General features: G+C 41.0%; 1 protein-coding gene across 1 annotated transcript; it reads right to left on the reverse strand.

Annotated features, from left to right (window-relative positions):
- Positions 1-46,912: 46,912 nt before the first annotated feature.
- On the reverse strand, positions 46,913-47,956 carry LOC309796948 (melanoma-associated antigen B4-like; the record flags this gene model as incomplete). The annotated part of the gene is made up of 1 exon (XM_082610346.1): positions 46,913-47,956. One exon carries the CDS (start codon positions 47,954-47,956, stop codon positions 46,913-46,915), a length of 1,044 nt encoding a protein of 347 aa, XP_082466472.1.
- Positions 47,957-72,089: the final 24,133 nt, after the last annotated feature.

Genomic DNA, 72,089 nt, shown 5'->3' on the forward strand with positions numbered 1-72,089 from the left:
AAGTTCAGAAATGAATTTCTGTCCTTTTGTACAAGTACTGTGTTACTTGCTTTTCTCTTTGAGTCCGTGTGTGATAGTCTATTAAGATGATCATTTAAAAAGGCCAGTCGCCATCCACTAACAAAGTTTCAGATGGTTATTTCACAGCCTGTGGACCATACTGCCACAACCAGCTCAATCTTTGGTGTCCCATGCTCCTGGCATGCGGGCTCTGAAATGCTGCCTCAGGTTCCTTCAGTGAAGCGGTAGAGATTCATGGTCCCAGAGCACAGTGGAAGAATCAAGGGCTCAAGTTTAAAGGCTTTCCTCTAATCAATCCTGTCATCTGCCTCTCTTGCAGGCTACAGACCTGTCTCGAATTCAGGGCATCCCCCTACCTGCCCACACTCAGGTTCTAGTTCAGTGGAGACTTATTGTCCCTCAGGGATTATTTAGTTTTGTGTTTTTGCGTTTGTTAATGTTTTTTCTTTATTCCTTCTGTAATGTTTCCATGGTTGATTTTGGGTACAGGAAACAGGAGCCCATGTTTGATTGTCATCAGCTGCTATGGATAAGGTACTAAATCTGTAAATGAATTAAACAAAATCGGTATTCTTACAATAGCTGTGCCTCACGAGTACACATAACATACTATTCTGGTTGAGACTTCTTTTTCCTACGTCAATCAGGAAATTCTTATTGTTGCCTGCATGTAGGTTATATACTTTTTTTTTTTTTTTTTTTTTTTTTTTTTTGCTGTACGTGGGCCTCTTACTGTTGTGGCCTCTCCCATCACGGAGCACAGGCTCTGGACGTGCAGGCTCAGCGGCCATGGCTCACGGGCCCAGCCGCTCCGCGGCACGTGGGATCTTCCAGGACCGGGGCACGAACCCGTGTGCCCTGCATTGGCAGGCGGACTCTCAACCGCTGTGCCACCAGGGAAGCCCTATATACATTTTTGTATGGTTTCTTTCTAGGTATGTTTTTTATATTGTTGCTTTTGTCTATGTTGTTTTTTCTTTTTTCTTTTTTTTTGATTTCTTTTAACATCTTTATTGGAGTATAATTGCTTTACAATGCTGTGTTAGTTTCTGCTTTATAACAAAGTGAATCAGTTATACATATACATATGTCCCCATATCTCTTCCCTTTGCATCTCCCTCCCTCCCACCCTCCCTATGCCACCACTCTATGTGGTCACAAAGCACTGAGCTGATCTCCCCGTGCTTTGCGGCTGCTTCCCACTAGCTATCTATTTTACGTTTGGTAGTGTATATATGTCCATGCCTCTCTCTCGCTTTGTCACAGCTTACCCTTCCCACTCCCCATATCCCCAAGTCCATTCTCTATTAGGTCTGTGTCTTTATTCCCGTCTTACCCCTAGATTCTTCATGACATTTTTTTCCTCAAATTCCATATATATGTGTTAGCATACGGTATTTGTCTTTCTCTTTCTGACTTACTTCACTCTGTATGACAGACTCTAGGTCTATCCACCTCATTACAAATAGCTCAATTTCGTTTCTTTTTATGGCTGAGTAATATTCCATTGTATATATGTGCCACATCTTCTTTATCCATTCATCCGATGATGGACACTTAGGTTGTTTCCATCTCCGGGCTATTGTAAATAGAGCTGCAGTGAACATTGTGGTACATGACTCTTTTTGAATTATGGTTTTCTCAGGGTATATGCCCAGTAGTGGGATTGCTGGGTCGTATGGTTGTTCTATTTGTAGTTTTTTAAGGAACCTCCATACTGTTCTCCATAGTGGCTGTATCAGTTTACATTCCCACTAACAGTGCAAGAGTGTTCCCTTTTCTCCACATCCTTTCCAGCATTTATTGTTTGTAGATTTTTTGATGATGGCCATTCTAACAGATGTGAGGTGATACCTCGTAGATTTGATTTGCATTTCTCTAATGATTAGTGATTTTGAGCATCCTTTCACATGCTTGTTGTCGATGTGTATATCTTCCTTGGAGAAATGTCTATGTAGGCTGTCTGCCCATTTTTGGATTGGGTTGTTTGTTTTTTTGATATTCACCTGCATGAGCTGCTTCTATATTTTGGAGATTTATCCTTGGTCAGTTGCTTCATTTGCAAATACTTTCTTCCATTCTGAGGGTTGTCCTTTCATCTTTTTTATGGTTTCCTTTGCTATGCAAAAGCTTTTAAGTTTCATTAGGTCACATTTGTTTATTTTTGTTTTTATTTCCCTTTCTCTAGGAGGTGGGTCAAAAAGGATCTTGCTGTGATTTATGTCATGGAGTGTTCTGCCTATATTTTCCTCTAAGAGTTTATAGTGTCTGGCCTTACATTATGTCTTTGATCCATTTTGAGTTTATTTTTGTGTATGATGTTAGGGAGTGTTCTAATTTCATTCTTTTCCATGTAGCTGTCCAGTTTTCCCAGCACCACTTACTGAAGAGGCTGTCTTTTCTCCACTGTATATTCTTGCCTCCTTTATCAAAGATAAGGTGACCATATGTGCGTGGGTTTATCTTTGGACTTTCTGTCCTGTTTCATTGGTCTGTACTTGTGCTTCTGTGCCAGTGGCATAGTGTCTTGATCACTGTAGCTTTGTAGTATAGTCTAAAGTCAGGGAGCGTTATTCCTCCAGCTCCATTTTTCTTTCTCAAGATTGCTTTGGCTATTCGGGGTCTTTTGTGTTTCCATACAAATTATGAAATTTTTTGTTCTAGTTCTGTGAAAAATGCCAGTGGTAGTTTGATAGGGATTGCATTGAATCTGTAGATTGCTTTGGGTAGTAGAGTCATTTTCACGATGTTGATTCTTCCGATCCAAGAACATGGTATATCTCTCCATCTATCTGTATCATCTTTAATTTCTTTCATCAGTGTCTTATAATTTTTTGCATACGGGTGTTTTGTCTCCTTAGGTCGGTTTATTCTTAGATAGTTTATTCTTTTTGTTGCAGTGGTGAATGGGAGTGTTTTCTTAACTTTCAGATTTTTCATCATTAGTGTATAGGAATACAAGAGATTTCTGTGCATTAATTTCGTATCCTGCTACTTTACCAAATTCATTGATTAGCTCTAGTAGTTTTCTGGTAGCATCTTTAGGATTCTCTATGTAGAATATCATGTCATATCCAAACAGTGACAGTTTTACTTCTTCTTCACCAATTTGGATTCCTTTTATTTCTTCTCTGACTGCTGTGGCTGAAACTTCTAAAACTATGTTGAATAATAGTGGTGAGAGTGGGCAACCTTGTCTTGTTCCTGATCTTAGTGGAAATGGTTTCAATTTTTCACCGTTGAGGTTGATGTTGGCTGTGGGTTTGTCATATATGGCCTTTATTATGTTGAGGTAAGTTCCCTCTATGCCTACTTTCTGGAGGGTTTTTATCATAAATGGGTGTTGAATTTTGTCAGAAGCTTTTTCTGCATCTATTGAGATGATCATATGGTTTTTATCCTTCAAATTGTTAATATGTTTTTTACATTGATTTGCATATATTGAAGAATCCTTGCATTCCTGGAATAAACCCCACTTGATCATGGTGTATGATCCTTTTAATGTGCTGTTGGATTCTGTTTGCTAGTATTTTGTTGAGGATTTTTGCATCTATGTTCATCAGCGATATTGGCCTATAGTTTTCTTTTTTTGTGACATCTTTCTCTGGTTTGGTATCTGGGTGATGGCGGGCTTGTAGAATAAGTTTGGGAAATTTCTTCCCTCTGCTCTATTTTGGGAGAGGTTGAGAAGGATAGGTGTTAGCTCTTCTCTAAATGTTTCATAGAGTTCACCTGTGAAGCCATCTTGTCTTGGGCTCTTGTTTGTTGGAAGATTTTTAATCACAGTTTCAATTTCAGTGCTTGTGATTGATGTTATATTTTCTATTTCTTCCTGGTTCAGTCTCAGAAGGTTGTGCTTTTCTAAGAATTTCTCCATTTCTTCCAGGTTGTCCATTTTATTGGCATAGAGTTGCTTGTAGTAATCTCACATGATTCTTTGTATTTCTGCAGTGTCAGTTGGTATTTCTCCTTTCTCCTTTCTAACTCTACTGATTTGAGTCTTTTCCCTTTTTTTCCTTATAAGTCTGGCTAATGGTTTATCACTTTTGTTTATCTTGTCAAAGTACCAGCTTTTAGTTTTCTTGATCTTTGCTCTCGTTTCCTTCATTTCTTTTTCATTGATTTCTGATGTGATCTTTATGATTTCTTTCCTTCTGCTAACTTTGGTTTTTTTTGTTGTTGTTCTTCTTTCTCTAATTGCTTTAGGTGTAAGGTTAGCTTGTTTATTTGAGATTTCTCCTGTTTCTTGAGGTGGGATTGTATTGCTCTAAACTTCCCTCTTAGCACTGCTTTTGCTGCATCCCATAGGTTTTGGGCCATCGTGTTTTCAGTGTCGTTTGTCTCTAGGTATTTTTTGATTTCCTCTTTGATTTCTTCAGTGATCTCTTGGTTATTAAGTAGTGTGTTGTTTAGCCTCCATGTGTTTGTATTTCTTACAGATTTTTTCCTGTAATTCACATCTAGTCTCATAGTGTTGTGGTCAGAAAAGATACCTGATACGATTTCAGTTTTCTTAAATTCACCAAGGCTTGATTTGTGACCCAAGATATGATCTATCCTGGAGAATGTTCCAGGAGCACTGGAGAAGAATGTGTATTCTGTTGTTTTTGGATGGAATGTCCCCTAAATATCAATTAACTCCATCTTGTTTCATGTGTCTTTTAAAGCTTGTGTTTCCTTATTTATTTTCATTTTGGATGATCTGCCCTTTGGTGAAAGTGAGGTGGTAAAGTCCCCTACTATTAGTGTGTTACTGTAAATTTCCCATTTTATGGCTGTTAGCATTTGTCTTGTATATTGAGTAGCGCCTATGTTGGGTGCATAAATATTTACAGTTGTTATTTCTTCTTCTTGGATTAATCCCTTGATCATTATATAGTGTCCTTCTTTGTGTCTTGTAATAGTTTTTATTTTAAAGACTATTTTGTCTGATATGAGAATTGCTACTCCAGCTTTCTTTTGATTTCCATTTGCATGGAATATCTTTTTCCATCCCCTCACTTTCAGTCTGTATGTGTCTCTAGGTCTGAAGTGGGTCTCTTGTAGACAGCATATATATAGGTCTTGTTTTTGCATCCATTCAGCCAGTCTATGTCTTTTGGTTGGCGCATTTAATCCATTTACATTTAAGGTAGGTATGGATATGTATGTTCCTATTATCATTTTCTTAATTGTTTTGGGTTTGTTACTGTAGGTCTTTTCCTTCTCTTGTGTTTCCTGCCTAGAAAAGTTCCTTAGCATTTGTTGTAAAGCTGGTTTGGTGGTGCTGAATTCTCTTAGCTTTTTCTTGTCTTTAAAGATTTTAATTTCTCCATCGAATTTGAACGAGATCCTTTCTGGGTAGAGTAGTCTTGGTTGTAGGTTCTTCCCTTTCATCACTTTAAATATGTCCTGCCACACCTTTCTGGCTTGCAGAGTTTCTGCTGAAAGATCAGGTGTTAACCTTATAGGGATTCCCTTGTAAGTTATTTGTTGCTTTTCCCTTGCTGCTTTTAATATTTTTTCTTTGTATTTAATTTTTGATAGTTTGAATAATTATGTGTCTTGGCATGTTTCTCCTTAGATTTATCCTGTATGGGACTCTCTGTGCTTTCTGACCTTGATTGACTCTTTCCTTTCCCATATTAGGGAAGTTTCGACTATAATCCTGCAAATACTTTCTCAGTCCCTTTCTTTTTCTCTTCTTCTTCTGGGACCCCTATAATTTGAATGTTGGTGGGTTTAATGTTGTCCCAGAGGTCTGTGAGACTGTTGTCAATTCTTTTAATTTTTTTCCCCTTTATTTTGCTCTGTGGTAGTTATTTTGACTATTTTATCTTCCAGGTCACTTATCCGTTCTTCTGCCTCAGTTATTCTGCTACTGCTTCCTTCTAGAGAATTTTTAATTTCTTTTTTTGATTTATTTATTTATTTTTTTTTTGCGGTATGCGGGCCTCTCACTGTTGTGGCCTCCCCCGTTGCGGAGCACAGGCTCCGGACGCGCAGGCCCAGCGGCCATGGCTCACGGGCCCAGCCGCTCCACGGCATATGGGATCCTCCCAGACCGGGGCACGAACCCGTATCCCCTGCATCGGCAGGCGGACTCTCAACCACTGCGCCACCAGGGAGGCCCTAATTTCTTTTATTGTGTTGTTCATCATTGTTTGTGTGCTCTTCAGTTCTTCTAGGTCCTTGTTAAACGTTTCTTGTGTTTTCTCCATTCTATTTCCAAGATTTTGGATCATCTTTAGTGTCATTACTCTGAATTCTTTTTCACGTAGACTGCCTATTTCCTCTTCATTTGTTTGTCCTGGTGGGTTTTTACCTTGGTCCTTCATCTGCTGTGTATTTCTCTTTCTTCTCATTTTGCTTAACTTACTGTGTTTGGGGTCTCCTTTTCACCGGCTGTAGGTTCTTAATTTCCGTTGTTTTTGGTGTCTGCCCCCAGTGGGTAAGGTTGGTTCAGTGGGATGTGTAGGCTTCCTGGTGGAGGGGACTAGTGCCTGTGTTCTGGTGGATGAGGTTGGATCTTGCCTTTCTGGTGGGCAGGACCACGTGTGGTGGTGTGTTTGGGATGTCTGTGACCTTTCTATGATTTGAGGCAGCCTCTCTGCTAATGGGTGCGGTTGTGTTCTTGTCTTGCTAGTTGTTTGGCACGGGGTGTCCTGCACTGGAGCTTGCGGGTCATTGAGTGGAGCTGAGTCTTAGTGTTGAGACAGAGATCTCTGGGAGACGTTTTGCCGTTTGATATTATGAGGGGCCAGGTGGTTTCTGGTGGACCAATGTCCTGAACTTGGCTCTCCCAACTCAGAGGCTCAGGCCTGACACCCAGCCAGAGCACCAAGACCCTGTCAGCCACATTGCTCAGAAGAAAAGGGAGGAAAAAAATGAAGAAAAATAAAATAGTTATTAAAATAAAAAAGTATTACAGTGAAACATTAAAAAGTAATAAAAAAAGAAGAGATCAACCAAACCAATAAGGAAATCCACCAATGATAACAAGCGCTAAAAACTATACTAAAAATAAATGGACAGACAGAACCCTAGGACAAATCGTAAAAGTGAACCTATACAGACAAAATCACACAAAGAGGAATACATGTACACACCACAAAAAGAGAAAATAAAAAATACATATATCAAAAGAAAAAGGAAGAGAGCCACCAAATCAATAAACAAATCTAACAATGATAATAAGCTCTAAATACTAAAAAGATCAACATAAAGCTAGAAACAAATTAGATGCAGAAAGCACACCCCAAGTCTACAGTTGCTCCCAAAGTCCACCTCCTCAATTTTGGAATGATTCTTTGTCTCTTCAGGTATTCCACAGATGCAGGGTACATCAAGTTGATTGTGGAGAGTTAATCCGCTGCTCCTGAGGCTGCACGGAGAAATTTCCCTTTCCCTTCTTTGTTCGCACAGCTCCCGCGGTTCAGCTCTGGATTTGATCCCGCCTCTGCATGTAGGTCGCCCTCTGGCTTCTGTTCTTCCCCCAGACAGGAGGGGGTTAAAGGAGCAGCTGATTGGGGGGCTCTGGCTCACTCAGCCCAGGGGGAGGGAGGGGTATGGAATGCGGGGCGAGCCTGTGGCAGCAGAGGCTGGTGTGACGTTGCAGCAGCCTGAGGCGTGCCTTGTGTTCTCCTGGGGAAGTTGTCCCTGGATCACAGGACCCTGGCAGTGATGGGCTGCACAGGCTCCCAGGAGGGGAGGTATGGATAGTGACCTGTGCTTGCACACAGGCTTCTTGGTGGCTGCAGCAGCAGCGTTAGTGTTTCATGCCCGTCTCTGGTGTCCTTGCTGATAGCCATGGCTTGCGCCCATCTCTGGAGCTCATTTACGTGGTGTTCTGAATCCCCACTCCCCATGCACCCCGAAACAATGGTCTCTTCACTCTTAGGCAGTTCCAGACTTTTTCCTGGACTCTGTCCCGGCTAGCTGCGGTGCACTAGCCCCTTTCAGGCTGTGTTCACACAGCCAACCCCAGTCCTCTCCCTGGGATCTGACCTCTGAAGCCTGAGCTTCAGCTCCCAGCCGCCACTCGCCCAGGCGGGTGAGCAGACAAGCCTCTCGGGCTGGTGAGTGCTGGTGAGCACCGGCCCTCTGTGCAGGAATCTCCCCGCTTTGCCCTCCGCACCCCTGTTGCTGCGCTCTCCCCCGTGGCTCCGAAGCTTCCCCCTCCGCCACCCACAGTCTCCGCCCGCGAAGGGGCTTCCTGGTGTGTGGAAGCCTTTCCTCCTTCACAGCTCCCTCCCACTGGTGCAGGTCCCGTCCCTATTCTTTTGTCTCTGTTTTTCCTTTTTTCTTTTGCCCTACCCAGGTACGTGGGGAGTTTCTTGCCTTTTGGGAAGTCTGAGGTCTTCTGCCAGCGTTCAGTAGGTGTTCTGTAGGGGCTGTTCCATAGGTAGATGTATTTTGAATCTATTTGTGGGGAGGAAGGTGATCTCCACGTCTTACTCCTCTGCCATCTTGAAGGTCCTCCTGACTAATAAACTTAAGTTGTTGATAACTTCTTATGCCTCTTCTCTGTAGGTTTCAATAAGGCTAATTGAGAAAAGTGTCTCTTGTACAGGTACCAAGTTGCCTGGTAAACTCTGGCCAATCCTGCTAAATGGAGGACATTCTTAGGCCTGTTCTTCCTATTGCAAGGTGTGAATATATAATTCCAAATATTTTATTTTTTCACCCATATTGAGTAACTTTCTTGAACAAATATTTTCCCAAGGCAAAACTTAACAAATGAGTTGCTTGTATATATGATGTTTAAAAAATATTTCACTGGATTGAAATGCCACACAATCATGTTCTTTCAACTTCTCTCCTTTTCAGAACAGAATATAAATTTTTTCAGTTAGAAATATGAGCTCCGTCAAAATATCCTTCCAACACATCTAGATTTCTAGGCACAGTTATAAAATTTCAAAATGAGATGTTATACTTCTTTAAAGTTCTCATAATTAAATTTCATCTGCTTCTCCCTTGCTTTTATCTATTTAAGAAAAGTTGTATATACTTAAGGTGTACAACATGATAATTTGATATACCTAGTGAAATGATCACTAAATCAAGCTAATTAACATATCTCCTCACATAGTTCCATTAGTGTGTGTGATGAGAGCACCTGAAATGTACATTTTTAACAAATTTCCAGTCTTCATTACAGTATTTGTAACTATAGGCATCTTGCCCAACATCCGTCTCTAGACTTACTCATACTATGTAACTACAACTTTCTACCCCTTGACTAACATCTCCCCATTTCTCCCACCTCCCCACTCCTGGTAACCACCATTCTACCTTCTACTCTCTGTTTCTGTGTATTCTACTTTCTAGGTTCCACATATCAGTGAGATCATGCAGGGTCTTTTATTGTTGTTATTGTTTGTTTTGTCTTTCTGTCTGGCTTATTTCACTTAGCATAATGACCTCCAGTTTCACCCATGTTGTTGCAAATGGCAGGATCTCCTTTTTTTAAGGCTGAATCATATTCTAATAATATACACTAATATACATGCATACACACATTCCATTTTTATTCATTCTTCTATCAACAGATACTTAGGTTGTTTCCATATCTTGGCTATTATGAATAATACTGCAATGAACATGGGAGCACAGATACCTCTTCAAGGCACTGATTGCATTTCCTTTGCTTATGTACCAGAAGTAGGATTACTGAATTATATGGTAGTTCTATTTTTAGTTTTGTTGAGAAACCTCCATTGTGTTTTCCATAATGGCTGTACCAATTTACATTCCCACCAAGAGTGTATAAGGGCTCTGTTTTCCCCATATCCTCAGGAACATTTGTTATCTCTTGTCTTTTTGGTAATATACATTGTATCAAGTCTGAGGTGATATCTCATGTGGTTTTGATTTGCGTTTCCCTGATGATTAGTGATGTTGAGCATCTTCTCATATACCTGTTAGTTATTTGTTTATCTTCTTTGAAAAAATGTCTATTCAGGTCCACTGACCATGTTTTAATTGGGTTCTTTGTTTTTTGCTTTTGAGTAATAGGAGATCCTTAGATACTTTGGATATTAACCCCTTATCAGATATACGGTTTACAAATATTTTCTCCCAATTTATAGGTTGCCTTTTCATTTTATTGATTGTTTCCTTTGCTATGTAAAACATTTACTTTGATGTAGTCTCGCTTGTTTAGTTTTGCTTTTGTTGCCTGAGGTTTTGGTGTCATTATAATAATTCCTTTTTTATATGCTTTGTTTTTAATACTTGCAGTTTGTAACTGAAGTTCTTTGTTGCTCCATTTTGTGACTACTTTGATTAAAGCTTTCCTACTGGTTTTGGACAAAGTGCAACTAAATTTTAGAATCATTTAGAAAACTGTTGCATTGACAATATATATGGTCAATCGATTTTCTACAGTGATACGTGAACAATTGGATGTCCATGTGCAAAAAAAAAAAAAAGAGGGAGAGAACACCCATCCATACCTAGCACGACATATAAATATTAATTGAAAATGGACCCTAGGGATAAATGTAAACCCCCAATTATGAAACTTAAAGAAGAAAACGTAGGAGAAAATTTTAATTGCCTGGGATTATCAAAGATTTCTTATATACAACACCAAAAGCATAATGCATAAGAGAGAAAAAGAAAAATTGGACTTCACAAATGAAGAACGTCTGCTCTTTGAAAGACATTGTTAAGAGGATGAAAATAGAAACGATACTTCTCAAAAATGAGTTTTATCCATGATATATATAAAAGAACATGTACACTTATATGAATACACACACATGAATATACACATATATACAAACTCAAATCACTGAAAGAAAGCAAACAACCCAGTGAAATAAGATGAACAAAAGAGTGAAAAAGTACTCCTCCAAAGAAGATAAATGGATGGTAAAGATATATGTGTGTTTAATCATTAATCATTAGGGAAATAAAAATGAAACTATAGTGAGATATCACTGAACATGTTTTAGAACATCTAAAAGTTAAAAGTCTGACCATACCAGGTATTGGCAAGGACATGCAACTAAAGGAAGTTTTTCAAAACATTTTTATTTTATATTGGAGTATAGTTGATTCACAATGTTTAGTTTCAGGTGTACAGCATTAGTGATTCAGTTATACATACACGTGTATCTATCCTTTTTCCATTTAGGTTATTACAGAGTATTGAGCAGAGTTCCCTGTACCATACAGTAGGTCCTTGTTGGTTTTCTATTTTAAATATAGCAGTGTGTACATGCCAATCCCAAACTGCCAATCTATCCCTCACCCCACCCTTCACCCCGCAACCCCAGTAACCATAAGTTCATTCTCTATATCTGTGAGTCTGTTTCTGTTTTGTAAATAAGTTGATGTGTATCATTTTTTTAGCTTCTGCGTATAAGCGATATCATATGATATTTGTCTTTCTCTGTCCAACTTATTTCACTTAGTATGATAATCTGCAGGTCCATCCATGTTGCTGCAAATGGCATTATTTCATTCTTTTTAATGGGTGAGTAATATTCCATTGTATATACGTACCCCATCTTTACCCATTCATTTTTTTGGGGGTGGGTACGCAGGCCTCTCACCACTGTGGCCTCTCCCGCTGCGGAGCAGAGGCTCCAGAGGCACAGGCTCAGCGGCCATGGCTCACGGGCCCAGCCGCTCCGCGGCACGTGGGATCCTCCCAGACCGGGGCACGAACCCGTATCCCCTGCATCGGCAGGCGGACTCTCAACCACTGCGCCACCAGGGAAGCCCTACCCATTCATGTTTTGATGGACATTTAGGTTGCTTCTGTGTCTTGGCTATTGTAAACAGTGTTGCAATGAGCATTGGGGTGCATGTATTCTTTAGAACCATGTTTTTCTCCAGATATATGCCCAGGAGTGGGATTGCAGGATCATACGGTAGCTCTATTTTTAGTTTCTTAAGGAACCTCCATACTGTTCTCCATAGTGGCTGTACCAATTCACATTCCCACCAACAGTGTAGGAGGGCTCCCTTTTCTCCACATCCTCTCCAGCATTTATTGTTTGTAGACTTTTTGATGATGGCCATTCTGACTGGTGTGAGGTGACACCTCACTGTAGTTTTGATTTGCATTTCTCTAATAATTAGTGATGTTGAGCATCTTTTTATGTGTTTGTGGGTCAGCTGTATGTCTTCTTTTAAGAAATGTCTATTTAGGTCTTCTTCCCATGTTTTTGATTGGGTCGTTTGGGTTTTTTTTGATATTGAGCTGTATGAGCTGTTTGTAATTTTTGGAGGTTAATCCCTTGTTGGTTGCATTGTTTGCAAATATTTTCTCTCATTCTGTAAGTTGTCTTTTCATTTCGTATGTGGTTTCCTTTGCTGTGCAAAAGCTTTTGAGTTAATTAGGTCCCACTTGTTTATTTGTGCTTTTATTTCCATTACGCTAGGAGACAGATTGAGGAAGGTATTGCTGCAATTTATGTGAAAGAGTGTTCTGCCTATGTTTTCCTCTTAGAGTAGTATAGTGTCTGGTCTTACATTCAGATGATTAATCCATTTTGAGTTTATTTCTGTGTATGGTGTAAAACAGTGTTCTAATTTCATTTGTTTTCCATGTAGCTGTTTAGTTTTTCCAGCACCACTTATTGAAGAAACTGTCTTTTCTCCACTGTATAGTCTTGCCTCCTTTGTTGTAGATTAATTCACCATAGGTGCATGTGTTTATTTCTGGGCTTTCTCTCCTGTTCCATTGATCTATATTTCTGTTTTTGTGCCAGAACCGTACTGCTTTGACTACTGTAGCTTTGTAGTATAGTCTGAAGTCAGGGAGCCTGATTCCTGCAGCTCTGTTTTTCTTTCTCAAGATTGCTCTGGCTATTCAGGGTCTTTTGTGTCTCCATACAAATTTTAAGATTTTTTTTGTTCTAGGTCTCTGAAAAATGCTGTTGGTAATTTGATAGGGATTGCATTGAATCTGTAGATTCCCTTGGGTAGTACAGTCATTTTGACAATATTGATTCTTCCAATCCAAGAGCATGGTATATCTTTCCATCTGTTTGTGTCATCTTCGATTGTTTTCATCAGCACCTTATAGTTTTTGGAGTACAGGTCTTTTGCTTCCTTAGGTAGGTTTATTTCTAGGTAGTTTATTCTTTTTGATGCACTGGTAAATGGGATTGTTCCTTTAATTTCTCTGTCTGGTCTTTTGTTGTTAGTGTATAGAAGTGCAACAGATTTCTGTGTATGAATTTTGTATCCTGCGACTTTACTGAATTCATTGATGAACTCCAGTAGTTTTCTGGTGGCATCTTAAGGATTTTCTGCAAACAGTGACAATTTTACTTCTTTTCCAATTTGGATTCCCTTCATTTCTTTTTCCTCTCTGATTGCTGTGGCTAGGACTTCCAAAACTATGTTGAGTAAAATTGGCGAGAGTGCACATCCTTGTCTCGTTCTTTATCTTAGAAGAAATACTTTCAGCTTTTCAGTGTTGAGTATGTTGTTAGCTGTAGGTTTGTCATATATGGCCTTTATTATGTTGAGGTATGTTCCCTCTATGCCCACTTTCTGAAGAGTTTTTGTCATAAATGGGTGTTGAATTTTGTCAAAAGTTTTTTCTGCATCTATTGAGATGATCATATGGTTTCTATTCTTCAGTTTATTGATGTGGTGTATCACAGTGATTGATTTGCAGATATTGAAAAATCCTTGCATCCCTGGGATAAATCCCACTTGATCATGGTGTGTGATCCCTTTAATGTATTGTTTGATCTGGATTGCTGGTGTTTGGTTGAGTTTTGCTTCTATGTTCATCAGTGATGTTGTCCTGCAATTTTCTTTTTTTGTGGTATTTTTGTCTCGTTTTGGTATCAGGGCGATGGTGGCCTCATAGAATGAGTTTGGGAGTATTCCTCCCTCTGTAATGTTTGGGAATGATTTCAGAAGGATAGGTGTTAACACTTCTCTAAATGTTTGATATAATTCACCTCTGAAGCCATTTGGTCCTGGACTTTTTTTTGTTGGGAATTTTCAAATCACAGTTCCAATTTCAGTACTTGTGATTGGTCTGTTCATATTTTCTATTTCTTCCTGGTTCAGTCTTGAGAGACTGTACCTTTCTAAGAATTGGTTCATTTCATCTAAGTTGTCCATTTTTTTGGCATGTAGTTGCTTGTAGTAGTCTCTCATGATCCTTTGTATTTCTGCGGTGTCAGTTGTTACTTCTCCTTTTTCATTTCTAATTCTATTGATTTGAGTCTTCTCCCTTTTTTTCTTGATGAGTCTGGCTAATGGTTTATCAATTTTGTTTATTTTCTCAAAGAACCAGCTTTTGGTTTCATCTATCTTTTCTATTGTTTTCTTCATCTCATTTCATTTATTTCTGCTCTGATCTTTATGATTTCTTTCCTTCTACTAACTTTGAGTTTTGTTTGTTTTTCTTTCTCTAGTTGCTTTAGGTGTAAGGTTAGGTTGTTTGAGATTTTTCTTGTTTCCTGAGGTAAGATCGATTGCTATAAACTTTCCTCTTAGAACTACTTTTGCTGCATCCCATAGGTTTTGGATCGTCGTCCTTTCATTTTCATTTGTCTCTAGGTATTTTTTGATGTCCTCTTTGATTTCTTCAGTGATGATCCATTGGCTGTTTAGTAGCATATTGTTTATCCTTCAGGTGTTTGTGTTTTTTACCATTTTTTTCTTATAGTTAATTTCAAGTCTCATAGCATTGTGATCAGAAAAGATGCTTGGTGTGATTTCAATTTTCTTAAATTTACCAAGGCTCGCTTGTGGCTCAGCATGTGATCAGTCCTGGAGAATGTTCCACGTGCACTTGAGAAAAATGTGTGTCCTGCTGCTTTTGGATGGAATGCTCTATAAGTATCAATTAAATCCATCTGGTCTAATGTGTCATTTAAGGCCTGTGTTTCCTTACTGATTTTCTGTTTGGATGATCTGTCCATTGGTGAAAGTGGGGTGTTAAAGTCCCCTACTATGAGTGTGTTACTGTCGATTTCCTCTTTTATGGCTGTTAGTATTTGCCTTATGTATTGAGGTGCTCCTATGTTGGGTGCATAAATATTTACAATTGTTATATCTTCTTCTTGGATCGATCCCTTGATCATTATGTAGTGTCCTTCTTTGTCTCTTCTAATAGTCTTTATTTTAAAGTCTATTTTGTCTGATATGAGAATTGCTACTCCAGCTTTCTTTTGATTTCTATTTGCATGGAATATCTTTTTCCATCCCCTTACTTTCAATCTGTATGTGTCCCTAGGTCTGAAGTGGGTTTCTTGTAGACAGCATATATATGGGTCTTGTTTTTGTATCCATTCAGCCAATCTGTGTCTTTTGGTGGGAGCATTTAGTCCATTTACATTTAAGGTAATTATCGATATGTATGTTCCTATTCCCATTTTCTTAATTGTTTTGGGTTCGTTATTGTAGGTCTTTTCCTTCTGTTGTGTTTCTTGCCTAGAGAAGTTCCTTTAGCATTTGTTGTAAAGCTGGTTTGGTGGTGCTGAACTCTCTCAGCTTTTGCTTGTCTGTAAACGTTTTAATTTCTCCATCGAATCTGAATGAGATCCTTGCTGGGTAGAGTAATCTTGGTTGCAGGTTTTTCTCCTTCATCACTTTAATTATGTCCTGCCACTCCCTTCTGGCTTGTAGAGTTTCTGCTGAGAGATCGGCTGTTAACCTGATGGGGATTCCCTTGTGTGTTATTTGTTGTTTTTCCCTTGCTGCTTTTAATATGATTTCTTTGTGTTTAATTTTTGACAGTTTGATTAATATGTGTCTTGGCGTATTTCTCCTTGGATTTATTCTGTAATGGACTCTCTGTGCCTCCTGGACTTGATTAACTATTTCCTTTCCCATATTAGGGAAGTTTTCAACTATAATCTCTTCAAATATTTTCTCAGTCCCTTTCTTTTTCTCTTCTTCTTCTGGAACCCCTATAATTCGAATGTTGGTGCGTTTAATGTTGTCCCAGAGGTCTCTGAGACTGTCCTCTGTTCTTTTCATTCTTTTTTCTTTATTTTGCTCTGCATCAGTTATTTCCTCTATTTTATCTTCCACCTCACTTATCCGTTCTTCTGCCTCAGTTATTCTGCTATTGATCCCATCTAGAGTATTTTTCATTTCATTTATTGTGTTTTTAATCGATGCTTGATTCATCTTTAGTTCTTCTAGGTCCTTGTTAACTGTTTCTTGCATTTTGTCTATTCTATTTCCAAGATTTTGGATCTTGGAAATAGAATCTTGGATCATCTTTACTATCATTATTCTGAATGCTTTTTCAGGTAGACTGCCTATTACCTCTTCATTTGTTAGGTCTGGTAGGTTTTTATCTTGCTCCTTCACCTGCTGTGTGTTTTTCTGTCTTCTCATTTTGCTTATGTTATTGTGTTTGCGGTCTCCTTTTTGCAGGCTGCAGATTCGTAGTTCCCGTTGTTTTTGCTGTGTGTCCCCAGTGGCTAAGGTTGTTTCAGTAGGTTGTGTAGGCTTCCGGGTGGGGGGGACTAGTGCCTTTGTTCTGGTGGTTGAGGCTCGATCTTGTCTTTCTGGTGGACAGGTCCATGTCTGGTGGTGTGTTTTGGGGTGCCTGTGGCCTTATTATATTTTTAGGCAGCCTGTCTGCTCATGGGTGGGGTTGTGTTCCTGTCTTGCTAGTTGCTTGGCATAGGGTGACCAGCACTGTAGCTTGCTGGTCGTTGACTGAAGCTGGGTGCTGGTGTTGAGATGGAGATCTCTCTGGGGGATTTTCACCGCTTGATATTATGTGGAGCTGGGAGGTCTCTTGTGGACCCGTGTCCTGAAGTTGGCCCTCCCTCCTCAGAGGCACAGCACTGACTCCTGGCTGCAGTGTCAAGAGCCTTTCATCTACCCGGCTCAGAATAAAAGGGAGAAAAATTAGAAAGAAAGAATTAGTAGAAGAAAGAAAGAGAGAGAGAAAGATAGGAAGAAGGAAAGAAAGGAAGGAAGAAAGAAAGGAGGGAGGGAGGGAGGGAGGAAGGACGGAAAAAAAGAAAGAAAGAAAGGAGGGAGGGAGGGAGGAAAGAAAGAAAGGAAGAAAAAAAAGAAAGAAGGAAAGAAAGACAGGAGGGAGGGAGGGAGGGAGGAAGGAAAGAGAGAAAGAAGGAAAGGTGGGGCGGAGGGAGGGAGGGAGGAAGGGAAGGTAGGAAAAAAGAAAGAGCAGATAAAGTAAAATAGAATACAGTATAAAATATAGTAGCGTTATTAAAATTAAAAAGTAATTATTGAAAAAAAACAGACAGAACCCCGGGACATATGGTGGAAGCAAAGCTATACAGAGAAAATCTCTCACAGAAGCATACACATACACATTCACAGAAAAAGAACGGGGGAAAAAAATCGAAAATCTTGCACTCAAAGTCCACCTCCTCGATTTGGGATAATTCGTTGTAAAAAGAGGAAAAGGGGAAAAAGTCTGAAATCTTGCTCTCGAAGTCTACCTCCTTAATTTGGGATGATTCGCTCTCCATTCATGCACTCCACAGACGCAGGGCACATCAAGCGGACCGTGGAGCTTTAATCCGCTGCCTTCGAGGCTGCACAGAGCGATTTCCCTGTCTCTTCTCTGCTCTCACAGCTCCCGGGTCTCAGCCTTGGACCTGGCCCCGCCTCTGCGCGTAGGTCGCCGGAGGGCGTCCATTCTTCGCTCAGACAGGATGGGTTTAAAGGAGCCGCTGATTCGGGGGCTCTGGCTCACTCAGGCCGAGGGGAGGGAGGGGCGCGCAGTGTGGGGCGGGCCTGCGGCGGCAGAGGCCGGCGTGATGTTGCACCAGCCCGTGGAGCTCCGTGCGCTTTCCCGGGGAAGCCGTCCCTGGGTCCCGGGACCCCGGCAGTGGCGGGCTGCACAGGCTCCCCGGAAGGCGGGGCAGACAGTGACCTGCGCTCACACACAGGCCTTGTGGCGGCGGCAGCAGCAGCCCCAGCGTCCCAGGCCCGTCTCCGGGGTCCGCGCCTTTAGCTGCGGCTCGCGCCCGTCTCTGGAGCTTCTTTAAGCAGCGCTCTTAATGCCCTCTCCTCGCGCACCAGGAAACAAAAGGGAAGAAAAAGTCTCTTGCCTCTTCGGCAGCTCCAGACTTTTTCCCCGGACTCCCTCCGGGCTAGCGATGGTGCACTAACCCCTTCAGGCTCTCTTCCTGCCGCCAGCCCCAGTCCTCTCCCTGCGCTGCGACCGAAACCCGATACCCGAGCCTCAGCTCCCAGCCCTGCCCGCCCCGGCGGCCGAGCAGACAAGCCTTTCGGGCTGGTGTGTGCCTGAGGGCACCGATCCTCTGTGCCGGAATCTCCCTGCTTTGCCCTCCACACCCCTGTTGCTGTGCTCTCCTCCGCTACTCCAAAGCTTTCCCCCTCCGCCACCCGCAGTCTCCGCCCGCGAAGGGGCTTCTAGTGTGTGGAAACCTTTCCTCCTTCACGGCTCCCTCCCACTGGTGCAGGTCCCGTCCCTATCCTTTTGTCTCTGTTTATTCTTTTTTCTTTTGTCCTACCCAGGTATGTGGGGGAGTTTCTTGCCTTTTGGGGGGTCTGAGGTCTTCTGCCAGCATTCAGTAGGTGTTCTATAGGAGCAGTTCCACGTGTAGATGAATTTCTGATGTATCTGTGGGGAGGAAGGTGATCTCCGCGTCTTACTCTTCCACCATCTTCCTCCGTCCCCTCCAAAATTCATATTTTAAAATAAACCATTTCTCATATTGTCAAATACGTAAAAAAATAAATAAGTAATGTTAATACTGAGTCTTGTCTCCACAAAGAATAGTTGGTTGTTCCCACATATTGTGGGGAAATTAGTACAAACTCCTAGAGTTTCAACTGTCAGTATATTCAAAATCCTTAAAACGGGCCCTGATCAGCAACTCCACTTCTATAAAATTACTCCAAAAAAATCATTATGGTTATGTCCATGTACAAAGATTTACTAACAAATACATGCTGTTAATATTAGGAAAGAACTTAAGTATCCAAAAGTAAAAGATTGAGACAAGTGTGGTGCGCCCTTAAGATGGAATACATTGCTGCCTCGTGTTTCTTGATATTCAAATAACATAGCAAAATGTTTGGAGTGCAGGTTTTGAATACAGACACTTACTGCTTTCACACCTTCCGTATGAGGCATAAGTTGTTTAGTGTACCCAAGTCTCAGTTGCTTGTTGTGTCAAGATGGTGATAATTATAGCCATCTACAGGCTATAGCCTTATCTACAGGCTTCTACTGAATATTATACAAGGTAATGGGTGGAACATTTGTAGTCCAGTGCCTGGCCCTGGTAGGGTTCATGAATGTCAGCTATTATCATTAAATGAAAATGTTTAAAACAGTATTTTTTATTTTTGTAAAAGAAAAGTATACACGTATGTTAATAGTAGTGAATAGTAGTAATATTAATATGTTAATAGTTAATATTATGTTAATAGTAGTGAACTCTGAGTCTTGGACTTATACAGTTTTCATATTCTTCTTTCCTCTGTTACTTAATTTTACAATAAACAAGTCTATGTCATTTAAAAATGAATGAAGACAGACTTTTATAAAATTACTAAAATAATTTCAGTGAGGATTAATAGTGTTTAATTTGGAGTATGTGGGACTATGAGTCATTTTTAACATCTTTATAGTTTCAAATTTGCTACATTTATAAATAGAAAAAGACAGTAAATAGATTTCTTGATACTTTAAACATTTAACTTGAAAATGCACTTAACTGAAAAAATTATGCTTTTATTTTATTAAAGAAGTAAATCTGTTAAGTGTAGTAAAATAAAAAGCTATATGTATTAAGTTCTCCAAGAGAGTAAGGCGCCTTCTTAAAATTGTGAATTTTCATTCAATACAGTATTGTGAATTGACTTTAATATATAGTGATCAAACTATATTTCCTCTGAACTTGTATAGTTTCCTGAGATAATTTGGAAAGATCAAGGTCCAATTGCCAGTGACCTTGTTTCCTTGTTTGTGAAATAGGGAAAATGAATCAACTGCTGCCGCAGGATTGTTGTGACTCTCATATAATAGAATATGGAGAAAGGTCCTGATAGAAGAAATATCCTGTGGAAATACAAACTATTTTTAGTATGAGAATCATCAAGTATTTGTTGTATATTCTTTTAATAAGTTGAAAGCATACTAAAAATTATTAATCAAGAACAAATATAACCCTATGTGGTAAATATTAGCTTCAATAACAAAGATAAAAACATACAATGACTAGAAGTGGATGGAAGTATATTTCTTTCTCATGCAAGTTCGACATCCAGACTGGAGGGGTGGCTTAATGCCAACAAGATATTCAGTGGTAACAGTGCTGTCCATGTTGGTGCTTCGCCATCCCCTAGCATACAGCCTTCCTCTGCAGGGTCATAGTTGTCCCCTGCCTTGTTTGGCTTCTAGCTTGTGTGAAGAGGAAATAGAGAAATCCAGATCAAGCAAACATTGCTTGTGCTCATATTTTATTAGCAAGAATTTAGTTGAGTGACCATACGTAGCTACAAAGGAGGCTGGGCACTGTGGTCTCCAGTTGGGTTGCGCTATATAACCAGGAAGAAAGGTACAACAGATTTAGAGGGCACAAGTAACAGTCAAATGTATCACCCTACACAGCACATCTGGCCACTTGAAACCAATAATACTTGAAGTAATTTCCTGGAATTCATGATTAAATTTGCTTTATGCCTAAGTCATGCTGTTTATCTTTTTCTGTGTGTGGATGTTCTTTAGTCTACAAGCTATATTTTAGTATAAGACAAAAAGAACAACTTTGACAAGTCTTCTGCATTTTACAGGGATTTCACCTCTTCTAGTGGCAAAAGAACTCTGCCGCATCATCAGATTTCTTGCTTGTCAATAGCTCCGTGGGTGAAACTTCACAAGAGCTAAAAAAGAAATTAATGTTCTAAGTTGGGTTACTTTGACGGTGTCTGTAAGGAATATAGAAAAAAAAAAAAAGTAAGAGAGAAGAGAGTGTTTGAGCTATTTCAGAGAAAAACACATTTTACACACAAAGCCTGTAATGCAGCTTACAGATTTGGCAAAATGCCCACAAGGTAGCTTAACATGCTTTAGTATTGGGAGGTTGCTTTAATACTGCTCATGAGGAAGCAATTCCTTTGTTAAAGGGCTTTCCAAGTGAAGGAGTGTGCCCTGTGCTTACCTTAGGAGGCCTTCCATTCCTAGGAACTCATGTTAATTGCTTAATGAATGCCTGGAGACAGACCTAACCTTGATTTCTCAAGGAAGGAAAGAAAAAATTTGACCTTTGATTTGAAAAATGAACTTAACAGATCAGCCCATTAAGCCTTTCGTCATTCTTAGGTATTATTGCCAGGATGAGGAATAACCTCACACTATTTAAAATTCCATCCGTTTCAAGAAGCATGTGGTTTGGGACAGAAGGTCTCCAATCTATCAGAATTTCCACGGCTGCTGTAAGGCTGCTGTACGGCTGCTGTAAGGCTGCTGTCAATTCCTTTGGGCAGAAAGGTGGTAGCAGACAAAGTTCCTGTGAAATACATCATTTGAAATGTCATGGAGAGAATCAGTAATCAAGGTTTGTGACGTAAAGTTTCTTTTAGCAGATAGAAGGATGAAAAGAGGCTCTATAAATTCCCTAAGGTCTCCTGTCTGATCCCCACAAAAGGATTAGTAGTAAGTGAACTGGATGAGGGACCTGAAAAGATTACAATAATTCCTTCATGATTTGAAGAAGCATGAAAAATAATGGGACGTTATAAGAATGTGTCAGGGTCATTAAGCAACTGTTTCAGAAATGGTGAAAAATAAGGGTGACAGGAAGTCATCGTATTGAGAAATCAGATGTGCTTTCTAAAAGTGAATGTTTTGCAAAAACATAACATTCAAAAAACAAAAAAGACACAAGAAAACTCTGGGAGGTGTTGGATAGGTCTATTATCTTGATTGTGGTGATAGTATCACAAGTGTTGGCCTATGTCCAAATTTACCAAATTATAATCATTAAGTATGTGCAGTTTGTATATCAATTATACTTCAATAAGCTATCGAAAATATACCATGCAGAAAAGTACACAAACCTTAATGGTACAGCATGGTACGTTTTCACTAAGTAAACACCTCCATATAACACCACTCAGATCAAAAAGTACAACATTACCAACACCTTTGAGGCCCCACTCATGCCCACTTCTACTAAGTGCCATTATGAAAGTAACCATCCTGATTTCTAGCACCTTAGTGTCGCCTTGTCTTGAACTTTACATAAATACAATTATATGGTGTATACTCTTTGCCCGGTTTCTTTTGCTAAATATTATGTTGATGCTCATCCATGTTATGGAACATGGCAGTAATTTAATTCTTCTCATTGCCATATAGAGTTCAGTTGTGAATATTCCTCAATTTGTTTATTCTTTCTAGAGTTGAGGTGCATTTAGATTGCTTCCAATTTAGAGATCATATGAATAATACTGCTCTGAACACCGTTGTATACATACATACATTACTTTGGGTTATATACTTAGGAGTTGAATTCCTGTGTCATAGAGTGTACATGTGTTCAGATCTAGAAGATAGTGCCAAGGAGATCTGCAAAGCAACTGTACCAATATAAACTCCGAGCTGCAGGATATGAATGCTCCAGTTACTCTACAGCCTCAATAGTCGTTGAAATTGGCAGGCATCTTAGTTTTCTGCATTCTGACTGGCATATGGTTATAACTCTTTTTTGCCCTTAAATTTGCATTTAAAGATATAGTAATAGATGCTATATTTATAAATATATATATTTAAATTTACATTTAAACATTTAAGGACATAAGAATAGGTTAATCTATATATGATTTAGGGGCAGTAAATTAATTATATAAAATAATCAGTCATTGTAAATCTCATGCATTCATATATATATATAGAGAGAGAGAGAGAGAGTAAGAGTGAGAGAGAGATCTATATATACACATATATTTTTCCCCCTCTCTTTCGATATATATGAAGAGATTGATTTTAGTAGGTGACTTATTTACATGCTTTATCATAATAGCAATTTATTCATTTTAGTAAATGTTTTACGACCTTCATTATCCTTTTTTTTTTTTTTTTTTCGCGGTACGCAGGCCTCTCACTGTGATGGCCTCTCCTGTTGCGGGGTACAGGCTCCAGACGCGCAGGCTCAACGGCCATGGCTCACGGGCCCAGCCACTCCGCGGCATGTGGGATCTTCCCGGACCGGGGCACGAACCCGTGTCCCCTGCATCGGCAGGTGGACTCTCAACCACTGTGCCACCAGGGAAGCCCCATTATCCTTTATTTAGGAACCAAATGAAACATTTTCTACTTTTCCAATCCAGTGAATTGGTTATATCATAAAATAAAATAAAATCATTGAGAGAAACAGTTTAAATTAATAGCCCACGCTGGGTCTCTATCACAAAGTTTGGTTCAAGAAGTTTATTTTCTTTTTCATTTAAGGAGTTGGGTCATTATGCTGCAACTAATGGGAAATTAATAGCTTTTTAAAGTTCTGCAAGCAATAAAGATCTTACACCACTGCATTATTTTTAATGATTAAATGGTATGGTTGATTTCCTTCAATGTTGATCTATACAACAAGGGTTTAATTTTATTTATTTATTTTTTTATTGGAGTATAATTGCTTTACAATGGTGTGTTAGTTTCTGCTTTATAACAAAGTGAATCAGTTATACATAGACATATGTTCCCATATCTTATCCCTCTTGCATCTCCCTCCCTCCCACCCTCCCTATCCCACCCCTCCAGGCGGTCACAAAGCACCGAGCTGATCTCCCTGTGCTATGCGGCTACTTCCTACTAGCTATCTACCTTACGTTTGGTAGTGTATATATGTCCATGCCTCTCTCTCGCTTTGTCACAACTTCCCCTTCCCCCCCCCCATATCCTCAGGTCCATTCTCTAGTAGGTCTGCGTCTTTATTCCCATCTTGCCCCTAGGTTCTTCATGACCATTTATTTTTCTTAGATTCCATATATATGTGTTAGCATACAGTATTTGTTTTTCTCTTTCTGACTTACTTCACTCTGTAGGACAGACTCTAGGTCCATCCACCTCACTACAAATAACTCAGTATGTAGGCTTTTTAAACTAGCTCCTTTTGCTAGTCAATATACATGTAAGTTTCTCTATATCTGTTTGTGGTTTGAAATGTCATTTCTCTTCATGGCTGAACAGTATTGCATCATGTGGACTACCACAGTTTGTTTCCCATTCATCTGCTGAAGGTCATCTTGGTTGATTTCAGTTTTTGGCAACTATGAATTAGTGTACTATTAACATTTGTTTGAAGGCTTTTGGATGGACATAAGTTTTCAACTCTTTTGAGTAAATACCTAGGCGTTTAATTGCTAGATCATATGATAAGATTATGTTTAGCTTAAAAGAAACTTCCAGACAGTTTGCAGTGTGTCTCTATCACTTTGCATTCCCTTTAGCACTGAATGAGAGCTCCTATTGGTCCCCATCCTTGCCAGCATTTGGTATTGTCAGGTGTTTTCTTTTGTTTTAGCCATATCAATAGGTATCTCATTGCTGTTTTAATCCCAAATTCCCTGAAGACACGTGATGTTGATCATCTTTTCGTGTGCTATTTGCCATCTGTGTATATTTTTGGTGAGGTGTCTCTTCAGCTCTTTTAACCACTGTTAAATTGACTTTTTTGTTCTCTTATTGTTGAGTTTTTTTAGAGTTCATTGTATGTTTCTGATTCATGTTTATTATCAGATGTGTGTCTTACAATTATTTTTTCCCCGTCTGCGGTTTTTCATTCTCTTAATAGTACCTTTTACAGAGTAGAAGTTTTTAATTTTAATGAAGTTCAGCTTATCATTTTTCTCTTTCATGGATTGTACTTTTGGTGTTGTGTCTAAAATCTCGTTGCCAACCCCAAGACTTTCTCCTATATTACCTTCTGTTTTGTTTGTTTGTTTGTTTGTTTGTTTTCCCACTCTGCATGGCAGGCAGGATCTTAGTTCCCTGACCAGGGATCAAACCCATGCCCCCTGCAGTGGAAGTGCAGTCTTAACCACTGGACCGTGATGGGAGTCCCTGGATTTTTTTTAATTTTGAGTTTTCCATTTAGGTCTGTGATCCATTTTGAGTTAACTATTTTGCAACATGTAAAGTCTGTATCAACATTCTTCTTTGTTGTATGTGGATGTCTAGTTGTCCCAGCACTATGAGTTCAAAGACTCCTTTCTCTATGGAATTACCTTTGCTCCTTTGTTAAAGATCAGTTGACTGTATGAGGGGTCTGTTTCTAGGTTTTCTATTCTGTGCCTTGGTCTGTTTGTCTCTTCTTTTGTTAATAGTATGTGGTCTTGATTATTGTAGCTTTAAAGTCCGTTTTGAAATCCAGTAATATCAGTTCTCTGACTTTGATCTTCTTTAGTATTGATTTGAGTTGGTTATTATGGATCTTTTCGTTTTTTATATAAACTTTAGATTGTTTGTTGCTATCTACAAAATAACTTGCTGGAGTTTTGAGCAGAATTGTATTGAGTGTATAAATCAAGTTGAGAGTAACTGACATCTCAACAATCTTGCATCCTCCTATCCATGAACATGGAGTGTTTCTCTATTTATTTAGATCTTCTTTAATTTTTTTCAGTGACATGTGTATTTCTCATATAAATCTTACACTTATTTTTCTAAGAATTATTTATCATCAATCTTTTTTTGGTGCTACTGTAAATGGCATTAGGTTTTTCAATTGCTAGCTCCATTTGTTTATTGGAAAACAATTGACTGTTGTATATTAAGCTTGGCTTATTAATACCAGGAGTTTTCTTGTTGTTGATTATTTGAGATTTCCTACATAGACAATTAGGTCATCTGTGAGCAAAAACAGTTTTATTTTTTCCTTTCAAATCTGTATATCTTTTGCTTCCTTCTCTTATCTTATTGCATTGGCTAGGACTTCCATTACAGTGTTGAATAGGCATGGTGAGAAGGGATATCATAGCTTTGTTCCTGATCTTAGTGTAAGAGCATCTATCTTCTCAGTATGAAGTAGGATGTTTTACCTGTGTTTTTTTTTTTTTTTTTTTAGATGTTCTATTCAGTATATGAAGCTGAGCCAATGCCTCTCTACTTCTAGTTTGCTGGGAAATTTTATGATGAATGGGCACTGGATTTTATCAAAAATTTTTTCTTCATCTATTGATATGATCATGTGATTATTTTCTTTAGCCTAGTGATAGGATGAGTTAGCATTACTGATTTTCAAATGTTGCACACCTGAAATAAGGTCCACTTAGTTGTGGTATATAATTCCTTTTATACCTTGTTAGATTTGTTTTGCTTATATTTTGTTGGGGAATTTGCATCTATGTTCATGAGAGATACTGGTGGTCAATTCTCCTTTCTTTTAATTTCTTTTTCTGGTTTTGACATTAGAGTGATGCTGGCCTCATAGAATGAATTAAGAAGTGTCCCCTCTGCTTCTGTTTTCTGGAAGAGATTGTAGAGAATTGTTTTCATTTCTTCCTTAAATTTTTGTTAAAATTCATCAGTGGAATCATCTGGACCTGATGCTGTCTTTATTGGAAGCTTATTTATAGATTAAGTTTCTTTAATAGATACAGACCTATTCTGATTATCTATTTATCCTTGTATAGTTTTGGGAAATTGCATCTTCAAGCAACTTGTCGATTTAACTTTTCAAATTTGTAGGCATAGAGTTGTTTATAACATTCATTTATTTTCCTTTTAATGTCCGTGGAATCAGTAGTGATGGCCCTTCTTTCATTTCTACTATTAGCGATTTAACTGGTGTTTTCTCTCTTTTTATTTTCCTTGAGTAGCCTGGTTAGAATGTTATCTTGTTTTTTCTTTTTTTTCTTTTGGATATGTTCAAAGAAACAGCTTCTGGTTTTGTTGTTTTTCTCTATTTTTTTTCCCTTTCTTCAGTGTCATTGATTTCTGCTTTGATTTCTTATTTCTTTTTCCTCTGCTTTTTTTCTCTTCTTTCACCAGTTTACTAAGGTAGAAGCTTAAATTAGTGATTTTAGATTTTTCTAGTATAGACGTTCAATGCTATTCCTGTCCCTTTAAGTACTGGTTTGGCTATATTGCACAACTTTTGATAAGTTGTAATTTTGTTTTCATTGAGTTAAACATATTTTAAAATTTCTCATTAGATTTTCTCTTTGGCCCATGTGTTATTTAGAAATATATTGCTTAATCTCCAAATACCCTTGATTTTCTTGCTATTGTTTTGTTATCAGTTTCTAGTTTATTTCCATCGCAGAATGAGATCATTCTTTGTATCATTTATATTCTTTTAAATTTGATGATGTGTATTTTATGGCATAGAATGTGATCTATCTTGGTGTATGTTCCATGTGGACTTGAAAATAATGTGCTTTCTGCTGTTGTTAAGTATTCTATGAATGTCATTTAGATCTAGTTAATTGATGTTGCTTTTCAGTTCAACTGCACCTTACTGATTTTCTGCCTAGTGGATTTGTCAATTATGAAAAGAGATGTGTTGACATCTCCTTCTGTAAGAGTAGATTTGTCTCATCAGTGTTTGCCTCGTGTATCTTAACAGAATTGTTTGGTGCATACACATTAAGGGTTGCCATGATTTCTTTGAGCATTGGCCACTTAATCATTAAGTAATGCCCATCTTTATTCCTGACTTTCTTGTTCTGAATACTGCTTTGTCTGAGATAAATATAGCTAGAGCAGATGTTTTTTTTTTTTTCACTCGTGTTAGCATGGTAGTGTTTTCTCCATCCCTTTGCTTTTTTTTTTAAATTTTCTTTTCTTTTCTTTTCTTATTCAGCAGGTTCTTATTAGGTATCTGTTTTGTACATATTGGTGTATATATGTCTATCTCAATCTCCCCATTCATCCCACCCCCGCTTTTCCCCCCTTGGTGTCCATACGTTTGTTCTCTACATCTGTGTCTCTATTTCTGCCTCGCAGACCGGTTCATCTGTACCATTTTTCTAGATTCCACATGTATGCATTAATATACGATATTTGTTTTTCTCTTTCTGACTTACTTCACTCGGCATGATAGTCCCTAGGTCCATCCACGTCTCTACAAATGACCCAATTTCGTTCCTTTTTATGGCTGAGTAATATTCCACTGTATATATGTACCACATCTGCTTTATCCATTCATCTGTCAATGGCATTTAGGTTGCTTCCATGACTGGCTATTGTATCCATCCCTCTACTTTTAATCATTTCATGTCTTTATATTTAAAGTGGGTTTCTTATAAAAAGCATAGGGTTAGATCTCCTTTGTTTTCAATCTTTTTATCAATCTCTGCCTTTTAATTGGTATATTTAGACCATTCACGTTAAAAGTGATTATTGATACAGTTGGATTAACATTGACCACCTTTGTAAGTGTTTTCTACTCATTGAGCTTACTCTTTGTTTCTTGTTTAATCTCCTGCTCTTCTTCTGCCTTTTCTAGTTTTAATTCAAGATTTAATGTTATTCCATTTTCCCTCCTCTTTAGCATATCAGTTATACTTTAAAAAAATTTCTAGTGGTTTCTGTAGCGTTTGCGTTATACATTTCCAACGTATTCAAGTCCTCTTTCAAATAACAGCATCCTGCTTCACGGTTAGTGCAAGTACCTCGTAACAGTGCACATATACCATTCCTGCCATTTATTTCTCTTATCCATAATGTAGAATCACTGGAGGCATTGCTGTTATAGAATTATTTTGAAGAAATAGTTATCCTTTTTGATTAGTAGAAAATAATAAAAATAAAAGGCTTTATTTTATCTTCATTTATTCCTTGTGTTACTCTCTTCCTTACTTTACGTCGGCCAAAGCTTCTGTCCTATATCATTTTCCTTTTCCCAGGAGAACTTCTTTTAACATTTCTTGCACAGTAGATCTGCGTGACCAATTTCCATCAGTTTTTGTCTGTCAGAGAAAGTCTTTATTTCTCATTATTGTTGAAGGATTTTCTCCCCCGGCTACAGGATTCAGGTTGGTGGTAGTGTTTTTGTTGTTCTTGTTGGGTTTTTTCATTTCAATGCCTTAAAAATTTAACTGTAGTCTTTTCTTGATAGCATCGTTTGTGAAGAGAAATCTTGGTAATTGTTACCCTTGTTCCTGTATAGTAAGTTCTTTTCTTCTCTAGCTCGTCTCAAGAATTCTCTTTCTGTTTGGTTTTCTGCAGTTTGAGTATGGTATGCCTAGGTGTAGATTTTTTTTTTTTTCTATTTATCCTGCTTGGTGTTCTCTGAGCTTCCTAGATCTGTGGTTTAGTGTCTGTCATTAATTTGGGGAAATTCTCAGTCATTATCACTTTGAAAATTCTGCTTCTTTCTCTGTTTCTTCTCAGATTGTTCCCGCTATGCATATGTTACATCTCTTGTAATTGTTCCACAATCCTTGGTTACTCTTTTCTTTTTTAAAAATTATTTTGTTTTCTCTTTGTTTTTTAGTTTGAGGGGTTTCTATCAACGTATATCTTTAATTTCATTGAGTCTTTCCTTGGCCATGTGCAGTCTACTGGTGAGCCTATCAGTGGTATTCTTCACGTCAGTTACAATGTTTTTGATTTCTCACATTTCCTTTTGATGCTTTCCTACAGTTTCCATCTCTCTACGTACATTACCTACTATTCTTGCATGTTGTTCACTTTTTCCATTAGAGGCCTAGCGTATGAATCATAAGTATTCTAAAATCCTAGTCTGATATTCCAAATTATCTCCTATATCTGAGTGTGGTTCAGTTACTTGCTTTGTTTAATCAGACTGTGCTTTTCTGCCTTTTAACATATCTTACAATTTTTCGTTGAAGGCTGGACTTAATGTATTGGATAATAGGAACCGATTTAAAGGGCCTTTAGCATGAGAGTTTGTGGTTATCTGCATAAGAGTTATGTCGTGTTTACTGTTTGCTCTTACTGTAGGCGCCTGAGATTTCAATTTCCTTGAGTGTTCTTGTTGTCTGTGGTTTTCCCTAGGAACACCTTCATAAGTAGTCTAAGCCTTGCAGTTCTTTCAGCAGGAATCCTCTGGTATTATATTGGAACCTTGTTGATGCAGTGGTAAGGTGTACGGGCAGTGTTCTATAATCCTGTGATTAGCTGTCCATGTTTTAGTGGCTCTGTGCCCCTGGGCGATTGCCTTCACAAATGCTTCTCAGCTTTTATCCCCCCTGTTACGTGACATAGGAAGTCTGGAGGGGGCTGGAGTTAGGATTTTCCCTTCATCCAAGTTAGTTGGTTTAGGAAAGTACACAGAACAGAAACATCTGGGCCTGTGTTTCAAAATGGTTCCTTTTTCCTAGGTGTATTTCAAAAGGGTTTATGTCCCCCTCATGCCAGAAGCATGAGGAAATTTTTCTTGGATCTTTACGGTGAGAACCTGTTAGGACCCCAGAAGGTAAAACTCACAGAAGTGTGTGGGCTCCCCTAAGACTCGGCTCCTAGGAGTTTTGGGCTCTGAAGCTTGTCACACATAGCTTCCAGTGTTGCAGCAAGTACAATGTAAATTTTTCTACTCCTTCCTGGATCCAGGACTTTCAGCTCCCAGTGAGCTGTGATTCCCTGTTATTTGCCTGCATCTTCAGTTTTGAAGCATTGGTTTTCCCTGTAACTTCAATTCTCTGATGGATGTAAGAAGAGTTGTTGATGTTCAGTTTGTTCAGCTCTTTGTCATTGTGAGGATGGGAGTGATGACTTCCAAGATGTTCACGTGGCAGAGTAGGAAAATTCTTGTCAAATAGTAGAGACGGTACCGTATATCTGTGTCTCGTTTCTTATTTTCTTGGGAATTCTGATAACATTCCACATTTAAGTATGCTTAATACGTATAGATTTTACAGAAGAGAAATTCCCTACTAATGTGAGTTTGCGAAAAGTTATTACCATGGACTGGTGTAAAATTTTTATCAAAGGCCCTTTCTTTACCCCTGCACATAATTAAATTGTGATATTGTGATTTATACTAATAAATATATATGTGGTCTTTGTCCCCAGAGCTGCTAAAACTGTTGGGGTTCCCGAAGTGAAAAGAGCAAGAAAGGTGAAAGGAGTGTTTCATGCTACTGGTAACAAGCCCCTTTCAACCACTCCTGAGCTTAGGTTAATGAGGTGACTTTTGGAAAGCCCCTAAGGGTGGAGGGCTGCCTGCGGGACCCACCATGTGATCAGGGGCTAGGAACTTTCAGTCCTACCCTCTGACCTCTGAGGGAAGAAGGGCTGGAGATTGACTTAATTACCAGTGGCCAATGATTTAATTAAGCATGCCTGTGTAATGAAGCCTGCCTAAGAATCCTAACCAAAATGGTCTGGAGAGCTTCCAGTTTGCTGAACGCATGTAGGTGCTATGAGGGTGATGCAGCTGGAGAGGGCATGAGAGCTCCACACTCCTTCCCCACACCTCACTCTAAGCATCTCTTCCATTTGGCTGTCAGGGAGTCACATCCTTTTATAATAATCCAGTAATCTAGTAAGTACACTGTTTCCTTGAGTTCTTTGAGCCATTTTAGAAAATTACCAAACCCAGGGACGGGGTTGTGGGAGCCCCCAATTTATAGCCTGTCAGTCAGAATTATGGGAGACCTGGGTTTGGATTAAGTGTAGGGCAATCTTGTGGGAATGAGCCGTTACCTTGTGGGATCTGATGCTAACTGCAGGTAGATATTGTCAGAATTGAATTGTAGGATACTCAGCTGGTGGTAGAGAATTGGTTTGTGTGAGCAAAAGAAAACAAAACACAAAACCCATACATTTGGTGTCAACAGGCTTGAGAATAGAAGTGTAGAGACAAATATTCTTTCCCTTTAGAAATGCATTTTCTCCTTTCTCTGTTAATGCAGTGATTTCCAACGGTCAGTATTTTTTTTTTTTTTTTTTTTTAAATTTTATTTTATTTTATTTTTTTGCTTTATAACAAATTTAATCAGTTATACATATACATATGTTTCCATATCCCCTCCCTTTTGCGTCTCCCTCCCACCCTCCCTATCCCACCCCTCCAGGCAGTCACAAAGTATCGAGCTGATCTCCCTGTGCTATGCGGCTGCTTCCCACTAGCTATCTACCTCACGTTTGGTAGTGTATATATGTCCATGCCGCTCTTTCACTTTGTCACAGCTTACCCTTCCCCCTCCCCATATCCTCAAGTCCATTCTCTAGTAGGTCTGTGTCTTTATTCCTGTCTTACCCCTATGTTCTTCATGACATTTTTTTTTCTTAAATTCCATATATATGTGTTAGCATACAGTATTTGTCTTTCTCTTTCTGACTTACTTCACTCTGTATGACAGACTCTAGGTCTATCCACCTCATTACAAATAGCTCAATTTCATTTCTTTTTATGGCTGAGTAATATTCCATTGTATATATGTGCCACATCTTCTTTATCCATTCATCCGATGATGGACACTTAGGTTGTTTCCATCTCCGGGCTATTGTAAATAGGGCTGCTATGAACATTTTGGTACATGTCTCTTTTTGAATTATGGTTTCCTCAGGGTATATGCCCAGTAGTGGGATTGCTGGGTCATATGGTAGTTCTATTTGTAGTTTTTTAAGGAACCTCCATACCGTTCTCCATAGCGGCTGTACCAATTCACATTCCCACCAGCAGTGCAAGAGTGTTCCCTTTTTTCCACACCCTCTCCAGCATTTATTGTTTCTAGATTTTTTGATGATGGCCATTCTGACTGGTGTGAGATGATATCTCATGGTAGTTTTGATTTGCATTTCTCTAATGAGTAAAGATGTTGAGCATCCTTTCATGTGTTTGTTGGCAGTCTGTATATCTTCTGTGGAGAAATGTCTATTTAGGTCTTCTGCCCATTTTTGGATTGGGTTGTTTGTTTTTTTGTTATTGAGCTGCATGAGCTGCTTATAAATTTTGGAGATTAATCCTTTGTCAGTTGCTTCATTTGCAAATATTTTCTCCCATTCTGAGGGTTGTCTTTTGGTCTTGTTTATGGTTTCCTTTGCTGTGCAAAAGCTTTGAAGTTTCATTAGGTCCCATGTGTTTATTTTTGTCTTTATTTCCATTTCTCTAGGAGGTGGGTCAAAAAGGATCTTGCTGTGATTTATGTCATAGAGTGTTCTGCCTATGTGTTCCTCTAAGAGTTTGATAGTGTCTGGCCTTACATTTAGGTCTTTAATCCATTTTGAGCTTATTTTTGTGTATGGTGTTAGGGAGTGATCTAACCTCATACTTTTACATGTCCCTATCCAGTTTTCCCAGCACCACTTATTGAAGAGACTGTCCTTTCTCCACTGTACATTCCTGCCTCCTTTATCAAAGATAAGGTGACCATATGTCCGTGGGTTTAACTCTGGGCTTTCTATCCTGTTCCATTGATCTATCTTTCTGTTTTTGTGCCAGTACCATACTGTCTTGATTACTGTAGCTTTGTAGTATAGTCTGAAGTCAGGGAGCCTGATTCCTCCAGCTCCATTTTTCGTTCTCAAGATTGCTTTGGCTATTCGGGGTCTTTTGTGTTTCCATACAAATTGTGAAAGTTTTTGTTCTAGTTCTGTGAAAAATGCCAGTGGTAGTTTGATAGGGATTGCATTGAATCTGTAGATTGCTTTGGGTAGTAGAGTCATTTTCACAATGTTGATTCTTCCAATCCAAGAACATGGTACATCTCTCCATCTATTTGTATCATCTTTAATTTCTTTCATCAGTGTCTTATAATTTTCTGCATACAGGTCTTTTGTCTCCTTAGGTAGGTTTATTCCTAGATATTTTATTCTTTTTGTTGCAATGGTAAATGGGAGTGTTTCCTTGATTTCACTTTCAGATTTTTCATCATCAGTATATAGGAATGCCAGAGATTTCTGTGCATTAATTTTGTATCCTGCAACTTTACCAAATTCATTGATTAACTCTAGTAGTTTTCTGGTAGCATCTTTAGGATTCTCTATGTATAGTATCATGTCATCTGCAAATAGTGACAGCTTTACTTCTTCTTTTCCAATTTGGATTCCTTTTATTTCCTTTTCTTCTCTGATTGCTGTGGCTAAAACTTCCAAAACTAGGTTGAATAAGAGTGGTGAGAGTGGGCAACCTTGTCTTGTTCCTGATCTTAGTGGAAATGGTTTCAGTTTTTCACCATTGAGGACGATGCTGGCTGTGGGTTTGTCATATATGGCCTTTATTATGTTGAGGAAAGTTCCCTCTATGCCTACTTTCTGCAGGGTTTTTATCATAAATGGGTGTTGAATTTTGTCGAAAGCTTTCTCTGCATCTATTGAGATGATCATATGGTTTTTCTCCTTCAATTTGTTAATATGGTGTATCACGTTGATTGATTTGCGTATATTGAAGAATCCTTGCATTCCTGGAATAAACCCCACTTGATCATGGTGTATGATCCTTTTAATGTGCTGTTGGATTCTGTTTGCTAGTATTTTGTTGAGGATTTTTGCATCTATGTTCATCAGTGATATTGGCCTGTAGTTTTCTTTCTTTGTGACATCCTTGTCTGGTTTTGGTATCAAGGTGATGGTGGCCTCGTAGAATGAATTTGGGAGTGTTCCTCCCTCTGCTATATTTTGGAAGAGTTTCAGAAGGATGGGTGTTAGCTCTTCTCTAAATGCTTGATAGAATTCGCCTGTGAAGCCATCTGGTCCTGGGCTTTTGTTTGTTGGAAGATTTTTTATCACAGTTTCAATTTCAGTGCTTGTGATTGGTCTGTTCATATTTTCTATTTCTTCCTGATTCAGTCTTGGCAGGTTGTGCATTTCTAAGAATTTGTCCATTTCTTCCAGGTTGTCCATTTTATTGGCATAGAGTTGCTTATAGTAATCTCTTATGATCTTTTGTATTTCTGCAGTGTCAGTTGTTACTTCTCCTTTTTCATTTCTAATTCTATTGATTTGAGTCTTCTCCCTTTTTTTCTTGATGAGTCTGGCTAATGGTTTATCAATTTTGTTTATCTTCTCAAAGAACCAGCTTTTAGTTTTATTGATCTTTGCTATCGTTTCCTTCATTTCTTTTTCATTTATTTCTGATCTGATTTTTATGATTTCTTTCCTTCTGCTAACTTTGGGATGTTTTTGTTCTTCTTTCTCTAATTGCTTTAGGTGCAAGGTTAGGTTGTTTATTCGAGATGTTTCCTGTTTCTTAAGGTGGGATTGTATTGCTATAAACTTCCCTCTTAGAACTGCTTTTGCTGCATCCCATAGGTTTTGGGTCGTCGTGTCTCCATTGTCATTTGTTTCTAGGTATTTTTTAATTTCCTCTTTGATTTCTTCAGTGATCACTTCGTTATTAAGTAGTGTATTGTTTAGCCTCCATGTGTTTGTATTTTTTACAGCTCTTTTCCTGTAATTGATATCTAGTCTCATAGCATTGTGGTCGGAAAAGATACTTGATACAATTTCAATTTTCTTAAATTTACCAAGGCTTGATTTGTGACCCAAGATATGATCTATCCTGGAGAATGTTCCATGAGCACTTGAGAAAAATGTGTATTCTGTTGTTTTTGGATGGAATGTCCTATAAATATCAATTAAGTCCATCTTGTTTAATGTATCATTTAAAGCTTGTGTTTCCTTATTTATTTTCATTTTGGATGATCTGTCCATTGGTGAAAGTGGGGTGTTAAAGTCCCCTACTATGAGTGTGTTACTGTCGATTTCTCCTTTTATGGCTGTTAGTATTTGCCTTATGTATTGAGGTGCTCCTATGTTGGGTGCATAAATATTTACAATTGTTATATCTTCTTCTTGGATCGATCCCTTGATCATTATGTAGTGTCCTTCTTTATCTCTTCTAGTAGTCTTTATTTTAAAGTCTATTTTGTCTGATATGAGAATTGCTACTCCAGCTTTCTTTTGGTTTCCATTTGCATGGAATATCTTTTTCCATCCCCTTACTTTCAGTCTGTATGTGTCTCTAGGTCTGAAGTGGGTCTCTTGTAGACAGCATATATATGGGTCTTGTTTTTGTATCCATTCAGCCACTCTGTGTCTTTTGGTGGGAGCATTTAGTCCATTTACATTTAAGGTAATTATTGATATGTATGTTCCTATTCCCATTTTCTTAATTGTTTTGGGTTCGTTATTGTAGGTCTTTTCCTTCTGTTGTGTTTCTTGCCTAGAGAAGTTCCTTTAGCATTTGTTGTAAAGCTGGTTTGGTGGTGCTGAACTCTCTCAGCTTTTGCTTGTCTGTAAAGGTTTTAATTTCTCCATCAAATCTGAATGAGATCCTTGCTGGGTAGAGTAATCTTGGTTGCAGGTTTTTCTCCTTCATCACTTTAATTATGTCCTGCCACTCCCTTCTGGCTTGTAGAGTTTCTGCTGAGAGATCAGCTGTTATCCTGATGGGGATTCCCTTGTGTGTTATTTGTTGTTTTTGCCTTGCTGCTTTTAATATGATTTCTTTGTGTTTAATTTTTGACAGTTTGATTAATATGTGTCTTGGCGTATTTCTCCTTGGATTTATTCTGTATGGGACTCTCTGTGCCTCCTGGACTTGATTAACTATTTCCTTTCCCATATTAGGGAAGTTTTCAACTATAATCTCTTCAAATATTTTCTCAGTCCCTTTCTTTTTCTCTTCTTCTTCTGGAACCCCTATAATTCGAATGTTGGTGCGTTTAATGTTGTCCCAGAGGTCTCTGAGACTGTCCTCTGTTCTTTTCATTCTTTTCTCTTTATTTTGCTCTGCAGCAGTTATTTCCACTATTTTATCTTCCACCTCACTTATCCGTTCTTCTGCCTCAGTTATTCTGCTATTGATCCCGTCTAGAGTATTTTTTATTTCATGTATTGTGTTTTTAATCGATGCTTGATTCATCTTTAGTTCTTCTAGGTCCTTGTTAACTGTTTCTTGCATTTTGTCTATTCTATTTCCAAGATTTTGGATCTGGGAAATAGAATCTTGGATCATCTTTACCATCATTATTCTGAATTCTTTTTCAGGTAGAGTGCCTATTACCTCTTCATTTGTTAGGTCTGGTGGGTTTTTATCTTGCTCCTTCTCCTGCTGTGTGTTTTTCTGTCTTCTCATTTTGCTTATGTTACTGTGTTTGGGGTCTCCTTTTTGCAGGCTGCAGGTTCGTAGTTCCTGTTGTTTTTGGTGTCTGTCCCCAGTGGCTAAGGTTGGTTTAGTGGGATGTGTAGGCTTCCTGGTAGAGGGGACTAGTGCCTGTGTTCTGGTGGATGAGGCTGGATCTTGTCTTTCTGGTGGGCAGGTCCACGTCTGGTGGTGTGTTTTGGGGTGTCTGTGGACTTTTTATGATTTTAGGCCACCTCTCTGCTAATGGGTGGCGTTGTGTTCCTGTCTTGCTAGTTGTTTGGCTTAGGGTGGCCAGCACTGTAGCTTGCTGGTCGTTGAGTGAAGCTGCGTGCTGGTGTTGAGATGGAGATCTCTGGAAGATTTTCGCCGTTTGATATTATGTGGAGCTGGGAGGTCTCTTGTGGACCAGTGTCCTGAAGTTGGCTCTCCCACCTCAGAGGCACAGCACTGACTCCGGGCTCCTCAATTTGGGATGATGTGTTGTCTATTCATGTATTCCACAGATGCAGGGTACATCAAGTTGATTGTGGAGCTTTAATCCGCTGTTTCTGAGGCTGCTGGGAGAGGTTTCCCTTTCTCTTCTTTGTTCTCACAGCTCCTGGGTCTCAGCTTTGGATTTGGCCCCGCCTCTGCGTGTAGGTCGCCGGAGGGCGTCTGTTCTTCGCTCAGACAGGACAGGGTTAAAGGAGCAGCCTCTTCGGGGACTCTGGCTCACTCAGGCCGGGAGGGAGGGAGGGGCACGGAGTGCGGGGCGAGCCTGCAGCGGCAGAGGTCGGCGTGACGTTGCACCAGCCCGAGGCGCGCCGTGCGTTCTCCCGGGGAAGCCGCTCCTGGATCAGTATTTTCTAATATGATATCTTTGTGTTCCTTAGTCAGAGCCCATTTCTTCATTTAATCACATGGTTATGTGTGAGTATCCTTATATTGGGGCATTCTTATCTGGACTTTGTATCAAGGAGGGCTACCCTATTAAAATGGTTGATCCGTTTTCTATCTTTCTGTATGGTTTGGAAGAATTCAAATAAGATGGTGATTAGTTTTTCCCTGATCATTTGGTGTGAGGGGGCTCCAAACCTGGATTGCCCTGGAACATTTTGATGCTGCTCTGGGTTTGGACTACATTTTCACTTTAGTGATTTATAGTTTGCTAAAAATTGTTCCATTTTACTTGGGTTTTCAAATTTAAAGGCATGATATTTATAATAAAAACAATCATATACAACATTACAGAGAATAAAGTAATGAACCCAATATACCTGGAACCTCAGCATCAAGAATCCTCAATAATTGTAGGAAACAGCTTGTTCAGATTAAGGCTTATTGATTTACCAGTTTGTTTATTGGCAAGTTCACTCCTGAGACAAAGCTGTGTGCTTCCATTAGGAGACACATAGTGTCTGTTTTCTGCTTCCTGGTGGTATTGACAGTTGGTGAGGATCTTCACCCTTATCCGTTAATCCATTAGGGGCTGTAGAATGGTAATTCTCTCATTCTATCTGATTCTATCATTCCACTGATTTTACATCCATACATATACCTATATATTATACATAGTATATGTATAGTGGGATCAATCAATCTATTGACTGTATTATATATAATATTAAAAATATAAGTCACTGATATATATCCACATAACATTTTAAAGTGAATAATTCAGTGGCATAACTGCATTCACAATGTTGTACAATCACCGCCTCTCTCTTGTTCCAAACCTATTCCTCATTCCAAAAGGTAACTGCTCCCCGAAAACTGGGTTTGCCTCTTGGTGGGTGTCGAGCCAAATACACAGCCAAGTCAAAGAGCAGGAGAAGGAAGGATTTATTACTTGCAGCAAGGCAGGAGAACCCTGGGGATCTTTCCCAAAGCAGTGTTTCCCTGGACAGCAGAACTGGGGAAGTTTGAAGCTAAGGGTACATGCATATTCATGAAGGGGCTTGAGCAGAGGAGAATTCAGCATAGAGTTGGGGCAAAGGTCAACAGAGTCCGAGCTTTATAGGGGTTTGAAGTCACAAGGGTCAGAAAAGATTACCGTCATCATTCCTTCGGTTGCAGTTGACCTGGTGGTGGTTGATCATTCGAGGGGGGTTTGAATTCTGCAGAACAGCTGAAGATTGTGCTTCAGGCTAATCTTTACCCTTGAAAAGACTGGGAGTCTTAACAACTGACTTATTACCTTTGCTACTGTTACTACTCCTGCCTGATAACAGTCTTTGATTGCTGCATTCTTTTATTCCCTTAAGATCATTATTACGGAGGTGTGTTCAAGGGCAAACATTGTTTCACAAAATGATCTTAAAATGGCTTAGATCACAAAATGGCTTAGGCGAAAAATGGCTTCTCTTATGTCAAGAGAGCCATGCCTGGTTCTCTTTCTCCAGGGACCGCCTACCCTATCTGCTTACATAACCTCTTACCCTTCAAAAAGTTACTTCTCATTCATAGCTCTCCCTAGCTCCGGGCAACCATCAATCTGCTTTCTGTCTCTGTGAATTTGCTTATCCTGGATAATTCATGTAAATGGTGTCATACAATATGTGACCTTTTGTTTCTGACTCCTTTCATTTATCATTTATCATAATGTCTCCAAGGTTCATCCATGGTCTCTCAGTTATCCGTACGTCATTGCTTTTTATGACTGAATAATATTCCATTGTAAGAATATACCACATTTTGTCTGTCCGTTCATTCAGTGATGGAAATTTTGGGTTGTTTGCATTTTTTGGCTTTTATGAATAATGCTCCTTTGAATATTTGGGTACAAAGATTTGTTTGAATATAATTTTTAAGTTATTTTGGTTATATACCTAGGAATGGAATTGCTGGGTCATATGGTAATTCTTTGTTTAAATTTGAGGAACTACCAAACTGTTTTCCAAAGAGGCTGAACCATTTTACATTCTTCCCAGCAATGTATGAGGGATCCAGTTTCTTCATATCCTCGCAAACACTTGTTATTTTCCATTTTTATAACCAACCTAGTGAAATGGTATCCCACTTTTTTTTTTTTTTATACATTACCCTAATGACTAACGATATGGAGCATCTTTCATGTACTGTTTGGACACTGGTATATCCTCTTTGTAGAAATGTCTATTCAGGTCCTCATCTCCAACTTATGAGGGAGGCTTTGGATATTGATCCCCTAGGTAAGCTCACTCATTGGTGTATTTATTCACAGGCCAGTCTCAACGCACCATTAACAGATTCCAGCGTTGGACTTGAGGGCACACTGGGGAAGTCTCAGGAGAAAGGAGCTCTAACGTGGGAAAGTGCTGGAGCTGAACACACGTGCTGGGACCAGGGCAGTGAGCTTTCAAGGAACCCTGGAGCGAGGGGCAGGAGGACTCTAGATAAATGAAGCCCACAGACAATCCCCAAATTATGGTTTATTCTTGTATTAACCTTCCTTCATCAGGACTGTTTATAGTACTTTGGCTACAGGGTTTTTTGTTTGCTTGCTTCCTTTTTTTTTTTTTTTTTTTTTTTAAATTGCCTGAAATAGAGTTTGAAGTAGTGAGGAGAGAAGTGAATTAAAGGATACTAGGTCTGCCTCAGGCTGGGAAGAGTGAAACAGTGTGGCCTCTAGAGGAATTCAGACCAAGGGTCTATTCCCAGCTCTGTCACAAGTCTTGTGAACTTGAGAAAATTGCAAGTTCATCATCTGTAAAGTGAGTCTGATAAGCCCTATCGTGTAGAGCTATTGTAATATACGTGATGTTTGTAAAGCACTTGCAACAATGGTCTCTCAAGAATGGCATTTATTACTGCGATAACTATGACCCCAGACCATAATACCAACTCTTGGGGATTTTTTTCTTTAATCTCATGAGATGTCAGAAACTACGCGGCACCTTTGGAACGAACAAAACTGCTTAGACAGTAAAACTATGTAAGATTTCCCCATTTGTAAATATGTCATTTGAGTGTAGAGGAATCTCTCCCAGCTGGATGCCACTCAGAGGTTCTAGAATTTGCGTCAAGGACCAACAACTTCCCTCCCAGGTGCCTTTTCATCCAAACCACCCCTATTTTCATTATAATTTCACCACCACCACCAAAAATGTAGCCTTCATTTGGAGTTCCCCAGATTACACTTAAGATCAGTAGTAGAACATCCCTTTAATGGCGTGGCCTCTGGCCCTTTGACCCCAGTGCAAAGAGTGCTATCACAGTGGCTTCTTGACATCTCACTTCAAGGAAGTATCCTCCTTGTTTCTCGGAAACTCCCTGGAGGCGATGGGATTCAAACACCTAGTTTGTGCACTGTGTTCACCTGCACTGGGACTGGGACAGGGAACCCATTTTATTCCTGCCCCGGGTGGAGAGTCTCTCTGTTTTACCCACAGTCCCAAAGTAAAAATTCAGGGTAATCTTCCATTCCAGTCTTGAGTCTCTCAACTCTGAGGCCCACCATCTAAGGGTCCCACCCTCCCCCACCACAATTCACTCAGCCTCATTTAGCCCACCATCCCGCCTAACTTAAAGTCACCTCCTCAAGGGAACTGCAGTGTCCCAAAGCTCCAGACTTCCTTGCTTCAGAGCATTTACGCTTGACTACTCTCGTCTGGAACCTCCTCTTTCTCACCCCTTGTTTTAACTTGTCATTTATTTAGGTCTTAGAGCGTGTCTCACCATCTTCTTGATATGGCAGCAGCTCCTAGGCTTAAAGTTCTGTGGACAGTGGCTCAGTCTTCTTTTTCTTAACCATCCCCAGTTCTGCCATGGAGCCTTCCAAAGAGTAGATGCTCAATTAGTGGTTGGGAATAAGAGTGGCAACGAGAAGGATGTCTACTTTATTATTGTTTAATTTCTCTCACAATCTTGAATAACCTAAGAAAACATCTTTCAATTTTACAAAAAGAAGCACTAAAAGAATAAGAGAAACCAAAAATGTACCACCATTTACTCTTTTTCTTTTCTTTTTTACTTGACCCACATTATTTTACTGCCGAGTCTATTCACAGTTCCATGGAAATCCCTCTTCCATTGCTGTGTTTTCTTGTTCTGGGTCATAAAAAAAAATGGAAGGTTTCTAAATTTTTTTTATGAAATATCAAAACTTTAACTTGTACCTGATAAAAGTAATGGATATGTGATCCATATTGTCACCAGCAGAATGGCGATTTCCTTGGTTCTTGCCCTCCCAAGGAGGAAGAATTCAATCGAGAGGCGTAGAGCAGTTTTAAGTAGCAAGAGTTCAGTTAAGCAGAGCAAAAGTACACTCCCGAGAAAGCAGGAGAGCGGGCTGTCTGGAAACCAGAAGCAGCCCCGCAATGGGGTAGGGCTGTGTTTTGTAGAGTGGTGGTCCCTCCCTGTGTCCTGTGTTATTTGAGTGACAAATCGATTGACAGCTTTAGGTTATATAACTTTCCTGCTAGTATGCAGGCACTTACCCGTAAGCACCCAAGCAGAACCCATGGGGTGGGGCGGGGAAGCAAAAGCCGCAATGCTAAGTAATTACAAATGAGGCATAATGAACCCGGGGTTACCTTGAGTCACCTTTTAGGTCTTGGTGCGCCTGCGTCAACCTGTGCTGGCGGTTTTGTCTTGCTTGGTCCAGGTACGGCTGGAAACCTAGCAGTGGTCCTTGACCACGAGAGGGAGGATCTCTGGGCATGCTGCAACCACCAGTGTCCAGGTAGGGGAGGGAAAGGCGAACCGTCCAGGATGGGGCAGGCCCGCTCATCTGTGACTCGCTATCCTCACCTTGGCTCTGGGCACCCTCTTCAGATCCTGGGCATGAAACCCCTGCAGCACGAGAGCTCGTGGCTGGGCCTCCCTGAGGCTCCTGGCGAGTGCCGGCAGCAGGGGAGCTCGGGGGAGTACCCCGAGAAACAGAAGCGGGGCAGGAGGGCGACTCTTCTATCTCTGCCGCCGCCGCCGCCGCCTCAGTGGCCTGGACACCCTTGAGACTGAGTCTCCTCCCGGGCCTGGCGGCGTTTCTCCTGGGCACGGCGCTTGCTCTTCCGGCCTCGAGGCATGATGACACGGGTCAGGGCCAGCAGGCGGGAGTGTGGGCAGAAAGGCAGGCAACGAGGGCACCTGGGGGAGGGACAAGGAGATGCTGTGAGCACCTTCAGCGGGGAGAGTCCTCCCTGGCTTTAACCAAGGCCGCCTCTGCAGGGTCCTTGAGGGCACTGCCCGAGGGCCCACAGGGCTCCTGTTCTCCTGCTCAGCCTGTCCCCTGAGAGCCCTGTGGAGGACGGTCGAGTGAGCCTTGGGGCACAGCCAGCCAGCCTACCTGAGTGTCACTGGGGTGACAGAAGGGGCTGCCAGTGGGACCTTCCGTGTTCTAGGGCGGGGAGTCCGCTCAGTTCATCTTCAGGATCTTTAGATGGATGGCAGCCAGGGCCTGGGCTTCCTCCCCTCTGTTGCTCTGCCGTTGACACCTCGGTGGTCCCGGGGACCCATGAGGAGGAAGTGAGGGGTGCCCCAGCTCACCGCCCTGACAGGGGGAACCCAGTGCTGACAGCTCTGTGGAGTCCTTTCTCTCCTGGGATCACTGGGTCCTCAGTCCCTATTCACTGCTCTCAGTTGGCTTCGCGTAGGGCCTGGGACCCACCCTTCTGCCCTCTAATGGCTTTACCTTCAGGCTGAGGATCTCACCTCCCTTAGACCTGATGTAAAGGAGCCTCGGCCCGACTGCCCTGTCCTGAGCCTTCAAGTGCTGAAAGCAGGCGCAAGGCTAGACTCTTGGTCGTCCCCACAGCTCAGGGGGTGGGGCATGTTCCCCTTAGTCGTCACTCAGGGTTCTCAGTTTGACTCCTGGGAAGGCCTGTGGCTCCTCTCTCTTTACCTGAGGACATGTGCTCATAGAAAGGCCCACAGCTCTCTGAGACCCAATAGAAGGTGAGGGTAGCCTGATTTCCCACATCTACCTGTGGTCTCTGAAGGCAGAAAGCTGTGGCAGGCAAACCCAGGCCTTATGATGGTCGGCCGCACCAGTCCTCACGCAGCCTCCTCGGTTTGACTCCTGGGAAGACCTATAATTTCTCCTTCTCTTCACCTATTACTGTGCTCACTTCTCTGTCACCCCGGGAGGAGTTAAGGGTTGCCTCTGCTCGGCCTGACATCTATCCAGGCGTCTCCCAGGACTGACAGCAGGGGAGAGATGATGTGCTGCCCCCATTGTTATGGTTTTCATGCTCCACTCCAGCCTTAGGTCCTCACCCCAACTCCTAGCACAACCTGGAAATTTCCCCTATGCTGAGTCAGCCAGCCTCAGAGCAAAGTCCTCACCACCCTGAGTCCCCAGAAGTAGAAGTCAGAGTAGGCCACGTGTAGCCACAGCTATTTCTCAGGGGCTTCTGAGGACTAACAGCAGAGGGCAGGATTCTCCGGGCTCCACTCTGCTGGGGTCTGTGACCTCAGTAGTCCTCAGTCTGTCAGGATCTGGGACTCTTCCCTCTACTGACCCGAGTCCTCCGGAGCTGGAAGCAAGTGGGTGACCCATGGAACTGCCCCTGCCTGGGGCTTCCCAGGGCCGAGAGGGTGGTGGGGCTGTGCATGTGTTCCTCTCTCTTTTCGGTTGGGCGTTCCCCTTGGTCCTCACTCGGAGCCCTTACGCTGACTCTTCCCGTGACCTAGAGAGGCCTGTGCTCTCATACTGCAGCCTTTAATTCCCTGAGACCACCTAGGAGGATGTGAGGGTTGCCTCACGTGGGCATGACTGCCTGTGGTCACTCATGGCCGACAGTAAGGGAGGGATTCTGTGGCGTCCCCACTTTTATGATTTGGGTGGTTCCCTCAGTCCTCATGGTCCTGTGCTTGGCTCTTGGCATGACCTGGAATTCCTCCCTGTGCTCACCTGAGGCTGGCCCCTGAGACCAAGTGCCTCATCTACCTGAGACGCTCTAAAAGGAAAGGTGTGGGGCGCATCGTGCCAACATTCCTGGCTTTGCCAAGGGGAGGCATCCAGTGGCAGGGCTGTGTTCTACGTGGAGTCCCTCTATCCCCATTTAGAGACACTAGATTTCCAGTCTCTACTGAGTGAGGCTGTTCCCCATAGACCGAGGCCCTCGCCTCCGTGAGACCACCCCCAGTGGAAAGAGGGGGCACGTCAGCCAGAAAGCTTTGTCCTGGGCCTCCTGGGGCTGACGTCAGGGGTGGGACTCTGCATTCTCCTCTGTTCTGGAGTGGTCCTCTTGCTCCTCATTCAGGGTCCTCATCGTGAGGCCTGACCAGACCCAGGCCTCCACCCTCCACTCCCCTGAAGCTGTGCTCCTCAGAACAAAGGCATTACCTTCTTGGAAATTCTGAATTGGAAGTCAGGATGAACCAGATCTGTCCGAAGCTGTTGGGGTCTTCTGAGGAGCAGGATTTTACAAGGCCCCACTCTTCTGGAGTCAGTGGCCCCTCAGTCCTAACTCAGGTTTCTTACCTTGACTTCAGGTAGCATATGGGACTCCACCCTCCCTACTGTCTGTCTGCCAGCCTCAAGCCAAGGCTTTCACCTTCCTGAGACACCAGAAGGGGAGGTAAGAGACCTATTCCCTGGCTACCCCTGCCAGGGGCCTCTGTGTGGTCCCCCTTTGTTATGGAGAGTCCACTCGTCAGCACCCAGTGTCCTCACCCTGAAGCAAATTAAGGCCTGTTAGGGTCTCCGAGCTGGGCAGAACTGGAGGTGCTGCCACAAGACCAAGGAACCCACCTCCCTGAGAGCCTCTCCACCCTTGCCCCGGAGGAGGAGAAGGGGTACCTTCAGACACACAGCTCTGCGCATGGCCACAGAAGGGAGAAAGCAGGGTATACCTTGTGGGGCCCCCTTCTGTTCTAAGGCCCTCACCTTGAGTAACTCTCAGAGGCTGGGACTCCTCCCTCCACTGACCTGAGGACACAGCTCTTAAACCAAGGCTTTTATGTCCCTGAGAAACTTGAAGAGTAAATGAGGAGATGCTGATCTTTTCAGGGTATCTGACGGTGCATATGTAGAAGACCCCATTGTCACCAAAAATTTCTTTTTTATTTATACCATTCACTTATTCAGCGTTACTATTACTGTATTCCACAACAGTGCTTTGGGAACAGGGCCCCTTTTATCCCATGAGATACATTTTGGAGTGGTGAGAAGAAAAATGAATTAAAAGACGTAAGGTCTGGCTTAGGCTGGGAGGAGTGGAAGAGTGTAGGCTCTAGACGATTCCAGACCAGGGGACTAGACCCAGCAAGGTCCCTTAATCAGTCTTGTGAACTTGAGAAATTTGCAAGTTATTCACCTATAAAGGGAGTCTGCTAAATCCTATCCTGCATGAATGCTGGAATGTTATGTACTACATGGAAAGCAGTGGCATACTCATTAAGAAATGTTGGGTTTTTGATGAGTGGCAGTTATGATATGATTATGAACCCCCAAAATACCACCCTCCCATCAGAGTTTATTTTTAATCCAGTAGGTGGCAGAGAATATGCAGTGCACTAGGACAAAAGAAACAAATACTCACAGATGAGCTAATCAGTCAAAGTATCTTTTATTTCTACCAAAAGAAAGTTTCAAAGAAACAAGGCAAACTACGAATTAACTACCTTTTACTCTGTTTTCTCCATTTTTTGTTTCTAAATATTTTCTGTGGTCGCCTTTCACATTTCCATGAAAATCTCTATTGCACTGCCATGTTTTCTACTTCTGGATCATACAGAAAATACAGATGGTTTGTGAATTTCTTTTATATATACCAAAACTGTAACTTTAGAACTCTTTAAACAGCAATAAGTATGCAAGTAATGTCATTCACGTATTCGTATTCTTAAGAAAACACACTATTACAAGAAAAAAACATTTGAAAAAACCTAAATCAATCAATCAATAATATATAGAAGTTACTAGTTTAAAACAGGAAGATAAATGAGATCTATACTTTGTTCCCTCCACCCCTACTACTCTGCACTATTTAGGAGCCTGACTGCTCTCTTCCAAAACAAAGTGAGCAGTCTGCCCGCGGCCTCCCTCCCTACACGTGGGAGGAGCTGCAGGCCTTGGCCCTGGAAGGTGCCCTGCCCTCAGCAACAGCTGCAGCCCTGGCCGTGGCTCTCACCCCTGTTCTCTCTACCTCATCTTTCACAGCCTCCTCATAGAGATCTGGGAAGGCCCTGGGGACGGTATCATTCATCTTGGCCATAAACTCCAGCACTTCCATCTTGCTGGTTTCAGCTTGGGCTCTCGGGCCCCACAGGAACTCATAGCACAGAGGATCGCTGTTGGGCACCTTGCGGTACGTCAGGTACTTCTGCCGCACGAAATTTTTGATAAGCCTCCTGGGCTCCCCAAAGATCAAGTGACTCTTCACAGCATACAAACCCAACTCATTGAGGAATTTCCAGATCTCCTCCTCGGTGGCCCGGTTGCCATTCGTGAAGATCTTGCCCAGGAGGGTCATCAGGAAACCGGACGTGGGCAGCCCCGACTCCTCACTCGGATTTCCCTCACTGGGGAGGCCCAGCTTGCTGATGAGGGCGTAGGAGTGACGGCTGGGGTCGACTTCCTTCAGATCAAGGCAAAAGACCAGCTCCATGCGCTCAGAGGCTCTCCTGAGGATCGCAGGGAAGTGCTTCTTGTACCTCTTGTTGACAATCTTCCGCAGTGTAGCCTTCCGGATGGGCTCCTTCGTCACGTACTTCTCCAGCAGGAACTGCACCAACTTGCGGATGTCCCTGGTCAGAGGATCGCTGTAAGTGCTGTGAATGGAAGGTGCTGCCTGGGCGGTACTTGCACTTTTCTCATCTTGGCTCTGGGCACCCTCTTCAGATCCTGGGCATGAAACCCCTGCAGCACGAGAGCTCGTGGCTGGGGCTCCCTGAGGCTCCTGGCGAGTGCCAGCAGCAGGGGAGCTCGGGGGAGTACCCCGAGAAACAGAAGCGGGGGAGGAGGGCGACTCTTCTATCTCTGCCACCGCCGCCGCCTCAGTGGCCTGGGCACCCTTGAGCCTCTGAGTCTCCCCCCGGGCCTGGCGGCGTTTCTCCTGGGCACGGCGCTTGCTCTTCCGGCCTCGAGGCATGATGACACGGGTCAGGGCCAGCAGGCGGGAGTGTGGGCAGGAAGGCAGGCAACGAGGGCACCTGGGGGAGGGACAAGGAGATGCTGTGAGCACCTTCAGCGGGGAGAGTCCTCCCTGGCTTTAACCAAGGCCGCCTCTGCAGGGTCCTTGAGGGCACTGCCCGAGGACCCACAGGGCTCCTGTTCAGCCTGTCCCCTGAGAGCCCTGTGGAGGACGGTCGAGTGAGCCTTGGGGCACGGCCAGCCAGCCCTGCCTGGGCGGTACGGGGGTGACAGTGGGGGCTGGCAGGGGAGGTAGGTCCCCGCGGTTCCCATTCAGAGTCAGGATGACAGTTGTTGGCAAGACTCCCCCACCCCCCCCACCCCATGCCCTCTGCTGCTCTGAAGTTGACACCACCATCTTCCGTGACACCCAGGAGGGGGAAAGGAGGGAGCGTTCAGCCCACCACCGAAGGGCCCTGGGACCCTCCCTTCTGCTGCCTCGTGGCTGCCCCTCCAGAACAAAGCTCTAACCTCCCTTGGACCTGGCAGAGGAAATTACGGGCAGGCTCGGCCTGACAGTCCTTTCTTGGGAGTTTAAGGGTTGACAGGAGGGGACAGGCCATGTTCTCTCTGGTCCCTTCTCTTCGGGGTGGGTGACTCCCTTAGTCCTCACTCGGGGTCCTCCCTGGACGGCCGGTGCAGCCTGGAGCTCCTCTCTTACCCCGAGGGCCATCTGCTCGCACCAGTACCGGCACCTCCCTGAGTCTCACTAGGAGCCAGTGAGGGTGACCAGGCGGCCGCACGTGGCAGAGTTTTACCAAGCCTGCAGCGTGCGGCAAACAGGTCGAGGCCCTGTGGCTGGCGGCCCCACTGGCCCTCACTCAAGGGCTTGGGCTGACTCTTGGCAGTGCTTAGGGACGCGCCTTCTGCTGGCCTGCACCTCCCCTCTCAGACAGCAGCCCTCCCTTCTCCGTGTGTGGCCAGAAGGAAGAGGCTGACAACAGGGGAGGGGTTCTGAGGTGCCCTTGCGACGGGGAGGACGGTCCTCACCCTGACTCCTCCCGTGCCCTGGAAATCCTCCCTCTGCTGACCTGCGGCCAGCCCCTCAGAACAAGGCCCCGTCCTCCCTGGGTCTCCCGCGTCCATCCGTCCGTCCGCGTTCGCACTGAGGGAGTCTCTCAGTCTTTAGACCTGCCCGGAGGCTCCCAGGCCGACGTCAGCGGCGGGGTCTGCGTGGCCGCCATTTTGGGGTGTGGAGCCCCTCGGTCCCCACAGGGGTCCCGTCCTTCACTCCACAGGGCCTGGGACGCTCCCTCAACTGAGGTGAGCCAGGGTCCACCAGCCTCAGAGCGAGGCCTTCCTTGCCCGAGGCCCCGCAGGGGAAGCGGATGGACTTTGGGCCTAACGGCCAGGCCCGAGCCTCTCGGGCCGAGAGCAGGGGCGGGATGGGTGGGGCCTGTGTGGCCGCCTCTTTTCGGAGGGAAAGGGGATTGGGGATGTCGGGGGCATCCCCGCACTTCTAACTGGGGTTACCTCACACTTTGACAGCTGAAGAGACGTGGGATTCCTCCCGTGGCTCACCCTCGCCGGACGGCAGCTCTCAACAATGGCGTCGCCCCCACCGCGTGTGTAGGAGGACGTCACATCCGGTCATGCGCATCTGGGCTCCAGGAGCACAGCAGGGGTGGGGCGGGACGGGGCGGGGCCGGGTGGGACAGGAGGTGGGGGTGGTTCCGGGGGAGCTTCCTGCAGGCCTGGCACGAGGGCCTTTCGTTGACTCTTGGCAGGTCCTGGGACTTTTCCCTCTGCTGAGCTGAGTCAGCAGGCGTCACACCTTGGCTCTCATTTCTGTCGGCACCCCCAGCCGGAAGTATCTGGGGGCCCGAGCCTCACAGCCATGCCTGGGTCCCCCGAGACTGACAGTGAGGGCTCTTTGGGGCCCCCTCTTCTATGGTGGATGGTGCTCTCAGTCCTCCCTCAGTGTCTTCTCTTGACTCCCTGTAGGTGCTGGGCTACCTCCCGTCTGCTGACCTGAGGCCAAGGCCTCACATCAAAGACATCAACTCCCTGAGACTGCTTCTTGGAAATGGTTGTAGGAGGTGAGAATTCTGTGCGTTTCAGTGTCTTGGGTTAGGGAAGTTGCATTGAGTTCTATGAGTCTTGGAATTCTTCCTTTTTTTTTTTTGGAATTTTATTTAATTTTTTTTTTATGCAGTAGGTTCTTATTAGTTATCCATTTTATCCATGTTGGTGTATATATTTCAATCAAAATCTCTCAATTTATTCGACCACCACTCCACCCCTCAGCATTTCCCCCCTTGGTGTCCATACGTTTTTTCTCTACATCTGTGTCTTTATTTGTGCCCTGCAGACTGGTTCATCTGTACCATTTTTCTAGGTTCCATATATATGCGTTCATATACGGTATTTGTTTTTCTCTTTCTGACTTCAGTCTGTATGACAGACTCTAGATCCATCCATGTGTTTACAAATGACTCAATTTCATTCCTCTTTATGGCTGAGTAAGATTCCATTATATATATATATGTACCACATCTTCTTTATCCATTCGTCTGTCGATGGGCATTTAGGTTGCTTCCATGACCTGGCTCTTGTAAATAGTGCTGCAATGAATATTGGGGTGCATGTGTCTTTTTGAATTATGGTTTTCTCTGGGTGTATGCCCAGGAGTGGGATTCCTGGGTCATATGGTCATTCCATGTTTAGTTTTTTAAGGAAACTCCATACTGTTCTCCATAGTGGCTGTATCAGTTTACACTCCCACCAACAGGGCAAGAGGGTTCCGTTTTCTCCACACCCTCTGCAGCATTTGTTGTTTGTAGATTTTCTGATGATGCGCATTCTAACTGGTTTCTTCCCTTTCCTAACTTTAGCCCTGGGGCCTCTCTTGCATGATATCAGTGTCATTAATCAAATTTTCTGGAATGAATTTTTTTGTTATGTGAAATTACTGTGATACTTGCTATTGTATTTCAATATTTTCTTTATATTTTGACAAATAAAATTGCTTTTTATGTATATTTTGTCTAATGTGATGTTTGGCTATATGGGTACATTGTGAAATGATTGCCAGAAGGAAAGTATTTATCGTATCTCCTCCCATAGTTAACCATTTTTGTGTGTGTGGTGAGAAATCCCATCATTTTGAACAACATGGATGAACCTAGGAGGACATTATGCTAAGTAAAATAAGCCAGACACAGGAAGACAAATATCACGTGATCTAACTTATGTGTGGTATCTAAAAAGTCAAAAGTTGAACTCCTAGTAACAGAGAGTAGAATCGTGATTACCAGAACCTGGTGGGTTAGAGAGAAGCAGAGATACTGATCAAAGGGTACAACTTTCAGTTATAAGATGAATAAGTTCTGGAAACTTACTGTACAGCATGGTGACTCCTGTTAATTATAATGTATTATACACTTGCAATTTGCTGAAAGAAGAGATCTCAAGTGTTCTCACTATTTTATTTCCATTCATGCCTTATAGTCTATTAAGATGACCATTAACAAAAGCCCTGTCTTCACCAACAGAAGAAGTTTCAGGTGGTTATTAGGACAATCTCTGGACTCATATTACCTCAACCAACCCAATTTTGGTTCTGTTCTGATATTATCCCATAGTCCTGGCATAACCCAATAGTCCTGGCATGTGGGCTCTGAGGAGCTGCCTCAAGTTCCCTCAAGTTCAGTGAGGCAGTGGAAATTCATCCACCCAGGGCACACTGGGAGAAACAAGGGCTAAACTTTAAAACCTTTGCTTCAAATGATCCTGTCTTCCCTAGACCTATCTCAACTGCCCTCACACAAGCACTTGTTGAGTACAGACTTAGTACCCTCAGGGGTTTCTTGTTGTTGTTTTACTGTTAATGTTGATATCCTTTTGTTTGTTCCTTCTTTAGTTTTTCCAGGGTTGATTTGGGGCACAGGAGACCGCACCTGGAGTTTGGTTGTCATCTTGGAAGCTACAGGTACAGCACTAAAACTGTAAAAGTTAAGGAGCATTGACCTCTTTACAATATTCTGTCCCCCTGGATCAACATTATACTGCTCTATTTGGGACATTTTGTTTTCTAACTCTATCAGTAAATTTTTATTGTTGTCTTCATAAAGATCTTGTACAGTTTTGTAAGGTTTCATTTTAGGTACATTTTAGATATTGTTGCTGTTGTGAATGGGATTGTCCTTTACGTGTTCTAATTAGCTATCGATTTTGTGTGACCAGGTTTCTGATTTTGCTGTAGTGATTTTCAATATACTAGGTTTTTGATGTTCCTTATACATTTGAATATTATGTTTGCCTATTACTTTAGGTATTTTAATTATAAAATCATATTGGTACTATTATTGTTTCTTTTCATTATTCATATATTTATTTTATTATTCTTGTTCTTGGCTGTGTCCTGCTATACATTCACATGCAGGTTTGTGGTACCATACATCTGTGTGTTTTTCCAGACTTTATCGGGAATGCTTCTAATATTTCACATTTATGTATATTTGCTGATGACTATGATATGGGAATTCCATTCTTATAAGTTTGCTACAAGTTATTACCATTAATTTATGTTGAATTTTTATCCAAGCTTTTTCTTTACCCCTGCACAACATGATCACATGCTTTTTCTCCCTCATCTGTTGGTATAGTGAATTCTGATTCATGTTTTCTAATGTGATTTCTTCTTTGCATTCCTTTGACACAGCCTGTTTTTTCTTATTAATTCACCACTACATTGCATGTGCTATGAAGTTATTTAAGACTTGTCTGTATATGAGTGAGCTTGATTCATGTTCTTTTTTCAGCGTATCCTTACCTCGTCTTTGCATCAAGGAGCGCTACCCCATTAGAGTGGTTGAGTCATTTCCTATCTTTTGTATGGTTTGGAAGAGTTTACATACAATTTTGATTGATTCCTCCTTCATTTGGTATAAGAAGCTTCCAGGAACATTTTGAGGGTTCCATGGGTTTTAACTACAGTTTTAGTTTTTATTGTTAGATTAAGTTTTTTGTTTCTTTATGGACCTATTCAGTCATTTATATTTTGCTAAAAAAATCTTCCATGTCAGTTGGATTTTTAAATTTAGAGGCATGCTATTTATAATAAAATCATGTTATTGAAATACTCAAACATACAACGGCACAGAGAATAGAATAATGAACCCAATATACCTGATACTCAACATCAACAGTCCTCGATAATAATAGAGAGACACTTGAAGATGAAGGTTTATTTGTTGGTAACATTACTCGAAAGATGACACGTGCATTTCCATTAGGAGATACATGATGTCTGTTATCTCCTTTGTGGTGATGTTGCCAGCCATTGAGGTTCATCACCCTCAGCCATTAACCCATTAGGGGCTGCAGAATGGTAACGCTAGCATTCCTTTGTGATTATTAGCTAAAAAATTCTCTAGGTAGAATTTTTTCCTTACCCACCATTTGTTATCCTGTTGTAAGGGTAAAAGTATTTATAGTGTTCCATTATAGCCTTTAAATCTCTTCTGTAGGTATATCTTATAGAATTTTATTGAACTAATATCACTCATTTATGCTTCTTTCTTTTGTAACTGATAAGAACTACAGAAAGTATTATAGAAATATTTTCAAAGAGCTGGCTTTCATTAGTTGGCTTTACTACCTTCTAATTCATCGTTTCTGCATTTATCTTCATTATTTCCTACCTTCTCATTATTTGAATGTAATGTGCTATTGTTTCTATAGCTCTTGAATCATTTGAATGTTTAAAATTTTTTTTTCTGGTAAATGTATTTAAGGCTATAATATTTGAGTACCACTTGGACTATTTCTCACAGGTTATACTGTAGAGCTTTATGTGTAGTGCTCGAAATTTTTAAAAGTTGAATAAATCCCTCCATTATACTGTTAAGAGTTTTTGAATATATATGTGTGTGTGTGTGTATACACACATGTGTGACAGAGTTAAGTTTTTCTTAGGACTGAAAGGAGGCTTTCACATGAAAAAAATAAATCAATAAAATTGGTCATCTGTAATTGGTCCCCTGTTATCCAGGAAACAGAAATCACTCTATACAATTTGGAGAATTTAGTGTAGGAGATTGGTTACTCGAGAAACCAACTGGGGAGAATTGAGCAAAACAATACTTCGCAACTTAAAAAGGCATTCCCGCCTCTAGGCTAGAGGAACAAAGAGAAAAAGTATTGTTACTGAGGTAAGTTGGAGCCACGGAGATAATGTGGCCATCGAAGGGAAACCACCTGCTTCAGAGAGGAAGAAGGTGAAGGATTCTGGGCACTTGGATCCTCCTGGGCTCTACTCTGCAGTTGTCACTCCTTGGTTTAACTGAGCTGGCATCCAGGTGTTGGAGAGCACAGAGCATGAGAAATGAGAGACATTTTATACTAAAGAGCAGAGCAGAAGAGTGAGGAATCAAGCTGAGGTAGAATAAATCCACGGCTGGCATACCTTGTGGACAGATTAAATGAGAGAAAAATCATATGTAAATTGATACAGAATAGTGTTTTATAAAACTTATTCATTCATGATGAAAGAAATTATGCTACCAGGCAAAGGATATCTTTGAAAGTAAAGGATATCTATGAAAACATGAACAATAAATAAAAACAGCCTATGAAATCAATAGTTTTTTTTTTTTTTTTTTTTTTTTGCGGTACGCGGGCCTCTCACTGTCGTGGCCTCTCCCGTTGCGGAGCACAGGCTCCGGACGCGCAGGCTCAGCGGCCATGGCTCACGGGCCCAGCCGCTCCGCGGCATGTGGGATCTTCCTGGACCGGGGCACGAACCCGTGTCCCCTGCATCGGCAGGCGGACTCTCAACCACTGCACCACCAGGGAAGCCCAATACAGTTATTTTTAAAAGTTGGTGGGTATAAAGTCAATATGTAAACATGCGTTTTGTTTCTGCAGCAACAAACGTGACCATGAAATTAAACAAAATATAACTTGTAAATTACTAAATAAAATACACATGCCTCATATAAAAATATATATAATAAAAAATTTTAAATATACAGCTATTAATAGAGAAGTTAACAGAAACTTAAATAGGGAATTATCATATATTCATGGAGAGGAGCATTCAATATTGTAAACATGTTAATTCTCCCCAATTTTAATCTGTCGTGTATGGTAATACCCAGTCCTCCCAAGAGAAACTCAAGAGGTTTTGTATGTGAAACTTGCTGGCTTATTCTAAACTTTAAATTTCTTTGCAAATGGCCAAGAAGAGTCAGTATGCTCTTGATAAAGAAAACAAATATGAGGACTTACTCTACTAGGTGTTAAGAATTACTTTTTAAAAAAACACTACAGTAATTAAAAATTGGTGTTATAAGTGCTGATATAAGCAAATAGACCAGTAGAACTGAATAGAATGTCCTAAAACACCCACTTATACATGGACCTTTGATTATTAAAACTGCCATTGCAGAGAAGCAGAGAAAGAACACTCTTTTTACTAAGGTGTGATAATGGAACAACTGTATATCCAAATTGGAAAATAATGCAACTGGAACACTCCCTCACACTAGCCACAAAATTCAATTTTGGGGGCTACTAAAAACCTTCTTTTATATATATTATGGTAATTTTCAAAGTTACATCCAGTTGAGGAGAGCAAAAAAACTTTGTATTTTCTATCAACTAGAGAGATATCAGCATTGTTCAACTAGTGCATCTGGAAGGAAAGGGCTGAAAGGAAAAGGGGACATCAGTCAACTGAGTAACAGAAGGACTGGGAATGATGTTAGCTGAAGAAGAAGAAAAAACGTCAGCTCCTTCTGAGAAATGGCAGCTCCTTCAGTCCCCTTGTCCCCCGCTTAGTTGGCCTGGATACCATCTCGGGCTTTCACTTTCAAAGAAAAGTGCATGGGGATTTAGCAGAGGCTTGGGAGGAAGCTACCTGGGCCAATGATCTGTTCATTCCATCTACCTCTACACCAGTCTCTCCACTGACCTGTCAATCACTAGACTTTGAGGAAGCATAACCTGGATAATAGTGTTATAGACATAGTGACCAAGGAATATAGTGCTGATTATAGACACACTGAAGAGAACCAAGAAGACATTAGTGACTTAGAGGCAGTTCCAGCTTGTCCACCTGTGATGGGGGCAGTGTCTCACCTTCTTCTCCACCAGAATGAGTGCTCCTGCTGTGGGGTGAGGAAATTGGGAGCCAGGGCCTCTCCCCCGCTCCCCCTTTTTTTTTTTTTTTTCTTTTGCCCACGTAGAGGTATCCTGCAGATTCTGCTCTTTATCAGGGAGACTCTTTTGTAGAGGCTTACCCTGGGGTTTAGCGTAGTTAATGGTACAAGGGAGACATTTCTTTCCCTTGTTGTTGTCAGGGCTACTCTGAGTGGAGAGAGGTTGGGAAGCAGAGAGTGACCCTGATTCCACAACGGGCAGGCAGCTTTGCACAATCTCATTGTGAGAGCCTGCTCCTCTAGCAAGTGAAGTAACACCACTCAGGGCAGGTTGTGCCCTGGAAATGTGTAAAAGAGGACTTTCCATCATCGGAATGGTATTTGGAGCTCCAGTGGGAAAGACTTTAGGCTGACAGTCAATCCCGAAATGTGGAATAGGTCACCCAGAAATAAATCCACAGGGTCATAAGCTGAGGGGAACTGGAGGAGGACGGGGACTAACCTGGTTATCTCATAGGTACATCTCAGCCCAGAATAAGGCCTACCTTCACTTCAGCTCCACATACTTCCTTCCAGCTACCCTCAACTCTGACAGGAGTGAACAACTCCTGCTCACTCAAATGTTTCATGAACCTTTTTCTAACTGTTACCAGGTAACCACTTTAGGCTTGGAAAGTTGGTATGTAAGGAATGAAGAAAGGCCAAAAGAAAGGGTTAATAGCTAGGTCAGTATAGTGGAGTATTCTTGTATCCATTTTCTCCTGCTGCTACATAGCAAATTAGTGCCAATTTAACAGGATAAATGAACACAAATTTATTATCTCACAGTTTCTACGTGTAAGAAGTCCAGGTAGAACTCAACTGTGGTCTCTGCTTTAGAGTCTCACCTAGCTGCAGTCAACATGTCAGTTGAGCTATGTTCTTATCTAAAGGCTCAACTAGAGAAAAATCCCAGTTGACTCACTTTGTTGGCAACGGTGCTAAGAAATGTTGGGTTTGTTGTTGTTGCTGGCTGTTGGTTAGAGGCCAGCCTCAGTTCCTAAACACAGCCTGCAATTCCATGACACGTGGCTCATTCCATCCTGGCCATTTCCATAGGTCCCCAAAGACCTGTCCAACATGACAGATCTTTTCTTCAAGGTCACCAGCATAGCAAGAGCATTTCTGCTAGCAAAATGGAGTCTTATATAATGTCCATAATCAGGGAAGTACCATCTCCCCTTTGACATACATGAGGGCAAATACAAATTTAAAATAAGGAAGAAGTAGAAATGTTAAATCATTATGTTGTACACCTGAAACTAATAAAATGTTATCTGTCAATTATACCTCAATAAAAATAAAATAAGAAAATTTTATTTCTCCCAGGGCAAAAAAGAAACGAAACTCCCCCCCTCCCCCATTTTTTAGAGCATTTACTTTAAAAAACTTGTAAATTCTTTCTCTGCCTCTTTGAGATCTATGTAAATCTTTTAAAAGCTAAATACGCCTCTCGCCAGTTTTACAACCCAGGAATGTTTTTCTCAAGTAACTGGGAGCCACCTCTTTGAAATATAAATATCAAGGAAGTTAGCACCCCATCTCCTAGACTCCATAAGAGTTTAACTTTGACCTGTCTCCAAGTTGTAAAAAACTGCCTCCTTTCACAAAGGTATAAGTTTATTTTTCCTTTGGATAAAGTCAATTATCTAACAAAGAGGGCAGCCCCAACTACCAGATGAATTTAGGATGAAGTATGTGTAATCCATGGAGCTGTCAGGTCCTCTTACTTGAGGAACAGTTATCCTTATCTTGAGAACATGGGTGTAATGGGTTGTATTTGTTTGGTGGTATAAAAGGGTGAGCTATCTTTCTGTCTTCACAATCTTTTTAGCAGGTTGCCTGTGATGAGTGTCACATTCTGGTTTAATTCTTATTAAATAATAAAACTGTTTCCTTTCTTTCCTATATTTTGCAGAAAGGCATTTGTTAGTTGGCAGAAGAGTCTGTTTCTAATAAATTACCCCAAGAAATCTGGCAATGAGGACCAGACTTCTGTAAGTTCCTGAATCAAGTGAATCAGCAGAAGTTCTGTAGACACACAACAGTCAGGTAAGAGATTTAAATGATAAAGTCTTCCTTCTAGCTCTGTGCCCTTTTGGATCATTTGTCAGAAGAACCAACCTCATCAAATTCAAGATTTTACTATAAAATATATGCATGGAAATATGGGCTCTAAAAGCCCATCAGGATCACCATCAGCTTTGCTGATGGAAAAATATGGGAAGCCACTTCTTTCTCTTTACTAGGTACTAGCTCTATCACATTAGAGATGGTATACCTGTAAGAATCCAGTCTTGCGGTGGCCTGAGGATGCTTCCTTTAATTTGGATAAAGTAACATGTTTTCAGAGGTTCTCAGAAGGGCCTCATCTCAACCAAATGAATTATTAGTATTTATGGGATTAATATCATTCCTACAGGAAAATTAAATATAAGTTGGGTAGCCAGGAGGAAAGAAAACCTGAGAAAAATGGAAGAGGAAATTAGAGAATTATAGGCACTGTCTCTGTCACAGAACCCTCCTCCTTTCCCTGATGTCCGAACTCTCTCTGCTCCCCTGCTTCTCTCTCTCTCTCTCTCTCTCTCTCTCTCTCTCTCTCTCTCTCTCTCTCTCTCTCTCTCTATTATTTGGCTGCGACAGGTCTTAGTTGCAGCATGCAGGATCTTTCGTTGCAGTTCACGGGATCTTCGTTGTGGTGCGTGGGCTTCTCTAGTTGCAGCCTGTGGGCTTTTCTCTAGTTGTGGCGCACAGGCTCCAGAGCACGCGGGCTCAGTAGTGGCAGCGCATGGGATCTTAGTGACATGTGGGATCTTAGTTCTCCAATCAGGGGTTTAACCTGTGTCCCCTGCATTGGCAGGTGGATTCTTAACCACCGGACCACCAGGGAAGTCCCTCCCCTGCTTCTCTTTATCTTTCCCTAACTCAAATCAGTTTCTGGAGAGGAGGAGGCAGTGATCTTTTGGATGTGTGGCTCCCTTCATTAGTGATTTCCCTGCACAGAGGGACTAAGGCATAAGTTTGGTAACTGCTAATGAATTACCTGCCCTGTTTGAGGACACAGGTTTTTGTACCTAATGCCCTAGCCTGAGTCCACTTCATGTCTTCATGCCCAGGTTCACCTACAAGATTCCCATATCATCCCCACACCAGGTAGGTAGGAAGGAAAGCAGAAATGATAAAGCAGCATGATCATGGAATAATTGAGAATGTGGATAAAAGATTCTGTCCCCATATGAAGGCAACAGGATGGAGAGTAATTCCACTAGGCACTTGAAACAAAGCAAACAAAAAAAGATGTTAAGCTGATAAAGGTCAATATGGGCAGATTAGCCAAAAGACCATATAATTTACCTTTTTCTTATTTCAGTATGAGAACAACAAGCTCTTCCTATTCGGATCACCAGCAATGCCGATGACAGCGTTGAGGAGCTGCCCAGGCCTCCAAGGTAATGCGCTTGCCTTTCCAACGAGCTGATGTGACTCATTTAAAGGCTTTTTTTCCACTGTACCCTAGAAATACTTTGCAGTGTGTTTTCAGTTCACAGCCCCACACGTGGGGATGTGCAGTGGCTGCTGTGTGGAATTTTACAACTAGCTGGCTTGGCGAGTTTGATGGAACAAGCATGTCAGGGTCCAGAAAACTACCGCATCAAGGTATATGGTGGCCAAAGGAAGCCACTGCCCCCCCGCCCCCGCCACAAGTGTGGAAGAACCGAGGGCAGTAAAGACCTGCAAGAAGGGTTGCTAATAGCCATGCTTGAAGCCTTTCTGCTAAAGGTGAGCTGAGAGAAGTTTCAGAGGTGTAACCAGAAAACCAGTGAGTCCCCCCAACTGATTTCAGTTGGCTGTTTGCTAAGGCGGTCTCAAAATTTATTGGCTCAGGGCCAAAGGCAGATGCAAATCACTCCTTGGCCCTAAGCACACTTGTCTGGGCTCTCTTGATGACTATCCACATTCAGGTTAGGCAGAAGGAGGCAGGATGACAAGGACAGATTGTTACTCAGATCTCCGCAGCAGCTCTGTTGTTTTCTGACAATCGAAAGAAAGACAAAGAAGGAGAGAAAAAATGAAAAATTGTTGTGTTAGCTGCTTAGTTAAAACTATTTGGTAGAGGAATAACCCCTACTCTGGACAACTTGTGAAGGGAGTAAAGAAGGGAGACTGTATGTCATTCTTACAAGAAGCCGGGACATTGGAAAAGGAACTGTAAAGAGATATTCCGAATGCAGAAGTTGCAGGAAGCAGGGAATCAGGAAAGCCCAGGAAGACTAGGGAATAATTGGCAAAATGGCTAAAAATGGACAGATATTGGAATCTTGGGGGTGAGAATTGGTGATACTGGTGCCACTTATTCTGAAACTTCCTCAGGGATTTTTTGCTTTTTATTTGGTGGTAGATCAATACAGGTTTCTGGTGTTTTGGGTCAGCCTTCTTCTTGTCCCTTTTCATCCCTGGTTCCCATACAGATAGGGCCTATGACTAAGGGAAATCCTTTCTTACTTTCTCTTGATCCTCCTGTAAACCCACTGGAGAGAGACATGCCTTGGAAATGAAAGGTTACCACATTCTATACACTGGACAGAGTGTCTGTGGAGTACCATAGGGGGAGAAAAGCACCTGATGGGGTTCATTGTGCCTTCTGAATGAAATGGGGTATGGCAGAAAGTGGCAGTGTCATACCATGCTGGAAAAGCACCCCAAGCTAAAACAGATCTATGTATCACTTTGGGCCCTAGGGAATAACGATACTGGTTTAATTTGAGATCTAGAACCAATAAAAATAGCTCACCAAAGGGATGTCATGGCTATGCATAAAACAGTATCCTTTGTTGAGAGCTCACTTGTAAGGAATAAAATTGGTTATAAAAGAATTAGAGAAAAAGGGAGATGATAAAAAATGAAAACAGTACTTGCCCTGTAATACTCCCATACTTAGAGTAAAGAAGGAAGGTATATTTTATGAAGATCTTCGACCACTACATCATTTTGTACAAGATCTTAGAGAAGTAAGTAAATCTGTTGTTCCATTAACCCCTATAGTCCGTAAGCCTCCAACTGTTCTCACTTGTGACTTCAGTACCAATATCTGTAGTGTTTTTTTCTCTGTAGTTGGTCTGCATTCTGATTTTTTTTTCTCCCTCTCTGTTCCTCTAGCACACAAATCTATATTCTTGTTTGTGTTTGCTTACAAAAGAGTACAGTATTGATGGCAAAGGATTCCTCAGAGCTCTGGGGACTCTGCTACTGTTTTCTCTAGTCATTTACAGGAAAATGTAGAGAAATTTGTGCCGCTAGTAGAGGGACAATCATGCAATATGTAGATGATTTGCTGGTAGATTCAGAAACTAAAGAGCAGTGCAAAGCTGAAACTTTGTTACAATTCCTCTCTTCACAGGGCCATAAGGCCGCCCTAGGCAAAGTGCAGTATTACCAAACTGAGGGAAAATACAACATCTGTTGTCAGCTGGAAGTGGCAAAGTGTTACAATCGAGGAGCCAGCCAATTTTGCAAATAAAAAATTATCTTAGATAATTAGGGACCTAGTAGGATATTGTAGACAGTGGATTCTAGGTTTTTACAGGGCAGTCATAACTTCTGGCACAGCAGTGGCACGTTGTTCTCTAGATCCTCTGGTTTTTGTCCCTAGAGTCTGAAGAGGCTTTTGAATAATTGAAATTGGCTACGGCCTCTCTCTCCCCACAACTTTGGAGTCTACATTTTGAAAAACCTGGCATGATTTATTTGACATTTCTGTTTAGAATGCAGATTTGATCATGTTTACTGCTGGGTCATGTACTTGAGATAAAAGTGGCTGACTTAAGGCTTCCTGTGGGGTGGTGAAATGAAATCTTGGAAGCCCATGTTTTGTCCAGAGTTAGGTCTGCAGAAGCAGACGAGATAATAACAGTTCCTAGAGCTACAATTCTTGGTCCTAGACTTAAAATGGATACATATGCTACTAATCAATGTTTGGTTCTGCCATGCCACAGGGTAACTTTGGAAAAACAGGGGATTTTTTACTTCGATAAGAACTAAATTTTCTCATGGAAAAGTTATAGCTGATTTGTTAAAGGCTTTACAACTGCCCGCTCAGATATCAGTAATTCATGGTAGAACTCACACAGGGCAGAAGGATGAAGTTTCTAAAGGTAATAATTTTGCTGATAGAGCTGTAAACTGTGCTCTTCAAACATGGCAGACTCATTCATTTTTGCTTTTGTTGCTTGTGCTTTGCTGTCATATCCAGGAAATCACTGCGTAGATCAATGTCAAGGAACCCTGTTTGCTTCCAGGAGTTTTACGGTTTCAGGATTTAAATTTAAGTTCTTACTCCATTTTGAGTTCATTTTCGTGAGTGGTATAAAATAGGGGTCCACCCTCATTCCTCTGCATGTAGTTATCCAGTTTTCCCAACACCTTTTTTTGCAGAGACATTCCTTTCCCCCATTGGGTATTCTTGGCACCCTTGTCAGATGTTAGTTAATCATATATGTGGGGGTTTATTTCAGGGCTCTTGATTCTGTTCCATTGGTCTGTGTGTCTGTTCTTATGCCAATACCATACTGTCTTGATTACTACAGCTTTGTATTATAGTTAGAAATTCAGAAGTGTAATGCCTCTGGCTTTGTTCTTCTTTCTCAAGATTGCTTTGGCTACTCTTGTTGTTTTCTAATAAAATAGAACTACCATATCATACAGCAATCCCACGTCTGGATATATATCTAAAGGAAATGAAAACAGGGTATTGAAAAGATGTCTGCACTCCTGTGTTTATTGCAGCATTATTCACAATAGCCACGATATAGAAACAACCTAAGTGTCCATCACGGATGAATAGATAAAGAAGATGTGGTATATATATACAATGGAATATTATTCAGCCATGAGAATGAAGGAAATTCTATCATTTGCAACAACTTGGATGGACGTTGGGGACACTACGTTAAGTAGAATAAGTGAGAGGAAGGCAAATACTGTATTATATCACTTATATCTGGAATCTAAAAAGGATAAACTCAGATTCATACTTCCCATTTGAAGCCAGCACCACAGAAGGACTAGGACTGTGATTCCCTAGAGGATTTGAAACTTAAGTTTTCTAGAGTAACTGAAGTTGATACTTAATTCAACTGAAAGGAGGCGTTCTAGCAAACTTACTATTCTCACAGACCACCTTGCTGTCCTGTTCACAGTAGTGGCTATCAAATACTTTAAGAATCATGTTTTACTAGGAAGAAAAAACAGGTTTCTTGTTAAAATATGGAAATATACTGCTTGGACTGTTTCATGCTGGAACGACAACAATCCCACAAAGCTCTCAGAGACACTCACTCCAAGATATTGTGTAATCACTTGTTCAAAATTACAGGACTATTCATATTTAAGGCAACAATTAGGTATTGGGACTATGACTATCCCAGAAGAGACAGAAAGATGGTATAAAAAAGCAAAGCATCTAACTAATAGACAAACAAATCTGTTATTTACAGATAGAGACTTCAGAGGACAGGTCTAGTGTCACTCCATTCACCTTGGGATGCAGGTCCTCTCCAGTCCCAATATATAGAGATAAACAAGGTCATTATTTGTGGAGGTTTAATTGACTGCTCTAATAATAGAATTACTGATTTGGACCGATGCCAAAAAAGAGTTTCGGTTTGTCCTCGAGGCTTAAAACAATTAGAGCCATGTACATTAAACACTGCAAGTTCACACGCTACCCTTCAACAGGTGCCTTGTAATAAGATATTGATACTAGATAATGGCCAAATGTCTTTGTGTTTCACATCTGGGAAAAATTATTTGGTGAGATGGAGCACTTATTGAAAGAACTTTAAGTCATCATGTAAATGTTATGTTACTTATGTAATTAAGGGAAACTCAGGAGAAATTTATTGGCCCTTGTAAGAAAAACTCCTAGTTAAAATTTTAGATGGTCAGACTCTAGAGTTACGCTCTCCCTTAGGCTTGGATTGGGTACTATAATATTTTATAAGGAACTACTAAATAATACTCAAATAGTTACTCATTTGGAAGTTTGAGCAGTAAAGCATCACAACAGTTTGTAAAATTAATGTACGATGAAGGACTTTCGCACATTGCTGATCAAGAATTTGCTTTAACCATTCGCCATTGGTCTGATATATTTAAAGGTTTTCTCCCCGAGGCAAATAATGTACTGAATTTTTCAACCCATCCTACTTTATTTCTGTACTTGCATTGCTTTGTAATTTACCACAGACTTGTTGATTATTTAGATGGCTGTAATTTGCCCAGAGAAAGGTAGAAATGGCAGTGGAAATAAATTTGAAAACAGTAGTGTTAACTATTTTGCAGCAACAAAGGGAGGGTACTGTAAAGATAAATACAAATAAAAAATTAAAAACTTTTAATTCTTTTGGTGTCCAAAAAAAGGAATGCGACTTCCTTTTTTTTTAGAGCATTTACTTTAGAAAACTTGTAAATATAAAACCTTTCTCTTTTAAATATTGTTGCCAGTTTTATAACCCAGGAATGTTTTCCTCTGGGTAAAGTCTAACACAGAGGGCCACCCCAATTGCCATGTGCATTTAGGAAGAATTGTGTCTGACAAATGGTGATACCAAGTCCTCTTACTTGAGGACTAAGCTATCTTTTATCTTGAGAACATGGATTGTATCTGCTTGGCTGTATAAAAGGGTGAGATTTCTTGTTGACTTTGCTATCTCTTTACTTGCTTGCCTGTGATGCACATCATATCACAGTTTAATGCTTATTTAATGATAAACTTATTTTCTTTCCTGTATGATAACATTGCATTTTCCCTGAGCCCTGTGATTCTGGAGAACAGTGTAGGTTACGAGATTCCCCCCCACTTTGTGTTCCAGGAAATAGCTTACCTCAAAGAACCATTCTTCCCCATATAATTTAAATAAGACTCATGGATTTTCCTTTGTTTACCTATGACAAGGCCAGATACAGATCCTCAAAAATACCACTTTTTGTCTCATAAATGATCAGTTGAAACAAAATGCTTGTTAGCCAAACCTTGGTTAAGCTTCTTTTCTTCCTCCAGGCCCCTGAATTTTGGCCTCCTCTCACCAGAGCCAGCATACAACCCCTCTTGAGAATCAGCTGTCCTCGGGGTAAAACATTCTCTGATTTAGTATCCAATCACACTACCCCTTCATCCCCTTTCCCCACACCCAGTTCTTTCTAGCATTGTTTACTCCTGTCTACAAAAGAGAATCCCTTTTTGCCCAATGCTTGAGATCCTTGCAGATCTTATGGTCACAGCTTTTCTCTATTGCAATAGGTGCCCTCGCCCTGTTTCAGAAGTCCCTTTCTACCCGTGTAATAATCCTTTTTCAAGAAAGACCTCTCCTTAATAGTCTAGATTTGTTTTATATTTTACACATAGCTTGCAGAGAGGCATTTTTGAGTCAGCAGGATGGTTTGTTTCTAATCATTTCCAAAACACATATAATGTCATCACAGGGGCGACATCTCATCACCTTTGTCATAATATGTTGGTTAGAAGCAAGTCACAGGCCCTACCTACAATGAATACACAAAGGCATGACCACCAGGAGGTGGGGATCACGGGGGCCCCATGAGGTTCTGTCTGCCACAGTTTACCCTCCAGGCCTCAATATTTCAAGTCCCCACCTTATACAGAATTCATTCACCCTCACCCAAGATCCCCAGAAGTCTTGCCTCATTACAAAATCAACTTAAAATCCAAGTCTCATCCTCTAAATCAGGTCCAACTGCAGATGATGAGGCTCTTGGGGGGAAGTTCATTAAGCAAACCAGCTGGGCACAATAAATCTCTATTTATGGGCATATAAGATAAAGAGACAAGTCATCTGTCCTAACAAATCCAATGTACAATGGAGAGATAGCAGTAGGGTAACACCTATAGACATTCCTGTTTAGAAACAAGAAAATGGGAAGTATAAGAGTCACTGGACAGTAGCAGTTCTGAAATACCGATGGACACATGTTTCAGTTCCTTGATTAGATTTCAAAGCCTGGGAAAAATTCCCCTGGTTATCACCTCCATCTTGTGAGTCATCCTTCCTTTTTTATGGAAGATAGCATGTGTTTGTAGTTGAGAATGTAAAACAGTTACTTTGCAGGCTGTGATCAAAGGCACTGGGACGCGTACTTGAAACACCTACCTTGCCTCCGCCAGTGGAAAGTTTCTTTCTAATTTATCCAGGATTCCAGAGTCACTGCTAAGAGCCATTTTACATTTTAGGCTTTAGTCTCTCAACTTTGAGACATACTATCTGAGGGTCTCCCATATCCTTACCTCACCCACCGTATAGCTAAGCTTAACACTTCCTTTCCACTGAAAAACTGCAGTTTCCCAAATGTCCAAATGGATTTGCCTCAGGGCTTTTACACCTAACAGCTGTCACCTGGGCTCCCACCCCTTCACTCCTTTTTAATTGGGCTAACATGATATAACTTCTGACTGCTTCTAGACACAAAATCCCTAACATCCCCAAGAATATCAGGGTGTTTTCCAAAGAGCGCATGTTCAGTTAATGTTTAGAGAATAAATGAGTCAATGAACGTCCTAATGTAAGTTTTAATTTCTCCTACATTCTTGGATTAGTTAAGTAAATTCATGTATGCATCTTTTAATTTTACAAAATGCTGGACTGAGTGTATTAGGAAAGCCATGAGTCAACCATCTTCACGTTACCTATTTCTTAAACCCAACAATTTTACTACTGAGTTCTTGCATATTTCCAAAGAAACAGCTACTCAATGCCATGATATCCTGTTCTATATCATAAAATAAGATGGAAGATTGACCAATTTGTTTTCCAAATTACATAGCTCCTGCTCTTAAACCTGATACATAGCAATAAGTATATAACCAAAGATTTGATTAATAAACTTATATTCTGAAGCTATTTAAATCTTCTATTAAAAGACACATTTAGAAATTAATTAGAAAGAATGAATGAAATTGAGAAAGAGTGAAAAAATTATTTAAAAAAAGAAGGAAAGAAGGAAGGGAAATCTCCAAGATACCACATAAAACAGAAAGACAAAATGATATGTTGTGTTTCCTCCAGCCCAGTACCGGTTCTCCACTAGTTGGAACATTGTCTGCTCTCTTCAACCACAAATTAAAGAAAGCAGTTCAGACTCATTGTGGGTAGGAGAAGAAACTGGACATGACCCTGGGACATGTGCTGTCCATGGCAGTAGTGCTAACCCTTGCTACAACTTGCTCAGGCTCTCTCTTCCTCATTTCTAAAAGCTTCCTCATATTGGTGTGGGAAGGAACTGTGTATAGTCTAAGTGACCTTGCCCAAACCTGCAGGATGTTCGTCTTGCTGCTTTCAGCATGGGCTCTTGGACCTCACAGGAATTCATAGCGTGGAGGATCTCTGTTGGCTACTGCTGGCACTTCAGTTACTTTTCCTGCACAAATCTTTAGTGATAAGCTTCCTGGGCTCTCCTAGATGAAGTGTTTCCTCCCAGGCTACACCCCCATTATAGTCAAGAATTCCTAGATCTCCTTCTTAACAGGGCAGTTGCCTTTCATGAAGATGTGCCAAGGAGAGTCATCAGAAGACTGGTCTTGGGCAACCCCTGCCACCATTCAGACTCCCATCATTAGTGACATGCAGTTTCCTGACAAGGCCATAGAAGTGCTTGGTAGATTCCATTTCCTCCAAGTTAAGGCAGGAGACCAGCTCCGTGTGTTCAGAGGCTTTCCAGAAGATCACAAGGAAGTGGTCCCTGTATTCTTTGTTGACCTTTTTAAGCATGTTTGCCTTTGTAATGGGCATTCATTTTACAACTGATCAAAAGAAAGTACACCAACAAAGTCACCTTCTTGGTTAGAAAGTCTCTGCGTGGGTGCTTACACAGAAACAGCTACCAGTTGTGTGTGTGTGTGAGTATAAGTATATATGAGTGTATATGTGTGTACATGTATATATGCATAAATATACCCAATCTCAAAAGTTTCTTGAAAAATACTAGCCTATGTGTGATTTACTGTGATATTCATTATTCTATTTCTAGCCCATACACTGTGTTCTATTAAAAATAATAATAAAGGCCAATGCTCACCTCTAAAGAGGTTTCAGATGTGCAGCCATAAAAGGAGAAATGGACAGAAACACAGTAATAGTGGGGGACTTTAACACCCCACTTATGTCAATGGACAGGTCATCCAGACAGAAAATCAATAAGGAAACACAGGCCTTAAATGACACATTAGACCAGATGGACTTAATTGATATTTATAGAACATTCCATCCAAAAGTAGCAGAATACATACATATTCTTCTAAAGTGCACATGGAACATTCTCCAGGATAGATCACTTGCTGGGCCATGAAGCAAGCCTCAGTAAATTTAAGAAAATTGAAATCATATGAAGCATCTTTTCTGACCAGAATGCTATGAGATTAGAAATCAACCGCAATAAAAAAAAAAACTGTAAAAAGCACAAACATGTGGAGGCTAAACAATACGTGACTAAACAGTCAATGGATCACTGAAGAAATCAAAGAGGAAATTAAAAAAATACCTAGAGACAAGTGAAAATGAAAACATGACAATCAAAAACCTATGGGATGCAGCAGAAGCTATTCTAAGAGGGAAGTTTATAGCAATACAGTCTTACCTCAGGGAACAAGAAAAATCTCAAATAAAGAACCTAACCTTACACCTAAAGCAACTAGAGAAAGAAAAACAAACAAAACCCAAAATTAGTAGAAGGAAAGAACTCATAAAGATCAGAGCAGAAATAAATGATATAGAGATGAAGAAAACAATAGAAAAGACTAATGAAACCAAAAGCTGGTTCTTTGAAAAGACAAACAAAATTGATAAACCTTTAGCCGGACTCATCAAGAAAAAAAAAGGGAGAGGGCTCAAATCAATAAAATTAGAAGTGAAAAAGGAGAAGTTAAAATGGACACCACAGAAATACAAAGGATCATGAGAGATTACTACAAGCACTATATGCCAATAAAATGGACAACCTAGAAGAAATGGACAAATTCTTAGAAAGGTACAATCTACCAAGACTGAACCAGGAAGAAATAGAAAATATGAACAGACCAATCATAAGTACTGAAATTTAAACTGTGATTAAACATTTTCCAGCAAACAATAGTCCAGGACCAGATGGCTTCACAGGTGAATTCTATCAAACATTTAGAGATGAGCTAACACCTATCCTTCTGAAACTATTCCAAAAAATTGCAGAGGAAGGAACACTCCCAAACTCATTCTATGAGGCCACCATCACCCAGATACCAAAACTAGACAAAGATACCACAAAAATAGAACAGTCATATGGATACATGGGTATACTGTAACATAATTACAATTAGCTTTTTAATTTTTCTAGTTTTTGATAGGTAAAAAATAACGCTATTTTTTCATGTTTAATATGTTTCTATGTTTATTATTCATTTGTGTTTATGTTTCCTGTTTATTGTTCATGAAGTTTGCCAACATTTAGTGTGGTCAGGTTTGAATGAAATTTTTATGTATAAAAAGTTAAAATTTGTTCTGAACATTTAAAATAAATAAATCACAATGTCACCTTGTTAAATCAAGAAATAGGTATAGCTATTTTACACAGTTATTGAGAAGAAATAGAACTGAAAAGAATTAAAAAAAAAAAAAAAACACAACTCAGGAACCATGAGCTGGGGATGTCATCTAGATTATCTTTTTCAGACATGTCCACACTCAGCCCTTTATCTGCAGAATCACTGAGGTAACTAGCCTCAGGACATCTCCCCTCAATTTCTCCCTCTCTGCAGTTTTAGGTCCCCTTCCACTACTCACTGGTTTTCCTGGCCTGTCTCAACTGTCATCACTTCCCAAACCTGCCCACTCATACTGCCCCAAACTCAGTAGAGGAGGCACTGTACACAGGGTAAAAATACCAGACCCCAGCAGCCATCAACACAGCTCCCAGCCAGGAACACTGGCAGGGATGCAGTGAACCACCAGAATAGCCAAGAGACGTAGCTCTCCCAGCATTTAGCATCACTGGGTGACACAGAAAAGCTACCTATACTCTCTGCCTGATGGTAGGCACAGAGGATTCTAAGGTAGGTGAGGTGTTTGGCGTGCCTCTAGTCCTTTCATCCAGTAGATCTGCCCACCCAGACCTCTCAACTTCTAGCTGCTCGTGGTAATTCAGAGATTTCCCAAGCTTACTATCAGAAGTTATCTTGGACCCTCTACCCAGATTCTCCACCTTCTCTCCGTATAGTCCCTTCTCTACCTTATGCTGAACTCTAAATCCGGAATGCTGACTGCCAGCCTACCATGGGCTCTCTAGATGAGGTTTTTCATGTGGTCTCTCTCATGAACTCTGGCAATTGCTGTGATCTCAGAGCTTCACTAGCTAAGGGTGTCCTCCCTGGTTCTCTTGCCCAACAACTGATCATACTCATCAAGTCCTTGCTTTTCAAAGTAAAGGAGGGATGTCTTGTTGATATTTCAGAATGTAAAGTATGCCTAGAAGAATCCTGGTACTCAAGACATTGATGCAGAAATCCAGCTCCATATGGGTAAAAGTTTAATTTTATACTCAACCTATTTGAAAATAAGGGAATAAAAAACGAGACAGTATCTTTCATCTGAAAGTTCGGCCAAAATTTAAAAGACTGATGAAATAAAATGCCCATGAGAATGTAAGGCATTCACACACGTGAATCTGAAAGACTGTAAATTGGTATGGCGTCTTTGGAACAGAAGTTCAGCAATATTTGTAAAAAATTTCAGTCTGAACACTCTGCCCACTTGAATCAAGTTTGCACTTTTCTGTGTCTTTCCTGTGAGAGAGCATGCACATTTGTCTAAGATTTCACGTTCAAAGATGTTGATTTCAGTCCTATTACTCATAGCAACAAATGGGGAACAATTTTTATGTCCATTAGGAGGAGAATGATTAATTATCACACAAACATAAGAAGTAGGGTAATCCTTACGTGTCTTTTTCTTGGAGGGCAGTTTGGAACATGATGATTGGAGTTCTCATGATACATGATTAACATCTGTGCATAATCAAGACTTGCAACACCCTGATTGCTCCTGTCTTATTCTTCCTGAAGATCTTCCTTTCGAATGGCCAAAAGGTACGAAAAGATGCTCAACATCACTAATTATCAAGAAAATGAAAATCAAAACCACAGTGAGATATCACTTCACACTAGTTAGGAAGGTTCTAATTTTAAAAAAGCGTAATTAAGTGTTGGCTGGCATGTGAAGAAATCAAACCCTTGTACACTGTTGGTGGGCGTGTAAAATGGTATAGCCACTATAGAAAATAGTATGGAAGTTTCTCAAAAAATTAAAAGTAGAACTACCATATAATCCAGCAATCTCATTTCTGGGTATGTATTCAAAAGAATGGAAATCAGGATCTGTAAGAGATGTCTGCATTCTCATGTTCCTTGCAGCACTGCTCACAACAGCCAAGATATGTAAACAACCCAAACGTCCATCAAAGATAAGCGAAGAAAGAAAATGTGATTCATACACAATGTGACGCACACACACACACAGATATGCAAGATGAATTAGTTCTCCAGATCTGCTGTACAGCGTGGTGCCTATAGTTAACAATACTGAAAATTTTTGAAAGAGCACAGATCTCATGTTAAGTGTTTTCACCATGAAAGAAAACACCAAAGGGACACGAGGAAACTTTTGGAGGTGATGGATATGTCTGTTACGTCGACTGAGGTGATGATTTCACAGGTGTATACATATGTCCAAACTCATCAAATTGTACATATTAAATATGTGCAGTTTTTTATATCAAATATATCTCAATAAACATGGTTTTTTTTTAAAGAAAAAGGATCTTAGTTGTTAAATGAGTGCGGTGGATCTATGTGTGCTGTCGTGGAAATATCCTGCATTCATGTTGTTAAGTGACAGGGTCAAGAGGCAGAAC

This window comes from Mesoplodon mirus (genome assembly GCF_964341445.2).
Source record: "Mesoplodon mirus genome assembly, chromosome: X".
NCBI lineage: Eukaryota > Metazoa > Chordata > Mammalia > Artiodactyla > Ziphiidae > Mesoplodon > Mesoplodon mirus.